Here is a 72089-nt window from a genome sequence, read left to right on the forward strand (position 1 = left end):
AGATGTTTCAATGTTTCATTGTTCTGTTACTGAACTGTTGTAATGAAGAAGGGTCGATTAGTTACGGACAATTTTGCATTAGTCACGCATCCATCAAACAATTCTTTGGCTAAATAAAGACTAATGTTTATAGAAATTGTCAACTTTATGCAAACAATGGTTCGGTTATGGTTTGGGTGGCATGTGAACAAAACAGCCTACCAGCTGAATATTCAGTGTCAGATTAACCTTCATGGTTCAGTTTTGAACTTTATGCTGCCTACAGCTTTCTGTTCACTGCCCACTCTGCACTGCATGGGAGACAGAAAAAGTCAATATACATATACACTCACTGGACACTTTATTAGGCACACCTTGCTTGCACTGGGCCTTCTATGTTCATGGCATGGATTCAACAAGGTTCTGTTAACATGTTGGTCAGGATAGCATCGCACAGTTTGTTGCTCACATCCCAAAGGTCAGATTGAGATTTGGTAACTACTTTTTGTATTAAAACTTACTTTCCATTCTGTTATTCAGTCAAAACAAATGCACGGACATTTAGAGAAACACATAAAACAAATTTCAAGACCACTGCTCCAAACTCAAAGAGCATCCTATACCAACTCAAGTTCTTCCTGTTGCTATTCTCAGCAATGCTTACAAGAGAGACAGCGAGAGATCATATATCACGAACAAGCAAAGACACAGCACAGACTGAGCTTATAAACAACATGAACTGTAGCTACAAACAGCAGCCTGGAGTCAAAGGCAACGTTCTTTTTATCAGCTTCATCAGATATTTTATTCATCTCTTGGAGACAGTTAAAACTTCACTCAGCAGGCTTTGAATAATAATCAGCTTTGGAAAAAAAATATACATGTAAAAAGTACATAAATCCATTTTAATTAGTATGTAAATAAGCTAATGTAAACACACAATTAGCATCAAGATAAGATATAAATTCCTCTTTCGCAGCAGCACCGCTGGAGACTTTGTGGATCAGGGACTTCACTTCTTGTCGTCTCGCTTTGTTTACACACACATCATGCAGTATTAAACATCAATGCGGTTTTATTCGCCCTGAAGCAAAACAACTCAACTCAAAGCAAGTCAAAGATGCTGGTGCCAGACTCTACACATCATTATTGTCTTTTATATTCTTAGGAAGACATCATATTGCACTATTGAGTAATCTCTCACTTGTAACAGCATAATACACATATGTTACTTCTTGCCGATGAGCCCGTGTATCTAAATGAACTAGCTGCAGTCCCACATACAGTACAAGATAAATACATATCATGGTAGAATTTACATACTGAAATGAACTGTACATCATTAGATGGCTGTTTTTCTGAGGTTATCTTGATAAGTAGCTTGACTGAGGCTCAAGTATCCAAAGTGAAGGCTACTCTCGCCTGTGATCATTTATTTGTATCTCAATGGACATCTTTTTACAATAATATATTTAATGCTTTATCATAATCTTTACTCCCCTGCCAGTCTTCATGAATCAGTCATTCCTGAAAGGACAAGCTACATTAAGTATAAAATAGCACACAGTGCTTCTTCTTGAAAATAAATGCAATACTTTTGATCAGTCTACACCAACACACATACCCACATGCTGACACACTTAAAACAAAACCAAAAGCCTACATCCATGCTAGCTGCTTTGTGGGGCTGTGCTTAGCAGCACTTAATTGGTTAAACTAATTGTTAGCATGGTAACATTCCCACAATGGCAGCGCTTAATTTTTAGTAGGTAAAATTCTTACCATAGTAACATCTAGTAATTTACACTAATCTCAAAGAAGAGATGATGTTGATGGGATTTCTGTTAGTGTTTTCTCATGAACAAATTGAAACCCGATGATGGTGCTAAATAAAAAGTTCATTTATCACAAAGTTATTACGATTCATCTTGCGGGGAACATGTTACTTGATGGAAATCTGACATTTCTTGAAGCTGTTCATTCAAAGTCATATTGTGACAGTGGACCAACTGCTGGAGGATCAGTAAAGCTATAAACCAGCATCTCCAAGCTATTTGTGCTGATTCCTATGTTTTACATATTATGATAAAATAAAATAAAAAACATCTGTTCCTTACCAGGTTTTAAAATTATATAAATACAACCTCACAACAACACATGACATATTACACTGTGACTTTTTTTTATTTAAACACATTGCTTTCACATTGCTTCATTTGACTGAGATGAGCTCTCTTAATAATGTCAATTGGGTTAAAGTCTAGACTTGGACTGAATCATTGCAACACCTGCATTCTTTTCTTTTTCAGCCATTCTGTTGCAACGAGCTGTAGTGGGAATCAGATTTGAACAAGCTTTAGATGTCCACCAGACAGCCTGTCCAACATTTGAATCTAAAATATTTTTGATATACAGAAGAGTTCATTGTCAAGCTCATGCAAGGAGCTACAAGCTCCTCCACTGTATTAGCATGAAGTGTTCCTCTTTGGTGTCATGTATCCAAAGGACATTGTTCCGGAAGTCTTTGTTCAGATCCAGCTTTGCAAGCCTAAGCCATGCAAATTAATTTTAGAGAGAAGAGTGTTTCTCCTGGAAACCTTTCTAAATAAGTCATATTTGTTCAGCCTTTGTCTAATTTTGCTCTCCTGAACTTTAACATATAACCTGCTAACTGATGGCTCTTAGTGTCCACGGTGTAACTCTTTGGTTTTCTGTAGTTTCTCTGAGTTTGGAGTAGATTTGCTGGGATCTCCAATCCTGAAAAGACTGGACGCAGTCTTTAATGCTTTCTGCTTGTGAAAAATCTAGTAGTGTGGTGGACTTGAAATAGTTTGATAATGGCCTTATAATGCTTCCCACATTGATAGGCAGCAGCAATTACTTCTTTAAGATCATTGCTGATGTCTTTCCTTCTTGGCATTGCATTAACACATACCTGAATGCTTCAGACCATCAAACTACCAAAGCATCTGCTGCTCACACTCACTGATGATCCATTAATCATGTACATTTGATTAGCAGCGCCTGGATCTGAATTCTCTAAATTCTATGCAAGCAGTGTGTTTTTTACACAGTCTGCATTAAGGATTCGTTTCTGTTAATAAACGATAACACTGCAAAGTATCTCATGTATTTCTGTTGATCTGAGGTTGTATTTTGTTTATTTTAAGACCTGCTAAAGATAAAACTTTCCATTATATCCTGACATGTGAAAGAGTGTGTACTTTCTTTTTCACATGAATGCACTGCCAAAGACTAAATGAGAGCATATGGCACTGAAGTTCTACTGGGAGTTGAGAAACAGCAAACAGAATGACAGAACTGGGAATCAGAGGGTGAATGGACACTTTGTCAGGCTACCTTTCTGTGAACTGACAAATTGTATTCCCCTAAAAAAGAGTCATTACGCCCATCACTAGTCTGTAATCCCACACATCAACAATATTTCTCCAAGAACCTTAGCCTATGTATTTTGCACATTTCCCCTGAGGATCTTTAACACCACCCTTTTCTATACCTCCTACACAAAGTGACAATATTGTTATAATTACCAACAATATCATAAGCTACATTGTTAAGACTTGTTACATATGATACTATACAGCAGCTCATGCTGTACAGACAATATGATCGTCCACTTCATACCCAGATGTAGACAGATTGTGAAAACATGTATTGATACTGGACATCAGTGATTTTGGGGGGGAAGAAAACGGCTTCATGGCAATCCCCATCCACTTGTTTGTGTGGGTAAACATTGACAAACATGTACACTACAATTCATCTCCTGTACAGTTCATTTACACTCTGTTGCACGCTCTTTTTTTTCTTTATACATTGTCTAATGAGCTCCTTTATCTGCTTATTGGCAGTGCTGAGTCATTTTAAAGTCGGTCAGTCCATCAGCCCCAGGCTGGATATCCATTCCACCGGGATGAAACATGAAGGCATCAAAAAGCACAGGAGGCTTAACACAAGCACAACTGAACTCAACTGCTGTGGTCAAAATCTCAATCAACTAGTTAATAAAATGTTATGTTGAAATTAAACTACTTACTGGAATGAAGCCAACATGTAATCGTTTCTGCAATGACTGTCCAGTGAGTAGTTTAACTCGACATGGCTCTGGTAAAAGTGCACAAGGCTATTTTCATGCAAGGGCTCTCTGCAGAGCAGTTTGCTTCTAGCCCACTGTGTTAAAGAATAATCAAAACCTACACTCTCATGGTTTATTAAGAGACATGTATGTGTTTATAAAGAAAAAGACTGAAGACGGTAAAAGATGAAGACCAACACTATGGTAACAAGAAATAAAAAATGAAAATGAACCATGGTCAAGACAAACTTTTCTGAAAGGCCTTGTCTTTTGTTGGAAGATGTGTGGGCATTGTTGCTGTCTGTTGGTAATCAGCACGCTCGCTGCATCATATAATCTTAACAGCCTCCACATATACACACACATACATATTAGTCATACAGTGTTTCATTTCCCAAAGGAGAAATAGTTTTTATGTACTGTATTGTATTGTACTGTAGTGTGATATTGTGAATAAGTAGTTAGATATATGTGATAGATGATAGATGGATATTTTGTGATCAAACATAATGTTTTTTTTTCATCTAAAAGGATCTACAACTTATTCTTTATCTTACAAAATGAAAGATTCTTTATTCTGCATCAACATATTGCGGTATATATCAGTTAAAGTCAATAGACAGTTCTTTAAATCCTTGCTTTTGTGTGGGTTTAGGTATTGAACTTTGTGTGGCTGGCCCTCTTGCACACATCTATACTCACATATAAATATGCATTTGCCAATAACATCCACGCTGTTTCATGCGTGGAATAGGTGTAGAGATAAAAGACCGATGTCTTTCGATTTCTTCTTCTTCTGAACCAAACATGTCAGACTGACTCTGTGGTTTCTTGAAGGTACTGCTCCTTGATGTTTGATATTTTCTTAATGATCTCTGCTAAGCTGGAATAGATGGCACAGCCTTCAAGGGCCTGAGGTTTGCTTGTTTTCTAAATGAGCTGAGGCGTAGGTCGACTCCAACTCCAAGTCTACCAGAATCTGCTTGCATGCAGGGATGCCTGGCCACAATCTACAGGTGTGTATTTGTGTATATGCACGTGTGCACTCCCCCTCGCTGATATGTGTTTTTTCGAGTGCAGTAAATGACATGGCTGTGTGCATTTCTATGTGCAAGTATGTGAATATGCAGGAAGCGAGAGAAAGAAAGTGAGAAACAGAGTGTGTTTGAGCGTGACCTACAGCTGTGATGTGGATCACTTGTATCCACTGTCGTGAATGAGAAGAATAAATAATTTAAGGTGCTCTCTGTTAGCCTTTTGATATTGAAGACAAGTGTATGTGAACGGAGCAGAGAACCAAGCAGTCCCACAGCTGGCCTAATTTGCCAGGATTCAAAGCAGCTTGACCTAAACCACCTGAGATGAATGCAGTCATTTAGCAAGAACAGACAGCTACGAGTCTCCCAGTAAGGTGGCCGTTTCCTTCCTTTCAGATTTCAGAGATGTTGCATAAAACCTAAGATTGCAATGTCAGTGCGTAAACAGACAGGCAAAGTGACCTCTCCTTGAAAAAGTCCCGCACTGAAATTTAGTCTAAGGAAGTGAAAGTCTGGAGAATCAGCTACAATGCAGAGATGGTGTGACTCATAGTAGCAGATGTGATGGAATGAGAGAAAATGTGAATGGAAAAAAATTAGAGCAAAAACAATCAATGAGTATTTTAGTTTGATAGCTCTTGGAGAGTGTAGGATATTTCTTCACAGAAACACTGGTTGCTGTGTCTAACGATTAGAGTATGTGTGGGTTCTGTTGCACTTGTGTTTATTCTGTTTTGTATCCAGGGTGTGTTTTTAAGCCAGCTCTTCTTCTGGAGGTGATACATTGTCGGCCCCAGCAGACAGAGCATGAATGTTGTGAATCACCTCCTCGCCTTTTTCTTTCCACTCGTCCTAGAACCTGGTGCTCTCATGTTTCAGCATGCGGATGTTGGTAAGTGTGCCGCTGCCCCTGTGGTGGTATCCGTAAGCCTGGTGCTGCCCCTCCAGTCACCGAGCGCTGCTGCCCGACGACATGGTGCTGCTGGGACTGGAGCCGCCCGAGCCCCGGTCTTCAAACACGCTGATCTCAAGCTGAAAATTTGATGAATGTCAAGGATCACTGTGCGTTGTCGACAAATTCCATGAGAATTTAAAGCAATACAGTTTTAGAAACCTCAGTAAGGTATTTCAACTATTTGGGCAAGCCTAATCTGACCTTACTGTTCTTCAGTGTAACCAGTGGTTTGTTCTAAATCCTCTGTATTTCCATTCATGAAGGGTTCTCTTGTTTGCAGACTCCTCCAGGGTCTCCTTGACTTGATTATATGCAAAGAAATTGTTTTTCTTAATTGTGGAAAGAACTCTGCAATCTTATAATTTAGTAGCCTTCTGTGGCCTTCTCCTGTTACTGTGCTGGCCAGTGGATTCCTACTTTTAAAGAAGAAATTTAGCTTTCTCTCTTTTTCATCTAAATAAGAGCTTCCTTCTCTTGCATAAACTTGCAGCTCTTTGCACATCAGCGAGTTCCAGCGAATGGCTACCAAACGCAAGTTCAACACCAGATTTTTTATCTGCTTAGATTGTCATAAAATAACAAGGGAACATCTGGCTGTCGAACTGCTTGTCAGGAAATAGTGAAATTCCTTTTGAGCCACGGAGAATGGGAGACAATGTTTAAAAATTGCTTTTAATTCCTCAATGATTAAAAAATAATTTTGGATTAATGCTTTTTAGTTAAAGCAGAAACTCTGTTCCCTGATCACATCTCGTTGGTTTACTTAAAATCCACTGTGGTGGCGTAGCGACAAAAAGCGTGTCACTGTCCAGAAATGTATGAATCAAAGTTATCTGAACTCTCTGCTTACATTCATAAACCTTGGCAATGGTCTTACTGGACAGCGCTACTCTACCATCATCATATGTTGATTTTACTGTTAATAAAATGTTCACGAGGCTAAACTTAATTACTTGTGAAGGCTTCTACTATTCTATTGAGAAGGTCTGAGAGAGTCGAGCCTATGGGCTCTGCTCTTTAACGTAGTCAGTGGATTTTAATGGTGGCCTGTCTCTGGCACATGTCTATATTATGTTTACTTGTGTTTGTAGCTACATGAAGGTGAGGAAGCTGAGCCCCCAATAGGAGGACAGCTTCTGAACCATATGAACTCACATCAGAGTCTCTTGAAAAATTCCTTCTGCATCAAGGAAACCTGAGCTTATTAAAAAAACAACATAACAATAGTCTGCCATGAATTTCTTCCTTCTGGGTTTCTCCTTCCAGAATTCCTCTTGTCTGCGTCTCCCCCTTTGTTTGTTTATGTATTACTTTCTTTGTAGGCCTCTTCTTTTTTTATTGATAATAACTTTCTCTGTATGTCTCTGGTTTCTTTGCTTCCATTGTTTTCTCTCCTTTGAGACTGTCTGCTTCATTTATTAATATCACCTTTTAATTTCAACCATTCGTTCTCTGCATAACCACTCAGTTTTTTAAGAGTTGGTAATGGGTTGACCTGCAGCCCGTTTTTTTTTCTTTGGGCCAGTGTGAGCCAGGACTGTGTGATGGTCTATTGGACACATTCACTCTCTCCATGTGTCTGTGCTGGTATCAGTCCAGCTGTCAATAGGAGATATAGTGCTGTCCACTCCTGAAAATGTAGCAATTCATCTATAAAAGAACAGCCACATGAAAACTTGGAAATCATTAAAAAGGCCTTGATATAAAACCTTACTTCCGATTGACCACATTAATATTATTTATTTTTTATTTTTTGCATATTTCCATATCAAAACACAGAACTTTCTGTTTTTTTCAGAGCTTTTTTAAGATTTACTCATGATAAAAAATAGTTGGCCAGTGAACAGCTACTCTGCAGCAGCTGGACTTTAAGTGTCTTGTTCATGGGCATCCTGATGGTAATTTATGAAGAAGTTTTTTTCATCCATTTGCTGTATCAAATCCAGATGTTTCCACCAGTTTCAATAATTCTAACCAATGTCTTTCCACGCCATCTTTAAACTGTCTTATAAATGTTGAGCTGTCCTGTCTGGGCCTTTATCCACTATCTATTTGTTGCACAGAGATTACAGTAACATATGGGAGGAGGATACAACCCTCATTCCTCTCTCTATGGGGTCTGTGAGCAGCAGACCTCGAGGAGCGTAGATCTTCTCATTCTGCTCCTGGATGAAACCTGATATCTTCCTCAGCACCTGGAATAAAACAAGGGGGGCAGAGAGGTATTAGAACAAGTACCTCTGGAGGTAATCCAGATTTGATTAGAAATGTTGGAGGTAAGATGAAAACCCAAGCAGGACAATCAGGCTCCCATAAAAAAATAATAAGAGAGAACTGAGATTCAGTACCTGCCGACTACTTTTTCAGGATGCGTTCTGTGTTACACACAGTATCTAAAAGAGGTTAAATTGGCCCAAGTTACTTTAACCTCTGGAAAATATGAAAAATGAAAGAAACTAATTTGCAGTCCTTCTGCGCATACTTAGCATGCGGCATATGATACCAGCTCTGTCAAATCATTGCCCGGCTTTATTTTTCCTGCGCATTAAAATCCAAACTTAAAGTAATTCCATTATGCTTCAAGTATAGCAGCTATTTTTTCTGCATACTTCCAAGCCACTCTTGTCAAGCAGGGCTGCATGAATTGAATTACTAAAAATGATGAGTATGAGCTTTTCTCCTTTTGAACTTTTCCATTTGGAAGCTTGAGTTCCTAATTCAAAAGATGGCTCTCTTTAAGGCTAAATGTCATGCCTTGGTTAACTGTCAAGGCTCTAAAATATGAAGTGGACAGTTTATTTAGATTGCACTGGCAGTGGACGTTTTTCTCGGTTTTGCAAGTGAGCATTGCAGCAATTGTGCGAAAACCACAGAGCAGCAGTGGAGTGAATCTGTGCGGTTCAGGCCATGCTTTGGCACACAGATTCAAACAAGCATGTCTGTATACATTCTCTCATTCATTGCAACTGCACACAAACCGTTTTATCTGGAGATTTAAATAGTGTCTACGAAACCTAAGAACTGAATGTTGTTCCAGCGATGCTGCTGATAGCAACCAAATGTCTGCAGACTGATGGCCAGTAATGCCAAACAGGCAGCTATTAGCTAAAGTGGGTTTATTAAAACGGCTTATTCAGCCTTAGCTATGCCTCCATGGGAACAAATCATGCTGATGTACCACGGCTCGCCTAAACTCTGCCAGTGTCATGTCGGCCAGCGCCGTGTTCCTCTGTGCCTCATTTGCACCCACAGAGCTGCTGCCGCTACACATGTTAACCAATATGTACAACTCTATTAAAGAGAGCTTATTTAAATTCTTTATGATTTTCTAGAGATGCTGTACATTTCCTCAGGTCTGAGGAGGAGACAGGAGAAGCATTTGCTTGCTGTGACTTCTTCCAACTACTACCTGCCCTGTTTTAACAAGGGCATTGCACAGATTTTATAATATTTGGCAGGGTGCAGACTCTCTCATGTCCAGCGCCGCTGATTCATACATTTGCATTCCTAAGTACAGCTCTGCTGCGTAATGACTTCAAAGTTTCCGAGCTGCAGTAAGTGTGAAAATGGTTCTATTGAACATGACAAATTCACATCCTTTTTTGTGAGTTAGCTAAAGGTCATTGCAGCACACAGCCTAGAGTGATTAAAACAACACTAAGCAGTTCACTGAGCACTGTGCTCCTCTAGTATGTCAAAGGCCTCGTACAGCTGCAGGCCCAGCTGCTTATACAGTGACCCTTGTTAGTGGAGACTAAACAACAGAAGAAATATTTTTTGTCTCCCATTGGAAAAAGATACTTTTGCAATAAAATGTCTGGAAAACATTAGGACATTGCGTTTCTCAGTGAAAAGACATTGAACTGAAGCCATCGAAATTCAGCGGTTTTGCCCCGCTGTTCTTTAAATCAGTGAGATCCATGTGAAATAGCGCTGAGCACAAAGCAATCAATATTTGACTTATAAGATATCCACACATTTCTTAACGCAACACAAACCATTTCCTTTGCTACAAACTCCAAGAGAATCAAGCATCGCGGTAAAGTGGCAGAGAGACACACAGAGGAGCCCTGACTAATCAGTTTACTGTGGTTCAGGGAAAAGGCCAATCCTTTCACTTGCTAGCGAGCTCTCGGGGCAGCTCAATCCTCTTCGGTGTAACAATATGACAGTCAAGTATCCAAGCTGTGCCTGTGTTGTACTGGCATGTGTGTGTGACAGCCCTTCTGGGAAAAGCTTTGTGTTTGTGACAGCATACGCACAATCCCCTGCTTATGCTACCAAATGCAATATAAAGGATTTTATGCGTGTGTACACGTGTCCTTTAGAAACCCATACTGTATGTTCAGCTACATTCTTGTCAATAATACGAGAAGAAAAGTAGAAGATGGAGGGCACAAAGTGTGCGTGAGGGAAGTCTTGTGAATGTTTTTAAGCACATGTATCTGTTCTGACATGCTGGGAGCAATCAGTGTCCTTTGATGGTGTGAGATGTAAGCATCAAGGGACTCCAGTGAATCTGCACCCTGATCTGCGAGCGCTGTGTTGTGGGACTCGGACGCACATGAACATGCAGCATCAACTTGGGTGGGTACACTTTATCATCATCAGTCATAATGTTGTTCAGCCAAGATGGCTGAGTTAAGCAAGCAAATAAACAACTCTCCTGAGAAACTGATAGAATCTCAGGATCTTAATGGGGCAGCACCCAGCTGACAGGGAGATGAAAAGAGCCTCAGACTAGGCAATTTCTGCATGGCTTCAACTCAGCAATAAGTCCTTTTGTACTTCTTGGTCAAGCTCCTAGTACCTCTGTAGTCCTTTGATGAAGAAATGTTTACAAAATGCAACAAGACAAGGGAGATGACAGAGATCAGAACAGAGAGGAATGCTGAAAACTTCATGCAGCTCCAGTTCTATCTAAAACGGCGGCAGGTACACACAAAATCACAAGAGGATTAATCACGCTCGCTGTGTCTGCCTATGCGGTTGTGTTATGTGTGCGTGTGTTCCTGTTCCATTTCAGTGACTAACAAGCAGCTACACAGCCATGCGGAGCTTTAACCACCTGCCCTTTGTCAAGATGGGCATCTTGGTTGCACTTTAGGTAAGCGTCAGCTGGCGTGCCATGCCTTATCCAGCGGCACACTTGTGTGGCCTTTAGAGTGAGTTTTAAACTCTGGTGGACAGACAGAGAGAGAGATTGCATCTCCTAGAACTGTGTGTTCTCTTCTTAAAGAGCCGGATGAGGCTTAATGTTTTTTTGAGTGGGAAAGAGTTGAATTCAATAGAAATTGACACATAGGGGAGAAAATAACACTTCTGTAAGTGGAGTTCATCACTGCGCATTAAAAGGTTCACCTTCATCTCACATTCTGAGATTCTGGGCTCTGTCCACTGAGGCATTTGTGTGCATCTTTTGCTGTTTTTTTTTCCAGGTTCCTCAGTCTCCTACCAAGGCATGTGGGATACGTGCAGCATGAATAATGTGCTATCACTTGTGAACTGTGTTTGGGTTTGCATGGCGTTTTCGCTATGCCTGTGCAATACCCAGAGAAGAGAGTGCAATACAGGTTGTCTTGTGCTGCAATTTAAAGACACATTCTAGTTCAAGATGTGGTTTCAGGTTTGAAAAGGGAGACAGTATAGAAGATGCTCACTGAACTCCATACAAAACATAAAAAAAGCTCATAAAGTGAGCCTGAGGAATAGATGGTGGCTGAATCGAAGTGGGCAGTAAACTGAAAGAATAGTTGTATTTACAGCAAAAGTCTGTTGTTTTACCTACAGCAGATCTTAAAGACGGTTAATGGAATAATAATTGTATTTTTATATTTAAAAGGCTAATTTTAACTCATTTTAAAGCTACAACCTCTATAAAAAGCAGCAAACTGAAACAAAAACATGACAAGTTAAAAAAAGTTGTAATTATACAGTATTTCCACCCAAAATGTAATATTTTGTGTACACAGACTTCTTACCTTTTCATATCGCGTTTCCATGCAGAGGAAGATGATATAAGCTGTTGCACAAGCCAGACATCCTTCCAGGTACGACTGACCTCCAATTTTTTCAGCCTCAGCATAATAAGAGTTAAGGGTCTTCACTGTCTCCTCAAGTAAAGTTCGTTCAATCTACTTATAAACAAAAACAAACAAGACCAACAGCGGTTGTAAGAATGGCACAAGTGAAATATGTTCTGTTAGCCTGCCAAATATGCTGCCTGTATTCTACTCAACCCAAAATACAATTTTTTCAAGGAATTAAAACAACAACAACTTTGATTACAGAATATGGAAAACCTGATGAACAATTACTTACAACTACGACAGCAATCTATTTTTTCCATCTGACAGAGAACATTTGCAGTAAATCGATGACAACTGATGTTTTCTTGCTCTGCTCTTTGTGTGGATTGTCTGCTTCATATGCAAATTGCTAGACAAATATGCAATAATACTCCTACATAACACCATTCACTAATTAAAGCAAGGTAAAGAAAGTAAAATTGCTCTTTAAATAAATAGCACATTCTCTCACACAGTCTTTAACTAAAGGCATCTACTTTTGCTTTAACTGTTCACACATGCATACATTCAGGAGATGTTAGATGGGGAGAAACATATATATTACTTATACAACAGACATTTGCATCCATTTGTGGATGATGCCCTTGTAATTATTATGCATAATGTGTGCATTTCAAATATTAGCTTTTTGCTTTTGAGGACCAGCATTACAGGAATTAGACGTTTCCTGGTTTAAGAAGCATCCCATATGCACAAGTGTTGTTTTAAGTGTATCTGCATCTATCTGTGAGTTTAGCTTAATAGACAAGTCTACAGTACGGGCCATCAATCTTTCTGTATCAGTCAAATTAGAGTTATATGAAGTGGGGGGTTATATTGCCTTTGTCTAGGTATTTGAGTTTGTTTGGACTCACCCTGTTGTCAAGCTCTGAGGGAAACTTGGCCTGGAATCGGCACACAGTTCCTTCACTGTAGTCTCTCTGTATAAACACCTTGGTGACCAGCGATGGACTGTGCCGGAGCTCCTGAAGGTTGTGGAACTAAGAAGATACAAAACAGAAGAAAAAAACAGAAAAATTGGAAAGGTTGCCAAGAAGAGGACTCCTCCCTCTAAAACGAACATGGCTGTGCAGCTTAGGTTTGCCAAATTGCATCTGAACGAACCACAAGACATCTGGAACAATGTCCTTTGGAGGTTAGATGACAGCAAAAGCACAAACAGCGTATCTGCACAAACATCTCATACCAACTGTAAAGCACGGTGGTGTAGGGTTGATGATTTGAGCTTGATTTGTAGCAACAGGATCTCCTCCTCTGTCCTCTGATCTCCTTGTTTACCAAAGCATTAGTTAAATGTGAGGCCATCTGTCTGATAGCTAAAGCTTGGCCCAAATTGGGTCGTGCAACAGAAAAGTAATCCCAAGCACAGCAGCAATGGCTGAAACAGAAACGAATCAAGATGTTGCAATGGTCCAGATGAAGTCCAGACCACAATCTGAATTAAATGCTGTAGTGGGACCTTATGAGAGCTGTGTATAAGTGAATACATGCAAACCTCAGTGAAATGAAGAAACACTGTGAGCCAGAATGCCTCTCCTATGATGTGAGAAACTGATAAAGTCACACAAAAGAAAAAGACAAAATACTTCAAGTTCTTGCTGCTAAAGGTGGCGTTACAAGCTGTTGAATCATGGAATGTTCTTAGTTTTTCACAGGACTGCAGAAATGAAAGTGTAAAAAGGCTTTTGCTGCACAATAAAATTTAAGTTTAAGTTTGAAACTCAAGAACTGATGCGATGTTAATGCACCAACATCTTTGACTTAAAGTAGCTGGCACTCTCATTGCTGTCTTCCAACATCAAAATTGATGTTGGAACATTAAAAGACTGGTCTTTACAGCACTTTGTTGGTGAACAGTGTGTTTTACACCCAGTCATTTACATTAAAAGCATACAGCAACAAGCAAGTGGGGCACTGTAAACTTATCCCCTGCTGATCTAAATTACTGTCCTCAAGAGGACGGTAATAAGGGATACGGTAAAAGTATGCAGGAAGAGGAGAAGGCAGGGAGAAGGAGAGAAAATAAGGTGGGAAATATGAGGTTGTGTTCACTTCAGACAGAACCTGAAATCATTTTATAAAAACACTAAACATTTGTGCAGCTGTTAAGTTTTTTCTTTTTTTAAAGGCTTGGCCAGTTACAGCAGGGTCACTGTGACCTATATATTATCCAAGTACATGCTTGTACATGCAAGAGGCAGAGAAAGACTTTCCAAAAATTTGGGATACAGTGCATACGTCAATAGAGAATTCAATTTGCAGATCATTTCAACCTTGCAGTTATTTGTAAATAGTAGAAAGAGAACATATTTAATGAAACAGGGTTTTAAAAAGTCTAAAAAATTAACAAAAGTTTAAATGGAGGCCACAAAAGACTGAAAAGATATGTCATGCTAAAAATCTTTGCCAGAAATGAAAGGCAGCAGATGGAAATAGTTAGATTAGTTACAATTTAACAATAGCACTTTTTAGCATGAAACTGCAAGAAAGAATTCATGGATTTCATTATCTGTGGTCAGTAATGTGGTGAATTATAAATCAAGCAAAATGTCACAGACAATACTGAGTAGCTGGAACTACACCTAATTAAAACAGTCATTTTTAATTACATGCTGGTGTTGTAATTACGTGGCTCATGAACACGTCTTAGAACCATGTCAGTGCATCCACAAAGTCAAGTAAAAACACATGTAACCAAGAACAGGAAATATATGAACAATATCCAGGAAACACTACTGTCTTGCCTAAGCCTCTGATAATTTAAAATAAATGAAGGTGAATCCTCAGAGTTAAGAAGGAAAGGGCCCTCCAGCCTGTTATCAGTGCAGACTTCAAAAAGCCTCCCTTAATGATGGCATAGTGCATTAGTTCACATGGCCAGGATAACTTGCACATCTGTACACACTATGAATGCTAAATAATATATTGAGATTTTGGAGCAACAGATGCTGCCTTGTGGACATGTTCAGTCAGCAGGGAAAAAGCACATTCTACTGATATTATATCAGGATGTTTCCACGTCTGCAGTTTGGATCATTGGATCATAAAAAAATGACGAAGACAAACTGTTGAGGAGCTGAAATACATCAAGCAAGAGAGCTTATCTTATAGACCTTAGTATTTAAGTATAGTATTTACTGATAAATAATCAAGTTTAAATTACTTTAAAAACACTGCATCTTTTTGGCAGTAGCCAGACTTAGTACAGTGCCAGCCTTTCATCTCTATATATGGTGTATCACTCACGAGCAGGAATAGCATCCAAGCTGCTATTTTTGTCTGCTAACAGCCACAGTCATCCATCTCACAGCCAGAGCTTTTAATACACCCCCCTCCCCAAAACACACACACAGTTTTGGGGTTTTTTTTTTGCTTTCCCTGTCTCTCGCCACCACGGAGCCCTCACTCTTTCTAGTGTTATCTTCAGGCTATCATGATGAACAACAAGTCCTTCTATTAATAGAAGCAATTTACAGTTTCAGCACAGAGCTGAGCATCATTTATCCAAGTCAGAATCAGCTGGCCACAAGAGAGACTCATTAACATCACGCAGGTCCGTCTTTTATGAACGTGTGCATGTGAATGTGATGCTATACATACATGCACTGCATGCATGTACATACGTTAGATGTCTTTTTAGAATTGAGGACAGTTGGCCCCGTCCTGACCAACAGACCTCTGCCTTACATGTCTGTACTACACATAACTTACACTAAAAGAAGAAAGGCGGGTGTCTCCCTCCCTGTGATTTGCCTAAACACGAGGCTTCACAGTATCCCAATCTTGCACTCCATGCAACTAAAGCCAATGAGATTAAAGCTGGAGAAACACTCTCAAATTCAGTCTCATAAGAGGCTACATATTTAACCTTTTAACCTGTCTTCTTGCCAAAGCTCCTTTAGACTGAGTGACATCAATAATCATAATTATGCCATCAAACTGGGAAATCAGACTAATAAAACATCTTTGTCAAACTCATTGCCATATTTCATGATATTTCATGACCTGCATTTACTAGACCAAGTCTGCTGGTGGAGATGAGTATCAGGGGTGATTTTTAATAAAAGGACAGAAGGGAGAGTGAGAGGGGAAATTTAAAAGATGGTAGTGAGATCTGCTTTTATGAATGGTTTCAATTGAGTATCAGTAACGAAATAACAAGAGGCAAAGCTGGAGGTGTCAGAGTTGAAAATGCTAAGATTTTCAGGGTGACCGTTAAGACAGGATTAGAAATGAGTATATCAGAAGAATGGTTCAGGCTGAGCAGTTTGGAGACAAGGTTAGAGAGGCAAGGACGAGATGGTAAATGGTAAATGGCCTGTATTTATATGGTAAATGGTAAATGGCCTGTATTTGTATAGCGCTTTTCTAGTCCATAGGACCCCAAAGCGCTTCACACTACATTCAGTCATTCACCCATTCACACACACATTCACACACTGGCGATGGCAAGCTACATTGTAGCCACAGCTGCCCTGGGGTGCACTGACAGAGGCGAGGCTGCCGGACACAGGCGCCACCAGGCCCTCTGACCACCACCAGTAGGCAACGGGTGAAGTGTCTTGCCCAAGGACACAACGACCGAGACTGTCCAAGCCGGGGCTCGAACCGGCAATCTTCCGATTACAAGGCGAACTCCCAACTCTTGAGCCACGATCGCCCACAAAAAAAATATATATATATATATACAGAGGAAAGACCACAGAGAAGATTCATGGATGCAGGGAAGGAGGGTTAGTGTGACAGAAGAGGATGCTAGGGGTAGGGTGAGATGAGGGCTGATGACTTACTCACATAAGTTACTGTGTTGACCCCTAAAGACAGCAGCCAAAAAAAAGTAAGAGTACCTGGACCAGTAGGACCCGGGTGGATGGGTCTGACTCGTTATCTATGACAGTTTTATACTCACTCGAGAGTTACTTCCAGTTGATGAAACAGCTATTTTTCATTTATGCTATCGAACACAAAAAAACTTTCTTAGTCTTCTGGTGGTGATATGAAATGCTGAAGTATCTCTGTATATTTATACCTTGAAGACAAACAGGTTTATCTTGGTAGACTGCTTGTGTTTCCTCTATGGGAGCCAAGGGTTCAAATCTGGTCTATTCCTGCATTTAAATATAGTGCAGAAGCAGACACCAATGTTAAAGTGTGATACTGATCACACAGGCCTCTGTTAAGAAGTTCTGCATGGTGCTACGCTGTCTGACTTCTAGTTCCACCCACCCATCTTTAACGTTATGTTTAATATTTTTTTGCCTGCACACTGATTAGATTTCAGAAAAACGTGCCTCACCAGGTAACAAGCGCATAGAAAGGTACTGCATCAAGTAAACAAGGATGAATAAAAACCACATAGATAATCTTTACTGCATGGCAATGACAGACATATCCTAAATTACTAAATAATAAACTGCTGTCCCCTTATACGCAGTTCATTACAATTTTATTGTGAATAATTTTCTTGAAGGACTTTCATACGATGAACAAAAAAAGAGCATTTTCATACCCTATGAGCATACTCTGCCAATTTGAGTAGACAAAAAAAAATGTAATCAAACGCAAAATGCATCAGTGAAATCTGTTGACTGAGAAAAATATAATTTTTTCTCTGTCATATTCTTTCAGTCCTACATGCTGAATCAAACCCACACTTTAATTCCTGCAGTTTGCATCTGTAGATCTGTGAGCCTCATTGCTCTGACGTGTTTCCTAGTTAAGTCACTCCGACTCAGGGAGCACATACAGACGGCACGGGTGAGTGCTGCCAGTGGGCAGGCATTGCAAACGGTACACAGACGATTACAGCACAGTAAATGCACCCAGATTTAGAAACTTCATTCTTGTTTTCTGCAGCCTTTCAGCATGTTTTGTTACACTCAGCTCCCTTTTGAGCCCTTCATAATATAAGTGATTCTCTGCCATTGAGAGCAGAGTTTTTAATGCTTGCTGCCAAGCTGGGTTATCCAGAGGTCTATAAATCAATAATGTTTTGACAGTGTTGACAAAACTGTGAGACTGTCATGACATCTAGGTCGAAGAACAGTAACTGTTGGACCAAAGCTTATAGAAGAAATTATTTTCATGAAAAAGGACGACTTTTTTCTTTTCCTTTTCTCAGTGGGGAGCTAAGTCTGTGCAGGTCTCTGTGGGGATTTCAGTGCTTTTGCACATTATTTCTTAACAGTGTCATACTCAAGCTGGAGCAAACCTACAGTCTGCGAGGAAACTCTGGCAGTAGTGGACTTAATGGATCCAGAGAGTGTCCATCCATGCAGCATAAACAGTCTGCAGAATGAGCTGAGTGTTACTCAACACTTAATGCAGTCGTTTGCTGACTTGGCAAACAATAAATGTCATAGAATGAGTTCTAATATAATATGTGACAGGGAAGTAGAGACAGGCTGAGAGGCAGATGGATAGGAAGCAAACTGTGGTGCTCATCTCAGACTCAAATCACCGATGGTTACAAACTGCAGCAGCCTGTTCGCATTAAATATGGCATGGATAATTGATGGGCTTTGGACATTAAATCTGTCCTAGGTGCATACACTGCATGTGTTTGGGTGCGTGTGCATGTTGTGTTCCTGTGTAGGCATGTGTGTGCCTGTGTGTGTCTGTGTGTAATTGATGGGGCTTGGACAGGGATACTGGCAGACCACCAAAGGAAGTCAGGGACACTCTGCCAGGGTCTTGCAGGCTCCGAAAAAAATATATGCATCGATCTTGCCAAGCTTCTTATCCCCTGCACCTTTACCTGCAGAATCACTATTTAAGAATTATACCTTCACTCAGAAATAAGTTAGATGGTCATGTATGTACAGACACACGCATGCAAACACACTGTTGTATGAATATAACCAAATGTGCTGTCTCCTGAGATCATGATTATGATAATGTCTTCACCAATATGGTGATGCAAACTGACGGAGAGGAAGACGTGCTGCTCAGCCTGATGGCTTTTAGGGTATTTTGGCAGGTACCTCTGTGACTGATTTTCTGAGTGTTATAGCATCACAACTGTGCTACATATAGTCACAAAACTGCAAGTATGTAGTTGGGTTGTGGATATGTTTAGTCTGATCCATGAGTACTGAGAAAATGACACTTTAATTTGTCCTACCGCACAGTGTGTCTGTTTAATGTATTTTTGACTTCCATGTATCTTTACATGATGTACAAACATATAATCATTGACACACAAGGCTGGGGTTTGATAATTCATCGCAGCTGGCTGGTTATCCAGCAGTTGTGCTCTGTGATACTAACCAATAACACTAACAGTTATGGGATCTCTGCATTTTCTTGAATAAATAATTTCCATGTTTTTTTGTGGGCGTGAAGTGTGTGGCAGGGATAAAGATTTATCGAGCTGATTTAAAAGTATGACCAAGGCAAAGACATGGTTAGGCTGTCCCTGTCCATGGTGCTGACTGCTCCATCATCATTACCACTGTCATCAGCCTCCTCCGCTTTGAGCCTACTGGAGCTGTCTGAGTGATACTGGTTTCTGTTTTTTATCAGGCAATGCCTGAGAAAGCAGTATCTGTGTTGGAAGGGGAAAGGAAAACAAACACTTGTTTATCAGACGATATTAGTCACAGCTTCTAAACACTGATTAAAGTAGAAGAAATTGAAGCCGGGGAAGGAAAAAAAATGTCCTGACGTAAGGATACTGTTACACGACTTCAAATTCACACAGCTCTCAAGATCCAGTCGGCTGATTTGATTGAAATAAAACAGCGTTCACCCGAACCACGATAAGACACAGAAATCGGTGGCACAATAGGTAAGACATTCAGTTACAAGACGGCAATTCTCAAGCTGGATTTCTTAGAAAAACAGCAAAGGGAGGTGCACAATACATCTTGGAGCTTTTTTCATAAAGCACTCACAGAAAATGTAAAGAATTTCCTTACCTCTGTCGCCATATTGCAGTGAGTGGGTTGCGGGATCTGTCCCGTGCTGAAAACGGCAACCGTTTGCGCGTGCTGTTTGGGACAACGCAACTACAGCCCGCCGGTAAGCGGTCGCCCGCGTGCACGTGTGTGTGCGTGACTGCGCGCGCTCCTGCTGGAGACTCCTGCGGGATGCGGTCACTGGTGGTTATGCTAATCTGAATTTCTGTTTATCCAGAATAATCTGCTTTCAGATTCAGTCACAGTTCAGAAAGCAAACGGAGGTTACTTTGAAGCATCAGCAGTTTATTTGGGTTAGTTTTTCCTTTTTTGCCCCCCTTTTATTTTAGGGCTATATTAATAATTACATTGGTTATCAATAATTCAAACAAAGTGCCCTGGCTGCTGCTTCTGTTTGTGACCAGTCAGGATGCCCAACAATCGCTTTATCTTAGTCCTGTTTCTACAGCGTGGAGTATTAATAATAATGATGATAAAAATGGTCATTGGGTATTAGATCATCACATTGAATGATAAAGTGATTCCACTGGGAATATTACAGGAAAGTTTGTTTTTTTTTAAATAGATGACTCACTCTTAACTGCTAGCATGCAGAAATACTTCTGTTCAGTCATACTGTACCCTGTTTCCATATCTAGGCACTTGCTGCATTTTTCCCTTCAAGAAACAGAAAATTCTTCCACGTCATGGACACACCAAGGTCTTACCTGAGGTGAATTATTTAGAAGGTTGGCTTAAAATTCAAAAACGCGACTAAAATGTGGTAGCATGATAAAGACTTATATGTTTGTGCTACTGAAAATGTTTTTCTTTAGATAAAAATGAGAGAATGAAGAACTACAGGGAGTAAAAAGACTTTGTTTGACACCATGAATGCAGTGTGCTGAAATGAACGACTTCCCTGGCAAACTCCCTCAAATCAAACACAGGCAATGCAAACACACATTATATTTAGAAAGACACAACAGCAAGCAACTCTTGTGAATGGAAACAGAATCCAAAAATAAGACAGGAGTGCTCTAGCAAAAAGAAAATTATGCAAAACTAATATTATCTGCCAAGATCACTGCTTGCTCCAGATTGCTTGAAAAGATGTGTATCTAATCACACACTGGCACAGATTCCTTTGGGCTGTGTTTATTTATATCCACATTCACATGTTTTGTTTGCATGTGAATCTGTGTGTGTGTTCTCCATATGACAGTCTCTGATATATCTTAAGCTCAGTCACATGTACACGTTATTAGGCACGCTGACCGCACCATTTGCCTGAGCTGAAACACCCTATTATTCAGCTGATGCGGTTTTTAGTGTAAATATTTAATTTATGTGCATATTGAAGTGGAATACATTGCAGTGAAACTCCTACACTGCAACACGAAGAAATGCCCATCACACACCCGAATACAGGTGACTTTAAAAAATCTTGAAGAAACATAAAAAAAGAATATCTAATGCATATTTAATGCATTATCTGATTTGTCAACATCACAAAGCTAAATTTTGACACAGTTTTAAACCTAAATAATCCCAAATAGGAGCAGATTTATTTATTTATTGTATCCTTTGTGATTGCAATCCTAGAAGATGAGGGGACTCCCCAAACACTTGTCTGTGGTAGACATTGGATCATTGCATATAACACAAGTATTCAACAACAACAAGAAAACCCTCAAAAAGGGAAAGGTTTTGCAGGTGGTCCTCACAGACTGTTTCTCTCTCCTATCTCTTCTGACTTATTTTTATGGGTTTTGGTTTGTGTTCGTGTTCACTGTCACTACTGCTAGCATGATGGTACATGCACCTCCATGTAGTCCAGCCCCTCCAGGATGGCAGATCCAAATGTGCCGTTGCAAGAAGGTCTCCCAGCACAGTCTAAAGAACGTGGAAGAGATGGACCACACCAGCAGGACCGGTATCTACGCCTCAGTACAAGGAAGTAAAGGAGGAGCGCTGGCAGAGTCCTCTACGATGACCTCTGATGGGCTACTTTAGCATTTTTCTGACAAACAGACTCCATGGGGCACGTGAGAGCTCAACATCCCATGTTTTGTGAGACCTGTGCTCACAGACCAGTACTGTGCAGGTCAAGTTGAATTCACTCGCAGACACATATGTACTCTGAGCACATTTGACAGACATCAAAGAATCTGTGGCAAACATTATGCTGCTTGCAACATCATCTCTAATGATCTGTAATGACCTGTATTGAATTAATGGTCTAACATAACCAAACTATGCTGTGCCATGGCTAAGAAGGAAGGTGTGGCTGGGATGATGTGATGTTGTTGCGGACAGCTGTGGTGGCTATTTTGTGCTTGTGTGAGCATTTATATTTGATCATAGGATTGACACATATGTACTGATATGCTAAGATGACTGAGATAGGAAAGCTATTGGGATTTGAGCTGTCTTTTGGGTTTTCAGCGGATATAAGCGAGCTGTAGAAAATTACAGGGTTGTTGCGTTAAACCTTCCATCATGGCTGAACATATGCATTCCTATTCATATTGAGAAAGTAATGAAAGAAGACGTCTTCATATAATATCTCACTCTGCTATTTCAGTGTGAGTCTAAATCAACACTTCAGCAGAAAATAATAAGGTTGCCACAGCCCTAAATTATCATAATGACCCATAGTGCTGTACATAGACACACACTGACCGCACACAAATATTGTCTTTTTCACTTTTCGTATTTCATGAAATATTTATTTCAGCAAGACATTCTTGGTTTCTGCCTCGCTCCAGAACTGCCAGTTTCTATTTGGACCCTGTGCTGTGAAATGTTGAAGATGGTGATACTGACCCTGCAATGAAAAGGAAAATAAGAGCTTAAGAAAACATCAGCTATTTTTTTTCTCTTCCCATGTCCTTAAACTTGCAGTGTTAAGGTAGAATTAAACACTTTGTCAGGGTTTCTTGGTTAAAGTGGTTTTGACTTGTCAGGTTAATCAAATCATCACCTGCAATGTGGAAGAGTGACCAGTACATTGCATATGACATGACATGTGAATGGACAAAAAAAATAAGCACTAAGGATTTTTAGTCCCCATGCACTTATTAAAATCCCAGTTTGAATAACACTGTGCTTGAGCATTATGTTTGGCTCACTGCTACACAAATCAGTTTGTTGGTGTGCTTGGTTGCTGTCATGAAAGTCTTGTCTTTATTTGTGCCTTTTAATGCATGTGTGTGTCACTGGATTTGTGACTGTGTTGTCCTGAAATGCCAGTACATAAAAGTGTTAGTACAGACTTTCACTTTACTCTTGTGCGTCTCTCATGCTACCTCTACAAGGGTGTAATGCATGCAACTTGCGCTCATGCATGCCGTATTTTGTATCTCCAGCACATCTGGGCTCAGTGCCATTGCAAACACCCTTCTCTATTGACTTAACCACAAGTTGAGAATCTCTCTCACACACACTTATGCACAGAATTGGGCTGTAAGACAGTCAAAGAGATCCTGTTCTCTTCCAACATGACAGGAAATGAGAACACTAAACCCAAAAAAATATATTAACTTGGAATCTATAAAAGCAAATAAACATCTTCTCAAATGCCTCCCAACATTTTGGATAGTCAAATGAAATAAAGCTCGACAAGTTGTCTTTTTCAGTCTGCCACACATCCTCAATCTTTTGTAAGAACCCATTGGCTTATGTAGTGTCTTTTTGGCCTCTCAGCAATTGGTCTGGTTCTGCTAGCAATCGGATCTGAGTCAAAGGCTTTTCCATTTTAAAGCCAGAGGATGTTCTCATATCTGATGTCAATGCTGGCTAGGTAACTCCCGCATATTAAGCTAGTATATGGGAGATTCACATGTCATTGTCGTAACACAACTCTAAGCAGACATTCAGGAGGAAAATGCTTATTCTGAGTGAAGTTAAAAGAAAGGAGCTGATGAATAGAATTATAAGAAAGGAAGAGGCTTATTATTGCAGACAGAGGGGAGGAAGCTGTGATTCAGAGTATCCAGGCCTTTGTTTCTTCTTGCTGAGAAATAACAAGAACTGGGTGGCAGACAGATAAACGAAAGAGGCTGACAACTTTGCATGTTCCCAATTATGTCGTGCTTGAGCCAAAGTACAAACAGAAGAAATAAGAAACATCCTTGTTATAAAATGCAGAATCTTCAATAACATAAAATGTCGTACTCAAGGGCTTGAATGGGGCAATACAAAGAAATAATCCATCTGTATAGAGATATGCATTCATTCCCAGACAGGCTAAAAATATTTCAATAAGGAAAGATTATAAGAAGGAGCTGAACATGATTTATTGATGTATAGAATTCAATATGAGGTATTTGGCGCTTAGACTCTGATGGCCCATCACAGCAGAACAGAATCCCAGCGGTGATAGAGATTAGGACAGGAGTGTAGATGCTTTTGATGGAGATGAAGATGGCGGATTGAATGATGAGGAAGAGGCGGTGATGGGGAGGAAGTGGGTTGCATCTGCAAGGAAGAAAAACAGATGCGCAGATGCAGATTTAACATAGTTGAAGTGTTGAAGGCAAATTGGCCTAAAGAAGGCCGGCAGTGTGTGAAAGTGGAAGTGATGTAAAGTTTAAATTAGCCGCCAACACCTGAGAAACAGACAGGTGTATGACTACAGATCTTCCTTATTGAACTTACGCGTAAGCTTTATTAGAATAGAACTGAATAGGACATTTGGGATGAGAGAATGACATGCCAGAAGCATACAAAAGATTTTCATGTAATATATTTCAGATCAAGGGAAACACATCAGCATTACTGAGGTGCTCTGAGCTATCCGACACGGAGGTTGCAAAGGAAAAAAGAAGGGTGAGTGATGGGAAGGGAGCGAAGTCAAACAGAATACAGAAAGGTAGAGAGGATGCATTTTTGTGCATGTAATCCCGCATGAGCAACAATACAGTTAATTTAGCGGTAAGGAAGATAATAACATGCAACAAATGAAATTCCCTTGCCACTTTGAGGTAGTCAGAGGCTTCACAAAGGAGTGCTATGTAAATTCTTGTAAGAATAAATAGAATGGAATAAGACAAGAGACGATGGAGATTTAAATGAGTTTGTCATGAACTGGGCTCCATTGTAAAGCGCAGAAACATTGCTGTAACGCTTGTTACTCAAGGCACTTTGAAGGCATAAGGATGGCATGCTCACATTAATGACAAATGACAAGCAATGGTTGTGATAGACTCTCTATATCTATATTTCGATAGAGACTGACACAAACACTTCATCTTTTTCCCACTTAGATGCCACAAATTGTATTTTGCATTCCCTTGCTTTCCGCCGTCCTGCCAGATATTACTATTCTCACTGTATGCTGTGGTGACAACTGTGGCTCCTCAGTTTACCCACTGCCAGAGGGAAGGAGGAAAGATGAGTCAACAGATTCCTGCCTAGGTCTTCATATGCACACTGCTGCACTGCCATATAAAGACATATTCAGCTTTGTTTAAATAGAACACACATACACAGAGAATAGCTGTCCCTTCCTGTTGAAGCACAGAGTCAGAGTGTTAACATGTGAGCCTTACCGCATGGTTATTGAGTGCTTATGTTGTCTAGCTTTAATCCAAAGCTTTGTTTGACATGAAGCTGGATTTGTAAACAGATTACTGGTTGCAAAATCCTAAATTTACAAAACTTATTTTCTCATAGTGGATTGGTGTTCAGAGTGCACAACGTGGCACTTTTGTTTTTTGCAAATGTGCCAAAAGATTATAGAGATGTCCCCTGACTCACTCTATTTGGAGACTGATATCCATGGGAAGGTCTAAGGCCAAGGCTGCTACAAAGGAGGTGAAGCAAGCTATAGTTAGCCAGTTGCTACAGCTGCTAATTTTTAGCTTGGCAGGCAAGCTAATTTTAGCAAGAATGAAATACAATGAAAGGACTGACACCCATCTGGACAAATGCAGTTATTAGCATGGCTTTAGATTTATGCATCCTGCCCTATGATAGCAGGGATAGGCTCCAGGCCCTCCTCGACCCTGAAAGAGAATGGATGATGCTAGGGATCAAATCATTCTTACGCAGGCTTCAAGCTGGTGTTAGCTAATGATAGCTCGTCTGCATAAATGTCATAAGCATCACCAGAGCAATCTACCACAGATAAAATATAGCTAGCTGGCTAAAGTTACGTTCGTGCTAGAGAAAACAGTAATTGGAGACTGGTGCGCAACCAAAATGATCAGTGTAAACTGTGTGTAATTAACTTGTAGTCTCGTTGCCTTTGAAATGCTTGATTTGAAGATGGGAACGAGGTCTGCAACCACTCAAAGTCAGCTGCTGTCCTCAAAGCAAGTTTGATAGCGATAAAATGACAAAAAGCCAGACCCTGCTGCTATAGGTTTGCAACTTAATGAGGAAAAGTTGGCAATTATATGATAATGTGTTGATGATCCAAGATAAATCAGAAAATTCTACCAACACCATAAACAGAAATTCTCATTCACTGTTTAGATTCAGAGTCTAACTAGAACCTCACAGATTTTAAATAGAAATTCATAATTCAGGAAAGTGATTTAACTGCAAAATGACACAATGATTTATAAAGCCTCACTTTTATGGGTATATACCGTAATCGGAATACAGTTAGCTGGCCACCAGTTGAGTCAAATCCCCTTTTGCAAAAAAAATATGTCGCTGACAAGTTATGATCATTGATACAGGGTGGCTCAGATTACTTGCAACTTTTGGCAATCTGTGTTCATATATTAAATGGCAGTTATTTGCAAACATTTACTCTCTGCCTGAGATTGCAATCAGTGATTGCAGTCATTCTAAATGGGATTGTTTGGAGGCAGGTTGCTTCTTGCCAGGCAACCACTCCACGTATTTTAAACCTCACAGTTCATCTGTCATTTTCCCTTGCAATGCCTTCGTGCAACCCACCTCCTCTTCATTTCTTCCTCTTCCATATTACTCAGGCTCCATCAAAGTCTCCATCTTAGTCCCCACCACCAGCGTTTAGAGTCCAGGGAGTCTGCTATGTCTCTTCCTATGACTGCTGTGATGGGCTTTACGAGTCTAATTGCCAAATAGCTTAATTGAATTTTGTATATTAATAAATCACGTTCAATTCCTAGCAAAGGAATGGTTGGTTAACCACCTAATAGTAAGTCAGACATGCAGCATGTATATCTAGATCAGCATATTGAACTACAATATGCATGATATGCAGCACAATAGTTCAACATAAAAGTGTAGGACAGTTTAACCTAAGCCATTTTGGCTAATGCTAGCAACAGGATGCAAACTACAGTTCCAGCCATAATTGTTGTTTTCTAGATGCTAATTAGAGACATCCTAAAGGATTGTCACTTCCCTGAGCAAACACCAAAACATCCACATATTACCAGCTGACAAACGGGGGTGCAATGTTGTTTTAAACACATCTGATTATCACACAAAAATTACCACACTCCTCAGTGACAACAACACCTGTGAAGCCTTAAGACAAGACTCCACAAGCAACTACAAAAAGAAAGTCATCAGTTGCCTACAAGAACTGGGAAAGGAAAACTGACTGCCCTACATTCCACCAACTGTACCCAGGTGATGCTTTACCCCCTGTATATATGAACCTCTGAAGTTACACAAAGGAGTCCCACTCAGACCTAACAGGATCAACTCAGCCACCTACAACATTTCCAAGCACCTTGCCACCATCCTAGATCTCCTTGTGGGGTCCAGAAACTTACACTGGATCCAGATGAAACCAGAGTGTCCTTTGATGTGGTCTCACTCTTCACTTGCATACCTACAACTGAGGCAGCAGAAAAGGTCAGAAAACAGCTCCTTAGAGAACAGAACCAGCTTTACCCCCGATCAGATTTGCGCACTTTTAGACCTCTGCCTTAGCACCACATGTTTTAAATACAATGAGGGTTTCTACACACAAAAACATGGAAATGCCATGGGCTCCCCTGTATCATCTACTGTAGCCAACCTTTACATGGAAGAAGTGAAAAGTAAAGCTCTTGGCTTCAGCATTTATAGAATTTATAGATATGTGGATGACACCTGAGTCAATATCAAAATCCAAGAAGTAGAAACCTTCACTGTCTACTCAGTGGATAGAAACCTAAAGTTTACCAGGGAAGACACAAAGGATAACAGCTTGCCATTTCTGGACTGTGCCGTGCACATTGAGGAGAATGGAAACATCAACATCGAAGTTTACTGGAAGCCCACACACACAGACCAGTACCTACTCTTTGACTCCCACCACCCTCTGGAACACAAACTTGGAGTAATCAGGACCCTGCAACACCAGGCAGAAAACATTCCCTGTAAGCCAGAAGGGAAAACGAAGGAAAACACACATTTAAAGATAGCTCTTAAATTTGCTTATCCTAATTGGGCTCTCATCAAATTAGCAGAGATGCACGGTAAAGAAGGTCAGACACCAACTAGGGAGAAACAGATCATCCCTTATGTAGCAGGTTTATCAGAGAAACTCAGGAGAGTCTTCTCCAAGCACGACATTCCAGTGTACTTCATACGCAGCCACACACTGGTTCAGACCAGGGACAAAACTCCCAAACACAAACTAAACAACACAATGTATGCTGTTTAGTGCAGTGAGGAGTGCTGAGCCCTCTTCACGGGAGAAACCAAATAGTCACTCCATAATTGCATGGCACAACATAGAAGAACAACCTTGACAGGACAAGACTCAGCTGCACATCTGCACCTTTAAGGTCTATCTGCCAACTACAATACAGTTTTGAGATCCCTTCCCAGACACGTTAATGCCCACTCACATCTTTCATCAGCTAATCTCAATAAGTCACATGATAGGGTAAGGCGAGGTTTCACAGCAGCTTTACCCAAAACCTCTGCTGATAATGACCCCCACTCTTTTTCACATCTCGGCTCATGTGATGAGGCATATGATCAATAGTGGGTCAACAACTCTTTTAAGGGACAACTCCCAATAGGGCATAAATACCTGGGACTCTCCACCATTTGGTCTTAGAAATGAGGAAGAAGAAGTTATCAAGAAAGTCGCTTTTCTTTCCAAGTTCCCTAGAATACGATGATCTGCATGACTGAGAACCTACACAGACATCCTAAAATATGATTAACAGCCGTGGTGATGTTGATGCTATATTCAACCCTGAAACCTTGTTTAAAAGAAATGATCAACATGTCTTTCAGCTCTAGCTGCTTTGAGATGGACACATATTTGAAACAGTCTGCTGGGACACAGAGACACACACTCAGAGCTTCCCACTGAGCTAGTGGAACTCAAATATGCCTGGTTTGTTGCTATGGTTTCTCCCACCTTAGAGCCTGCTACTGTGTCTTGTAAAAGTCCCCCGAAATAAAACTTATTGCTAAGGCATGAGGGGATTTATTTCATATTCCTGTGGAAATGTAAAGTGTATTTATGAATAATCAATGAGGTAGCTTTCACTAAACAGTCACTCTGCTGTTGCTCTCCAACGTGATAGTGTTTCTGTCTCTTTGTCTGTGATGTTTATCTATTTTCAGCACTGTTTGATTTAAACCATTTGGACCAAAATAACTGTCTTTTGTTTCGTTTTTTCTCCTGCCTTTGTTTGTGTAGTACTGTTTGATCAAATTCAGTATCATCTTCCCTTAGGGCAAAGCACCAGAGCTGCCATGCATGATTATTAAACAACAGCCATGGACTCACAAAAGGGCACATTCATGGCTAAAATTCAATGATGTCATTTCATTTTGTGCTTGAAGAAATCCAAAACTTAGAATTGTTAATGGAGGCAACAGCTAAACTTTTTCCCCCTTCATTTCTACAGAGATGATGTCAGCTGAACACAGTTCTTGTATACAGAGCTGTGTAATCTAGATCAGAAGCTGATCTATTTAAAACAGCCAGGTTAGATTGCTTTGAAGTTCTTGATGTTTGTTCTGGATTAGAGAGCTAAGATTATACATTGCTGATTTGAATAAACAAAAGATATAGGAGTGTGTGTCTGGAATGACTTGTGTAACTCAGCCCAACAAAATGCATCTTGTTCAATTTTTACTGTATTAAATGAATTGTTTTCCTTCTAACTATTGTTTGCAACAACTTAAAAGATTCAAACCAGATATAAATCATTTCAATAAAGCAAAACAGAGTTTCCATGAAAGCTGCATCTGTGATTGTTCTCCTGCTGGTATTAACCCAGATTATGCTCTGCAGTATTGATTATGATGAGAGGAAGTAAGTGCATCATGCACACACTCATACACACACACGCACACACACACACAAACACACACACACACACACATCTGTATTCAGCTCCACAGTTCACAGTGAAGTGAAAACATGACAGGAAAAAGGGCCTTATTCCAATAATGAAGAGAGAGGGTCGTGCCAGGAGGTAGATGACGCGGCATTAGTCTTCTCTGCCTGGAAAGAGAGATGGGGGAGAGGGAGAGAAAGAGAGAAGACTCTGTTCTTCTTACATAATAGGTGATTTTAAGAGCACTGGGATTCCAGTGTCCACCCTGAATGAATGCTTGGTTGAGCAGAGGACTCTGAAACTGAAATTGTTTGAAAGCAGTCATGGGTCTTTGGCGTTTCTGTACACATAGAGCTCCTGTCCTGGTGTGGTGTTCTGACAATATTTGCACACCATAGGACACCAGACACAAAAGGCTGACTTGTTAAACACAAAGAATTTATGAGCTTTCAGGACTTTGCACTGCAAAGCCCCGTCAGTGATATTGACAGTAACAAGCATGAAAGCTGTTGGACAGAGCCCCATGATAGAGTGCTCTGTAATGGAGTAGAGTGTAATGATAGCGCTACCTGCAGCCATCCTACTGAGAGAAGAAAAATGAGCCTGTCAGGAGAAAGAAAAGAAAAAGACAGAATTTTTAAAAAAAAAAGCCCTCTCAAAGTTTGAAGTTTGGCTCTGTATCTGCTTTTCGCAGCCAAGTTTCTGTACAGATTAAAACGCACTTATTCCATCAACATCCCGCAAAGCAACCTGCCACTTATCCAGCTGCTGTTTGTTTACAGGGTGGAAGAATCTGACTTTCAGAATGAGGACTGAGAGCAGGTCTATGCTGATCTGGGGACTTGTGGCATGCGTGCAACAAGGACGCATGCTTCAGGTGTACACCAGAAGGAATTTTAACTGTCACAATAATGTGCCCTTCATAAGCCTGATAGCTGCAAGTAATCATTTTTCAGATAAACAAACTAATGCATGTTTCCTAAATTAAATCAGACAGCAACACCCCTCTCACTCTTAGCATATGAAAGTGGCTGTCATCATAAATGAAAGTGAGGGTTCAGGCTGAACGCCAAGTGTGCCTTGTTATAGCTCACAGTGAATTCCAGGCTGTTGGGAAGCTTAGTTCTTGCTCTGGCTGAAGTACAGAACAGACTACTGGGGTCTGTAGTGGAAGGTAAGCTAGAGCCAGCTCGGTTTCCTGCCTTCAGATGGTTAAGCAGATGGCCTGAGAGTCCTGAGAGCCAGTACAGTAATCTAACTCTCCATCGGCAGCGCTTGTTTCCCCATCACTGAGTGTAATTTAACGTTTCTTATAAACAGTGCAAGGTTGGTTTTTTTTTTGTTTTAAATGCAAAACTGAACCCAGAGTACCTGTCTGCTTTTTAAAGCAAATCTCATTATTTGCTGCAGCTGTATTATAAAAGTGACTTTCCTCCACAGTTATAGAGGTATGTGGTGATTTTGGATTGAAAACAAAAACATCAGACCTTCTAGCACAACAGGTTAACCAAAGGCCAAAGGTCACATGTGTTCACTTCCCCCTCTAGTGGACAAGCATTAAGGAAAAAAGAGGCCAAAATGACAAAAATTTCCAATGTTAACTCAATTCACCAGGAGAAATGCTAATATTTAGGGCTGTGGTTTGGGTGTTTATTAAAAAGAGAAACTCCAAAGAGAAACTTAATCAGTGACTGATTATCTGATACATAATGCATGCAATTCTTTTCCAAATAACAAATTTGGCAAATAAACAGCATAAAATGGAAAGAATGAAAGGTTCATGTTGTTGCTGAAGGAACTTAATCCATCCCAAGGGATTGTTTTTGCCTGTATTTAATAAACCTCCATCGCCTGCTTTAGTGCCACAGATAATGTTTTAATTACTTAATCAAAATATACATTTAGAATGATTAAATACAAACAGTTCTGTGGTACTGAGGGAAAGGGAGTAGTAAGTCAGCCAAGGACACTGAATACTTTGTTTGACAAGTCAGCACATTTTTTTTCAATCAAACTTATTCTGAAAGAAACCCAGGATGGGTGTAGGAATCTGCTATCCTATTTTTCATTCTGCTGCACAGTCAGCCACTTCTCTGACCATACAGGAAGCTCATATTAACTCGGCTTTAAACAGGGATGGAGAATACAACAACAGATGCTCATCAACATCTTGTCCTTAAAGACATTATAGCGCAACAACAACAACAACTGCTGAACACATAATGAACACTAGCTGAGCTGCACTGTCTTTTGAAAGATAGACATCAGCAAATGAATGAAGAAGTGCAGACACGTAATAACGCACACACAAAGGCACACAGGGTTCGTATTATCACAGATACTGGGAAGCAGCCACAAAGAGCAGAAGCCTGCCCACGTCTTCCCAGAACTGTTGGCTACTTTATTTGAGCTTAATCAGAGGAGCTGAAGAGTGTGAGCGCGTGAGAACAACAAAGACAGAGGCATGCAGATACTTAGACATGCACAATAGCATTTATGATCATTTCAATTGCTTTTAATGATAAAAAAAATGTATGCTTCCCCTAATTAGAAGCATTATTTTTCACACAAATATAAAAATGGGATACAAAGAAAAGTAGGGAGAAGTGGATTAGCGTATTAGCTTCGACGTGCTGTGTGTTCAGTTTCCCCTCCTTCTTCCATTTCCTCTCGTGTCTGTCGTTCTGTCTCTCACCGAGAACAATTTAGAGACACGTTCTTCTTCCCGTGTTTCTCTTCGGGTGCTGCCTCTCCCTCTCTATCTCCTCAGACATCTTGCTGTCTTTGCCAGTCGTCTGTTGCTTTGAAGTGCTTTGCGCTTTCCACACTCAGACAGCCTTCCTCTCCTGTTCTGAGCTCTGGCCCGGTCCTGACGGGGAAGGGCCAGATATGCCGCTAATTAAGGCGGAGTGTGTTAGTGTGTCTGTGTGTGAGGCTGCACATAAACCCCCAAGCATTTCTCCATCTAATTACACCAAGTGATGTCTTCGTTCGTCACTCTCCACTCATTATGATTCTTGAATTATCCAAGAAGTGCACTTAATATTCAAAATATTCTATATTTTTGTTTTCTTTGGAGTACTTCTGTTATTATGATCCATAAACCTGGCTCTCTTAGCGCCACGCTGCACACAGGGTGGCCCTGATCTGGGAACTTCTTGGCTCAGATATCTTTAATCAAGCAGCCATTTTTCCAAAGTGTAAGAGTGAGTCTGGATTATTTTTTAGCGCTTTTTAGACTCAGGAAATTACACCTTCTCCTGTTTTCTGACTCAAAGGAACATGAGCTCCTAACTGTCCTCCAAATCGCACATCATCTCCAAAATTTGACAGAGACAAACTAGCAGACATGTCATCCATCAGCAGAAATGTATTTGACATTTACAGGGAATAAAGGAAGAGAATGAGGTGTGAGACCACAGCAGGGGTGAGAGCAGAGAGGAAGAGAAGTACAATACAGTGAGAAGGAGACAGATTTGTGTTGAAATACTTTGGCTGCACAACATCAGTGTCCACATGCTTGCATTTTATGGACAAGAGTAGCAGGATAATGCTCTGAAAATGTTGGATGGTTTGATTATTGGAGCCAGGACTGAAACCATTTGATCTGGGAGTGCAGACGAGAACTTGGGACCTTAATAAATATGTCTGGGATCTTGGAGAATATGAAAAGAGTTTTTTTTTTTCTTTTTGTGCGCGGTTATGTAGCTGTGCGGCAGTTTGATTTCTGCCAGGATTCCACTTTAAACATCTGAAGTCAAAGAATGAGCTTTTATTGAGGTCAGTGCTGGGCTCACAGCACCAATGATCAAGCGAATCAATGAAAATTTCCACAGTTAAACAAGCAAGAAAGGGGCCCTGATTTCATATTTATTTTTCATGTTTATTTCCACTAAATTATTTATTGGCTATTTCTGGTTTTCGGCATATGAACTATATAGTTAGTCCATGCTCATAATTCAGGGTAATGTTTAAATTACTGCATCAAATGGAAACAATTACAGCAATAAAAAAGGGGCATATGTACAAGATGACAGCAGACTTTTAGAGGAAGTAAGGAGAAATTCCAGCTGTCATGTGGCACAAAGTGTATCCAGACTGCAACGATAATCAGAGCACTCTCACAGGAAACAAACACAGAGACAATCACAGAAGGATATGATCAGGGATGAGGGTGAAGACAACGACCAAAGAAGCTTTTAATCACCCAATAAAAGAAAATTATGCATACAGCGACGGAAAAAGTACCTGTCAACAACTAGAAAGGAATTGAATAATTACAGGGTGGAGGACAGTTGTCTTGCGACTCTGGAACGACACTTGTCCCGTCACTTGTCCCGTCACCACAAAGGGCAAATGAAGGAACAGATCCAAGGAACATATCAGCTAATCATTGCAGCGGATGAAACTTAAACCGTACGCCATCTGGATGGATTTAGATGAATTGCAACAAGGACCATGTTCAGCTTGCTAATCTAAAATGATGTTACACAGAGAGAGAATAAGAGAATCACAGAGGTTTGTCTGCAAAACGGCAGTAGTGCCAGAATCAGGCTGTATTGTAATTCAATTTAAAACAGCTTATGATATGATTTTGACAGGGAACAGCTATGTTTATAATCAGGACCTCTGCATCTTGAAGCTCTTTCTCTACATCTAATCATCCAGTAGGAACACAGTATGGCCTTTTCATGACCGTAGGCTCAAGTATAGAACATTGTACATGTACAGCGGTCTCATTTGGCTCAAGTTAAGTATAACCACATACAGGGCATGCACACAAGAACACTTTCATGAATTCAAATATGCAAGCTGATTTTTTTTCAGCGTTTTCAGGTGGTAATTCTTTTTAGTCACAACTTATTCAGGTCACCCACGTTGGGGGAAAAGGAAAATGTTAATGTGCCTGTCGGTATAAATATCAACTGCATGTGTGACCACAAAACAATCAGTCATACCTTGACATAGGGGCAATATGAGTCACGGGAGACAGGTATAAAAGCAGTCCAATCACAATAATAATGGCAACAATTCATAAGCTGAAAACAGAAAGACCATTGATCAAGAAATCTTCTTAAAATATAGTTTTTTAAAGTCTTGATTTCTTACAAATTCTTAAGCTCCTAGAGGACACACCGAATCCCTGCATGTATGCATGTGTCCACCAAGCGGCCACTTCTTTTTTAGAAGTAAAAGTTCTTTTTATGCTTTCGTGCTTTAATCGGCTATCAGCAGTCCCACATGGGCACCATAGTGTGGGTATTAGAATTGTGGCCTTCAGAGTTGTTACACCCCTGTTAGGCTGATAAGATGAACCTCCGAGGACCAGTAGCTTATGCATCCAGCACATATGGGCCAATATCTTTCATTCAACTTGGCAAAATCTATGCTAGATACTAATATTTGCTTTGCTTTTTATCTTTTGGAGTTGGGCAGTAAATGTACACAACATAGAGTAACTGGTTACTGTGGTGTGGTGGTGTATTGTGACTGTGACAAAGAACAACTACAGCTATGAATTAAACTTGTTGGATTTTGTTTTACAAAATTATACATGATCATTTATACTAAATAAGCATATTTTTCACAAAATACTGAGGACTAGAATGATATAGATGCAGTGTACTTGCATGAAATAAGAATAAAATGTAATATATGAAATGGTTTTTAAATTATTTATATATGCACTGCTTAAAATGATGTTTCATGCCAGCACACTCATTACAAAAGTATCTGAATGATGCTGCCTGCAAAGTCATTGAATGGGAAAGTTTTGGAGCCTCTTAATTATTATTAATCTTTTTTTTCATAGGCCAAATTTTAGCTTGTAAAACAAACTGTCCGGGTGGTTGAATCCACCCAAGGATCATCTGAACAGTCCAATAATGTTTCAAGTTCTTCTTGTTACACATTTTTGCACCTGCAAAATTGGTTAGGTTGGTGTAGATTACCCTGAATGAGACTACAGTGAGTCGAACAGCAGGCTGTGCCCTGGACCCGGCCCAACACATGCCTGTCTAATGGCTGTGATATGTGAGTGGGACAGAACATGCGCCTCATTGATGAAGACGGGGAAGATTTTCCTCTGAGCAGGCATGGAATAGCCAGGTGGTCTGCCCTTGACATTTTTCATCTGTGAAAATTGGTTTGTGTGGGGTAAAAACCATGAGACAGAAAGAGAGACACACACACACACACACACACACACACACACACACACACACACACACTTAGTGATCAAGTGGGAGAGAGAGACGAGAGAATTATGCTTTTCTTACTCCAAAGTTTGTGTTGTCCAAAACTAGCATAGGTGTATGGTAACCAGACTGGAAGAGGACAGATGAAGTGGTTTGGAATAAGGGCCTTGCTGCCAATGTTAGACTGCTGTTCTTCCATTAACACAGTACAGTAGCATGTCTGCCCACTGGATTAGTGAAAAGCACCATTGTATTTAACAATTAACTGGTTTATTCTTACCTTCATTTATCTGGGCAGGGTTTGTTCAGAACACATGGTCTTATGTAATATGTCACATTCTTGCAGCTATGCACAATCTGTCTTGTACTTCCCAGTCGTCTACTGCTGGCTTCTGACAGCTTCAATTATGTGCTTCACCCAAGGACTGCTAAAATATACAGGAGTTGCTATGGAAGAATATTAGTAATGGATTCATCTTGGTGTGTAGCCTATTGTGTTTAAATAATGCCCATTTATTAAAAAAAGCGATTGCACTTTTGATAATTCAAATGTACAAATGATTAGCATTTTTTAAATTCAGTGTTTAATTGTTTAATTTTTGGTTTACCTTTATACTTCGACATATTTAGCAAGATAGGTCTAAAAAAAAATGAAGCTTTACTATCAACTCCACTTAGTTTTATATAAAGAAAAAGTCTACTTGCTTTTTATCTGCATGAGAGAAAACTAGATGACTTAAATTAGCTGGAATTGTGGTTTATTTTTTGCCATCTGATTGAAGTTCATTTCATTTTGATCTTGGACTGAAATAACCCTGAGAGCTGTCACTGTGTCCATAACACTGATTACTGGAGAACAACCAGAATTTTTTATTGCAGTGACATCATTAAAGAGTCGTTATTCCCTTGCTTTTGACTTTGTGTCAGCGTTGTTCATTTTGATAAATGTGGATGGCCGTGAAAATAACCTTGTGAGGGCTGCTTAACATTTCAATAACAAAGCCCCCATAAAACACTACAGAAGGAAAACAGAAACATGCAGTCGCACACAGCACTGGGCAAGAAGCTATTGTATTGTTATTCCATTACACCAAAGCATCAGTCTAGGTTTGCTCACTTTATTAAATCACATTTCAAGCTTTGAGGTATCCGATGCATTCCAGTGGTGTTTATCACTTGTTCCAGCTCATTTATAAAAAGGACCCTCATGAACTATTTTTCTGTTGTACAGTAGGCTTGAGGCTCAAAGACAAGACTATAAATTAAAGGATTTTATACAACTTTGATGATTTTATGGAAATAATGACTGCTAAATGCTTACATAAATGCCAAGACCTGTTCCCGTGTAAGACTAAAATGTTATCATGCAATCATTGGAAAATCCTTTCCATTTGTTGAAACTCATATCTATCTATTTCCCAACAGAGGTGAGGCCTGATCCCTAACTGATGACCCTGGCCATTACTGAGATAATCAGAGAGGGCATGTGGATACACATGCACATAAACAAAAAGATGAAGAGAAAGAGTTGAAGAGGAAAAATGGTTTCTGACTGTCTTTGCTTCACATACTTGGGAATGAATGTTGAAAGACAAGCAGATGTGTCGATAGATACAGAACACACACACACACACACACACATAGCAAATAGATCAAGTGACAGGAAAGTGTCTGACGTGACAACTACGGCTCATAAATCACAGCCGATGTTGCAGCAACAGCCTAAACACACAGCTCACATTTGGGTTCACATTACGAACAGCGACTCCTGGAACGACACCAATGAGTAAAAGCCTCGTTACAACGCACCAGCTCACCTGCAGGTTGTGAGTAAAACCGATGCATTTAAAGACAATACGAGTCAATTCCAAAACATTCAACACACATGACTAAGGCTCCACATACATTTATTCTGAATGCCCGAATAAAGCCGGAATTGTGGTTGCTTTAAGCATATCATTTTTCTTTATCTCTCCCACCAAAAGAAGTCTGCTAATAGTTGAGTCAGGTTTCATTGAATGGAACGTGCTGAGCCTCTGTTGACTCTTCAAAACTAATGAAATCTCTGCTTTGAAGTGTTCCCATCTGATTGCCTCAAAAATGCACAGATCGAGTGGTAAAATGTCATGGGGGTAACGATTAGTCTCAACTTGGTCCAGCTCATAATCAAGTTAGTCAAACCAGTCAAAAGGAGTTTCCGCTTTTTTGAGTTAAGACTAAATGTTCCATGAATGTGCTTTGTCTGTGAAATTGAATTTTCTCTGTGGGATATATACTCTTAAAGCCAGTGCTCTTTTCACCTTTTCACTGTCTCTGCTGTTCTCCTCTCCGATTCTGTTATTCTAGTAGCTGACTACAAAGTTCTGAAAATACTAAATAAACTAAATGGGACACTGAAGGTGTCACTTGCGAATCCCAGTTGGAGGAATCGCATTTTTCCAGGTAGAAATGCAAACTGGATATGCGAGCATGCTCACGCTTACACACATGTACCAAATGTGTGAAATGTATCACGGTGGTAGCAAGTTTACGCAAAATGCTGACAAGAGCCATCATTTATGACTCTTTTACAATAACACACTGTTGGAGATGTGCTGCTACTTGTGTTTATAGTACATGTGTATGTGTGTCAAAAGGTTCAGAGGAAATCTCCCGTCACTCATAAAAAGAAAGGGCCTCAGCTGACGTTTGGGTCTCCCTTTCTCCTCTCTGTCTCTTTACATTTGGTTCCATGACGGTGAGCTGGTCAACGCTCCTTTACAAAGAGTCCAACTTGGTAAGCTGGAGCGAGTTGTTAAGAGTTTGAGGTCTGTGCGTGTCAGTGTCTAAGTGTGTAGCAGGTGGGCAAAGGATGAGAAACTGAGTAATTGTCTGTCTGACTGAATGAGTGAATGTACCTTCTGACTCCCCCTACGTCAGCCCTGACATCTAAAGAAGCCTCCAGTGCCATAACGGTACAACAGTTGGAGGAGTTTTGATGGAAACAGACAAAGTAAAAAACAAAAATGAAAAGAAATATTTGAAATAATAATTAAGTTGTGTAAGAAAGTTCATAAGACGATGGCAATCACCTATATACAGCATGTCTTTTTACCACTGCCCGGTGCGATGGCTGTTTGCGGTTATAGCACTTTGCTCTGTGGTGCTAAAATCTTCTAACATAATTTCATCACATTTCAGCAGCTATGTGCAACAGTACCCTCTGACAAAGTTGTTCCTCAACTCAGGCTCAGTGGAGTGACTGTGTATACTGACTGAGGTCTGAACTGAAGCAGAACTCGATCAGATCTCATAAGCCTGATATTTCCTGGTGGCACTGACACTTATTGTGCAAACCCATACTAACACTCTCCGATTATTTCTCTTGTTTGGGTTTGTGTCTGCTTGTCTGGGGTTCGCTTTTCTTTTTCCATTGTGGTCTGTAGATGACTAACCTCTAAATATAGTGTGTTACCTACAGATTTTCCATATCAATAAGTAGAATTGTAGCCAAGGAACAAGTGAAAATTTTGTTTTTTTGTTGTGCAGGTAAATAGTCTGTTTTATGAAGATAAATTACAAGTTATTTTATTTTGTAAGCACTGGCAGCACAAAGAAGAGCGAGTCCCAAATCTGTCAGTTGTACCTGAAGCCAGTGTGCCCCCAGGGTGTCTTTTGCCCTGCTTTTGTCACCTCCAATGGTTGTGGCAGAAGGCTGGAGGTTTCTTCCTGTTAAAAGCAAGTTTTTCCTTCCCACTGTTGCCAAGTGCTTACCCAAAGGGGTTTGTTTGATTGATGATTTTTCTTTACTATTGTAGAGTATTTCCTTACAATATAAAGCACCTTAAGGTGACTGCTGTTGTGATTTGGCATGATATGAAAAAACTGTATTGAAAAAATTGGTCATTGTCAACAGAAGCTGAGTCAACAGGCCAAAGTTAAGTCTATTATTACTTAAAATGATGCATGCAACCAAGCTGATAATTTTTTAATACGTGACATTAAAACTTGAAGCTACAGTCAGTCATCCTTTGAGGTTATTTAATAGGGAAAAAAAGGTATTTATAAATGTACATTATCACTGTGTAATTGTGCCTTCTCTAGGTTTCAGAATCCAACAAAGTTAGAGCCAATTCAAAGAAAGATTTATCAATGCTGGCTAGCAGCAACGAAAACAGGCTAACAGCAGTTAACAGTGGCAAAAACAGCAGCCCTTGCTGATAAAAAGTTCAGGATATCCTCAACAATTTAACTCAGTATCGCTGTTATCAGACAGACGCGAGCTCCACTGTCTCATCTGCCTGCAGGGGACACTTTTCAAAAACGCTTCTCACCCGACATGTCGACAGCTGAGGGGACTGACAGCCTCCACCAATTTGGTGAGTTTTTGAGGTGACTCAGATGTAAAAACATAAAATACCTCAAAAATACTTCATTGACACATATTCATGTTTTATTCTTGATTTAATCTTGAATGTTGACATTGTTTAAATATGTTCAAATATAGTGTGTACAAAAATGGCTCTATACGAAAACAGTAGAAGAACTGGGAGTGGTAAAAACATAATAATTCAGAATTCAGTTGACTGCAGTGTTCATTGTACTGACATCTAATGGCAAGATTTCACACACTGCATCTTTAAGTGTGAACTCAGAAAGCAAATAAAAAGTCTCACAAGTTGCCATTTCTTTTGCAGTTTAAAGAAATAATCAGGCTAAATGAAGGCATTTGTGTGTGTGCATCTGTGTGAATGTGTATGTGTGAAAGAGAGAGAGAGAAAATTTATGTTGGACACTAATTTGTGTGTTTCACGCGTGTTTTGACAGTTCTGCAAACTAATCTTTGTTGTCGCTTTACAAGAGTAGGTTGAGTGTGTATGTGTGTGAGCAGGGTGAGGAGAAGCGGGTTCATTCAAAACCTGTTACTGCACAGATAAAGTCTCCTCCGCTGATATTAGATTTACTTCTTGTTCACTGAAGTAACATATTTTGCAGAGGAGCATCTGCTGAGAGGTTTGAATTTGTCTACTTTCTGCTCATTTCAGTGCATGAATACATTTTTGAAAGGTTACGGAAAATCTGATGAATTACCCATGCTCTACAGCACTGAAAAACATTCTGGTAGACTTTTGAGCTTTTCTTTACTCAGCTGACTTGAGTATAAGTGACGTAACGCAGTACTGAACTTGGTTTGTTAAAGACACTCCCTGCACTTTCTGTTGCTTGTGTGCAGAGAAAGACATGCAAAATGCTGGCATGTCTGTTGTCTTTTACATCATCTCCTCCATCTTCTTGTGTGGTTTGGTATTCAAACTCTGCTTGGAGGGAATATCTGGGCGGCTAGCCACCTCACTCACTCTCAAGCCTTTCCTCTTTAGAATCACTGTGACACACACACACACACACACACACACACACACACACACACACACACACACACACAACTATCTATACCCACTACCACCATCTCCAAACAGACAGGCATACTCACACAATTGCCGAGACACTCTTTTCAAACCATGCTAAATCTTTCGGCCTAACAATGAAAGCTGGACCTAATCTTATAACCTCCATCCAATCAGAAGGCTGGAAACTGAAGAGTGGAATTGATTGGCCGGTGGCCACAGGGGCCAGTTAGGGGAAAGAGAACAAGAGGAGACAAGCATTGTTGATTGATTACCATGAAAGACACTTTTGTTACTGACTTGAAGGTAGGACACTGTGCTTGCATCGAGAGGAAACACTAGCAGGCCTAAAATAGGTCACCAGTGCGCTAACGTGCATACAAAATCCTTTACCAAGATAGTGAGGTATGCACAAGACAGTCCCACCACCCCTTGTTAAAAAAGTAAGGTCCAGAGATCATTAGCTGTGAGCTACGTTGATTAGTTGTAGTGCAAAGGTTAGCAGTCAGTACAGCATGTTGACGGATGAAAGTGTTACTGCTGGGAAAGACACAGTGAGTCAAATAAGTCTTGGCTGTGAGGTTCTGAAAACAAAATAAGTGCTTTATGCTCACTCAACAATGCTTTTATTTATAATTTTCCTTCAAAAATGGCTACATCAGCTAACAACCATCTTATCTTTCTTCATTTGAAGGTTATGCAAACTGCAGATTTTGTTCGCTCTGTTGGCAGCTTTTCCAATCCACCGAAAAAAGTATCCGCACACACTAAGGGCGTACTAACAGGGATTTGAATCGCAGCCCAGCATGATAAAGTTGAAACACATTCAACTCCATTGTCGAGTAAAAAACGATTTGATGGTGCAGTAATCTTCTTCAGTGCCCCGGGTTTGGAAATAAGTGAATGTTTGGTCATGATACTATAAAACTCTACGGGCTCTTGGACTTATTTTATTGATGTGCTTGGTTAACTGTTATTAAAACATGATTTCATATCATCTTATTGAATTAGATTCTACGGACTCACTGCTGTTTCTGGAATTTTATCTTCCACCCTACAGGCGCAGAACAATACTGTTCCTGATTCCCATCCAAGTACACCACCAGCTGTTTGCAAAACACACATGCACGCACTTTCCCGGTCCCCTTGTTTGTACTGCCACATACAGTTTGTTTACTTCGTCTTAGTCTCTCCACAATCCAGCTGCAGGATGATCTATATGGTGTCTTCACAATCCACATATATCTTGATATAGTACAGAAAACAGTCACTTTAAAATCATTTGTATTGGCCTGCATTTACAGTCTATTCACGTGAGGAAAAGCATTAATGCGTGACGCAGATCAAATAGCAAATGCAGGAACACCCTCCAAGTGAGCCACTGATCCCACATCCTGTTCACAATGCTACAGGCTTTTGAATCTGAATGTGACCCTTCTAGGGAGTTTGCTCCAAAGATGAAGGCCCTCACTGTGTCAGTGGCACTGATAGAAAGAGACAGATATGCAGCGTGCCTCTTTTCACAGCCAACATACACATTAGCATAACTCCCTTGGCGCGGATAAACCACCTAGCCACCTGTAGTTGCACAACTCAGTAACCTCACTTCTCCCATGCTGATGCCCTTTCCCCCCTCAACTTCATTCATATTCTCCTCCTGCATCTCTCACGTTTACAGTTATGCATGTGAATGTGCGCACTTGTAAGTTTTCTCACTGCTGATGCCAGCCAAAGCTGCTGCCAGACTGTTTTGAGCTAATGAAGTGAGCGTGCTTGAATTGCAAGCACGCATCCTTTGTTACACGTGGAGCAATCTGCAGGGAGCCCGTAGAGTCTGTCTCTCACAAGTAAATGGAAGTGGGCTAAAGAGTTTAGAAATCCATCACAAAAGCAACATGAGTAAGAGGATGGCAGTGTCTTCTGGGTGTGTATCCAACTAAAGAATCGTGTGCATATTCGAGAGATCAATATAAAAATGCAGCTGTAGAAACTTGCCACAGGCTGCTCTCTCTTTCTTTCCCGTTAAGCTCTTCTGGAGGAGGGCTTTTGGTGAAAATAAGGGGCAGAAGGAGTGTCCTGAGGGCCAGTGGGAGCCTCCCCCTGGGGTTGTGATTGGCTGGAGCTGTTCTGAGTGAGTCCAGGGGAGGCCAGTAGGAAGGTGAATGGTCTGGACGCCTGCTAGGGGGCAGGCAGCAGACGAGAGCAGCTACCACTGCCTCTTAAAACCTAGGTACTCCTCATTACAGACTGATAGACAGAGAGCAGGAGAGAGCTGGAGGCAGTTCTAGGAGAGCACCAGGGAAAGAAAGTGAGAAACTGTGAACAGGGAAAGTTAGGAAAAGTAAGAAGTCCTACTTGTAAGCTCACTCTTCCCTGACTGCTGCCTCCCCACTCCACTACCTGAGGCACATACACACACACACACACAGGGAGGTGTTTCAGGGAGGCTTAGAGGGTCGACTCTCCAGGGAAGAAGGGAATTAAACACTTTTGTTTTCAATCCGCTGCGTTCATACTCAGGAGAAAAAAAGGGATTACAGCTTTCACGCCTGCCCCCCCTTGTTTCTCTCTTCTCCTTGCATTTTGTCTTCACTGAGTTACTTTGGAGACTTTGGATATAACCTTCTTGAATTGTTGGTCTGAACTCGTAGAGGCATGGCAAACGGACAAAAGAGCCCCAGGTGGGCATTGACCCAGGGCTCCTTCAGCTTGGCACTGGGCCTGTCGCCCTTCTCCCTCCTCCTCCTCCTTACCGTCTCGGCCGCAGATGAGTATGACTACTACAGCTGGCAGTCGGACAACTTCCACAATGGCCGCTTCTACACCAAGCAGCCCCAGTGTCTGGACATACCAGCTGACCTGCGCCTGTGCCACAATGTGGGCTACAAGAAGATGAGGCTGCCCAACCTCCTGGACCATGAGACCATGCCCGAAGTTAAGCAGCAGGCAGGCAGTTGGGTGCCCCTCCTGGCCAAACGGTGCCATGCTGATACGCAGGTCTTCCTGTGCTCACTGTTTGCACCAGTGTGCCTAGACAGGCCCATCTACCCTTGCCGCTCACTGTGCGAGGCTGTCAGGGACAGCTGTGCTCCGGTGATGGAGACCTACGGCTTTCCCTGGCCGGAGATGCTGACCTGCGACAAGTTCCCCATTGATAACGACCTGTGCATCCCCATGCAGTTCACCGGGAACCATGCGACCCAGCCACCAGGTAGGCCACCTTCATTCATGCATGCTTATGCAAAATACAGTGAAGAGAAATGTCAATGAAATCATAACCAATTTTAATTTGCATAACTACTGAAGAGGCTACTGGTTAAAATTACAGCTTTTCCAGCAGCAAAAAGATAATCTGGTGATTTCCACAAAATGTAAATATCTCTTTAGAAAGATTTAATAATTCAATAAATACTCATTTAATAAATCTTTGAGATTTTTTAAAATAAAAAGCAGTGTTTAAATATTCTGTCCTGGTATATTTGATAAGATCTAGTTGAAAACAAGAGATATATGAATGCGCATATGTTTTAAATTCGACAGAAGGAAAAGTTGCCCCGAAAAATATGTTGTGTTTTGCAGACGCAGGCGCTGAGATGAAAAACTCAGCAGAAAGTAAACGAAGAGATAAAGTTCTGAATTTTTCATTATTTTCATAATATCACTTTAGCAAATGATCGTTCAAGTCCTTGCAATCGGATACACTGAGAGTTTGTAAACTGTGAGGATGAGAGAATCAGATGGCTTCCATACATTTCCACAATGACAGACAAGAGATTAAGTGGAAAACTAGCCAAAGGAGGTCAGCGAAAGAGACGGGAGCAGGAAGATGCTGCAGGGGAAAGTCCTAAGTGGACAGTTGAGGATGGCTCTGGCCATCTACATATGCCTCAGGGAGGCATGGAGACAGACCAAGAGAGCCAGGAGACTTGGAGACTCCAGCAGCCAGATCGCGCATTGAGTTAAGATAGATGGACTGTGGGGGTATTAACTGAAAGTTACACAGAGGCACATGCATGGACACACACCCTTATCAGTAGTCATCCATCTACAGCGAAACAGTCAAAGAGTGAATGAATTATGTTTTATTTCATGGTTTGCACAGAGTCAAATTACTAAATTAACCTTAGCTGGATGAAACAAAGGACAAATCTTTATCAAGGGTTTCTGAGAGTAATTTGATTCACAAAAATAGGAGAATATATTATTCTTCACAAGCAATGAGTAAGAGTATCAATTGTGAATAGTGGGACTGAGTGGGAACTAAATCCAAAGAGGTGTGCAAATGCCTGTGTGTATGTGTGTGTGTGCATGTGTGTGAGAAGCACAACTACTTAAGCAGCCTCTTCACAAAAGCAGTCAGCGCTGAGACGGAGAGAGAGGGAGTTGATGAGAGTCTTTAGACAGTGGAGGGGGACAGTCCCCACTGTGTCCCAGTCTGCTCAGCCATTGTTGGGTCTGGCAGCCAGCAGGCCAATTAGCTAGAAGGCCAATTACTGAGTTCCCACTAATTAGTCGACATGACAGGACAAGAGACGCAGGCAGAGAATGGGAATCGCTAAAGTCTGATTGTCCCTGAGAGAGCAGAATGAAGAGGAGTGAAAGGAGAGGGAAGCAGGAGAGTAAAGACAGGCACACAGCGAATAAAAGAGGAGAAAAGCTGCTTCCTGCAGCATAAGAAGTGTTTGCCTCTGCTTTCAATGAGAACCTGAAGAAAACGGTTTAGATCCGGTTTAGAAAACGGTGCAGATCTCTTAACTATTCCTAGAATTAGATCTAAGTGTGCTGAAGGTGCTTTCAGTTACTGTGGTTGTGTGTGGGTTGGTGGTGGGGGCAGGTGCCTGTTGAGCCAAAGTCAATTAAAACTGTGTCCAAAATCAAAAACCCTCTTTAAATTTTTATTTTTATTTTATTTTTACAAACTAAGCCTTAATTTATCTTTTATGTTAAGGACACTGAGTTTGTACGTGCTGAAAAATGCTATATAAATAAAATGGTCATTGCCATATTGCTCACATTACTTTACGATTTGCTTTCAACCGTTTAATCTCATTTTTCATCTTCTTTCGTTTATGGTGTAAAGGTCTTTTTTTCACTTGAAATGTCCTTTCTGTTACTTGAGACGTTCTTTGACAGATAAACACATTTCCTAAAGCGCTGAAAACCAATCATTACAAAAACAATGTCAGTCAGTTGTGTGACATATCTTTCCTTTTTATCAATAATGGTCACAGCATACTGACATCTAAGTATCTAATCTGATTTGCAAAATGCAGTGGGAAAAAGACCAGTGGAAGATTCTTGGGTGAATTAATGCAGTTCTGACTTTTTCCATTAGGGAAAATGGCCGTTCTGTTTTTGTAGGACTCGTATCAAGTATGTGACATTTTGGTTTGCGGAGTTATAATTCATTCTTCTACATGCACTTTGAGAAGGAGGCGGCTTGACGTTCATCTGCCACCTCCCCAAACAGCCAACTGTTTGTTGATCCCATCTATTCAAATAATGATCAGAGGAGGATAGATTACAGAGGGTCCTTAAGAATCAGTGGAAATAAGGATTTTTAGTGTTAGGAAATTTTACATACAAAGAACATAAGAAAAAATATGCTGATTTTAATTTTTAAAGAATAAAATGACACTCAAAAACAAAAATGAAATAACGGTAAAGTTAAATTTGGGTGTGTGCTTTTTTAGGCGTGTGCATGTGCGTGTATTCTTGTGAGTGTTTCACACTGAGAGTGAACCCATATCACTTCTAGCCCGGAGGCTCAGCCACTGACATTTCGCTAAGAACCAGAGATTCTCAGATGTGCCGATGAGGCCATCCCGAGGACAAGCTTTTGGCTTCTAATTCCGCACCGATGCACACCCGCACACACACACACACACACACACACACACACACACACACACACACACACACACACACACACACACACACACACACACACACACACACACACACACACACACACACATGAAAACACAGCCAGCAATAATAAAAAGGAATTTCAGCTAAGAGCTCTTAGAAGTGAGTTTCCCGGGAAGCTTCTATGTCACTGGAGGACACTGACGATTTTCTTTACACGGGATCGCATGAAGAATCTTGTGGTAATCAAGGTGAATCTTTGGGAGTTGGATCAATCACAAGAATTAGTATAGCTTTACTCGCTGATCTCCCAGTCCGGGAGGCCCCGATGCTATCTGAGCTATTCTGCAATTACATGATATAGCACGGTTCGAGGACTCTTGTGGAAACTAACAGTACAGAGCAAGATTCACTTTCCACCTCTGTGTCACAGCCAAAACTGGCAGAAACTCACCACCACCTGAGCTCAGGTTTTGTGCTGGCACTTGTGCCTTTACGTGCATGTGTGTGTGTGTGTGTGTGTGTGTGTGTGTGTGTGTGTGTGTGTGTGTGTGAGAAGAGCCCAAGGGGTGTGATTATGTGAAATACAAGTCTGTATATTATACCACAGAAGACAAGCTGACTGCTGACAAAAGAGGGCCCAGGCATCCCGGGAGCGGAAAAGGCCAGCCGAGCTCAGTCTGTCAGACAGGGAACAATTAATGCCACACCATCAACTACACCTCATTGTTTTAATGATGCCACTTTTAGCTGCTGTCAGCATCTGTAAATCAGTAGGCATGATTATCACAGACTGGATTCTGGTTTTGTTTCTTAGTTTTGTTTCTTAACTTAGTTTGCATGTTTGCACCAGAAATGAACACTCAAGATATGTACATATGTACAGTGAAATTGCATGGGAGGAAAGGTCTGTCCTTGCTGAAATCTGTGATGAAATGTGACTAGTGTGATTTACAACCACATTAAAGGAGACAGGCAGCACTGTCAGGACCCCAGCAGCACAACAGTCACTGCTCATATGAACTTGGTTACTATATGAAAAGGAAAATATGATCCAATGCTCTGGGTATGGAGCGCTGCCGAGGCGTTATGAGGATGTATTTTCTCTTCTGTGTAGGCTTCCTACAGATGCAAGGAGCATGCTGTGTTTTAGGGGCCCCGTGGGTTCCCCGAGTCATGCTTTAGTCCTCCTTCGCCCCGCATTTCAACAGATGTTTGGCTCTCCGATGTAAATCACGCTGAATTTCATCTCCGGGATTGTACCATTTTATGTCATAAGTGCTGCTGCTCATGACTTAAAAGACCCAAATGAGGCATGAGATAGTGACCGGCGCACATTCTTCTTATAAAAGTCGCTGTGAAGCTCGGGCAACGAGCAATAAGGTACAAGAAATGTCAGAGAACCAGATGACGGTGCTGTTAGATGTGGTCGTCAGATGTGTGAAGACACGTGTTTGTGTTTATTCAAAAGTGCGCATAAGAGAAAGAGGCAGCGGCGGCATGTAACCTCTTGCATTTTTACCCAACTATAAAAATGATTCCAAGCGAATCAGTCAAATGAAACAAACATAAAATATGATTTGTAGTGTTTGTGATTTCAGCTGCATGTTTAAAGTAAGTTAATTAGATTGTTAAATATCATGTGATGACAAGCGGTGTCTATTAGGAATTCACTGTGAACAGACACGATGATTTGTGTTGTTGCCCAATAAATTTCATGCCAGAAAGCAATTTCCTAAGCTAAGTAAAACAAAATAAGAATGACTATGTCATTAAAGAGAACAGATATTCCTTTGCAGTGGTACACGGTGCCACTGCTTTGTATTCCAAATTTATTTTGCAAATGAGTTTTCACGTTCATAAGTTTAATAGGTTTTTCTTGGAGATTTCTTTATAGACAAAAGACACTGCAGAAAGACTGAAATGTTATTAACCTCGGAGCTATGAGTAAGTGAAGTTTTGGAGAAGTTTCCCCCTCTTGCTGTGCACCATTTCCACCCTGGCTTGCTGTTTAAAGATTAACAGCAGGGCCTTCCACAAGACCTCCTCCCTACTCACCCCATTCCCATTATCCCTTTCCTCTTATCCTCAATCATCAACTCCCAACCTCCTCATCCTCCACAGGTTCTGTAAGCTCTGTAAGACAGTAACATTTGTCATAATAAATTGGAACATTAAAATTTCTGTAATTAAGTTCGTAACCCAGTAGGTAAATGCCAAAAGTAGCACACAAGAGGTGGTCAAGTCCAAAGTCAACCAGAGTGAGAGCAAGATTTTCACAATTTAATCGCATGGTAAAAAATTCTTCAGCTGCTTTGAGATGATGGCAAAAAATATATTAATGAGCTCAAAGTCAAAATATTTACTGAGCAGAAATGTGTCCAGGAAAAAAAGTACCAAGCCACGCAGCAGTGATTCCCATCAGAACATGACGGTGATTCCCTCGACAGAGACCGACGATGAGGGCAGTCGTCCCTTAAGTGATTTCTAAGCGCCATCCAAACGCTGGTTTTCGGTCCAAGCTCAACTAAGTTTCATGGAGGGACTGCTTTCTCCTGACACATGCTCTGGCATCAGCGCAACCGGGCCTTCTGCCAAAATACCACCCCTGTGAAACCAGAATGAATTACCACCGAGTCTGAATAAGACCGAACGGCTTCAAGGGAACCATTCAAGACGGACAAATCCAGAGAAGTTTTGTTGTCTCTTGTTCTGTGTGTGTGTGTTTCTGTGTGTGTGTTTTTCCATGCTTCTGTCCCAGTCTGCATGTCAGCACCAAACAATTAGAAGCCTGACCTTGCAGGCCTCACAGGTCTCCTGCCTATGAAAGCATGGGAACCCTCAGAGGAGAAAAAACTGGCAGTTGCTCTACAAGAACATGGCTCAGCTACCTCCAACACACACATAGGCAGACACACACATGCATACACTCACTGGTGGTTAGGGGGTTCACCTCCCCATGACCCAAGCAGCGAAGCATGTTAAACTTTGACCCATCTCATTATCTGGCCAGACGCTGAGGTTTGGGCTGAGGTGATAACCTCTGAACCCTGACTTTTAACCCAGGGCCTGCACAGTGCAAGGAGAGGCGTGTCGTTTTGCATAGGTGTGTTTCTGGAAAGTGGGAGACACAGAAGGAAAGAGAAAGCACAGGGAACTCAGGGAGTGGGGGAATAACATATTTTGGATCTTGCAATGAGGGAATGTCAGAAAAACTAAACTCTCCTATAAGCAGTTATCTCGAGAAAAAAAAGGCTGCCAACTCAGCAAAAGTTCTGCACTGTTTTCCCTTCATGTTGTCAAATTTATCCCCTAGGTGTATAGGTATGTTGTCAGGGCAATGCTTCTATACCACATCCTTCTCTCTGTGGCCCTTTCTAATATTATACTTTTTTTTTTTTTTTGCTCTCTTGGCTTGCGGCTCTGTTTGGTGGATGAGTGGCCTGATATTAGATGTGTAGAGCTGGAAATACTCTGAAAATACATGGAATCGAAGCAGTAATTGTTTTGATGATGTTTCATATCGAGGGGAAAATTACAAGGTGGTGCGTTTTCGTGTATGCGTGTGTCAGAGAAGTCTCTGACATTTTATAAATCCTATTAATTGAATGGCAAGGCCTTATTTGTCCATTTCAGCTATATAAATATAAAAGTATGGGAACATGCAAAAAATACATAAAAAGGATTTTATGCAGGGCTTGTATTTCTTCCCTCATGTGCTCTGTCTCAACTGTGTGGGCAGACAACAACAACAACAATCACAAAGTCCCATATCAAAGTTAGACAGGCCAAACACGCTCTTGAGTAAAGCATGCATGACCGTAAATTTTGAGTTAAAAATAAACTGAACTTGTTGCTTTGGTTTCCCCCTCGCTCTTTCACAATGTGCGGTTGCTGTGTGGCCTAAGTGATGGCTGTGTCTGTGTACTGAATCACTTTTCACCATGTTCAGCAGCTCCCGCCGCACCGTTTACCTTTCTGAACAGCCGAGACCACGCCTGCGCCACCAAAATATACAACGGGCCAGAATAAAAACATTTTCTCCAGTGTAATTGCAGGGCAAACATCAGTCAGCCTACTGGACTCTGCGTTCACTCAGCAGCAAATAGTCTCTGACAAGGGGGGGGGGGCAAATAAGTGCCTCAGAAGTGCTCAGGGCTTAACGATTTCATACTGACACAACTTTGGTTTTGCTCACTGCACTTGACCTCAACGCTGCCGTTAGATATGAGCTAATCTGGTTTTAAAAGCACCAAATGAAACGAGATTGAATACAGGTGACGACAAATTCTTCTTCCTTCTTTTTTTCCCCTCAGTGTCAAAGGTGTGCCCACCGTGTGACAATGAGCTGAAGAAAGACAACATCATGGAGCATTACTGTGCAAGTGACTTTGGTAAGTAGTAAAAAACTGAAAAACATAGTACCTGACTATGGATACAAACGGTCACTAGCATACAGCACTGTTATGGAAACTTTCTTACCTATCTGCAGTCTGGTAAACTGGAGTTTGCGAGAGACTGACAACACAGCAGAAAAGTGCAATTGCTTTGTGTACAACAGTCAGCCAAGTACAAGAGTGCAAGCAAAACATTTCACCACGGTGTTGATTTGGATTTACAAGTTTCATGACGTAATAATAAAATCTGTGTTTTAATATTGTGTTGAAAAGTTGTAATAACAAACTAAAAAGTCAAAGCACTGTGTCCTTAAAAACTCCCATCAACATAAATGCCATGGGCATAAAGTTATAGCAAAATAGCAAAATCACCTAAAACGAAAGCTTAACTTTGAGCTGTCAGTGGTTACATAATATGAAGATTAACTGGTATTTACGCTATTTTCCTTTGATTATGAATTAAAAAGCATGTGCAACCACACAGAGAATCTCACCTGCACATCCCTGTTTCTCACTTCTGATCCTCCCTTCGATTAAATCTTTATTGCAGCCGTTTCGCGTTAATTTCGCTGCTAGAATCGGCTTTTTCTTCACATGAGCTGATAAATGACTTCATTTCTTAGCCCCAATTTCAAACTTTCCACTTTCCAACCTTCGTGTTTCACAATAGTAATGACCTTAAGATGATGCCAGAGTATAATTATATAAATATTCTGTTATTTGAGTTCATCACAGCAGCTGAATTGTTTACAGTGTTTACAGTTAATGATAAACTGCTGTCTATTTGCTCTGTTCCAAACACGTTAAGCACCAAATGAGGAAGGGTGACAAAAAGTTGTGAAATTACAAAAGCATGTGTGGCCAGGATCATTTTTTTCTCTGCATATTTCATGTTTCCCGCAGAGGAGATGCCTGCAGTATAAAACAGTTTTACAAAATAACCACATGTACAAAAGAGCCAGAATATACAGAGCATGACCCATAATAAATGATAAAACCACATCCAACAACAACAAAACGCGTCCGTGCGCACCTTCCTGACTCTCTGAGCCGCAACCAAAACGCAGACACGTCTCCTGTAATTCATCGTGACGTTACCAAATCAGGGATATTTATTTGTCTGATTAATTGCAGGATTATATATCTCAATCTTTTAACATGAGGTTGCTTCAGGGATCATAAAGGAAAACACAGATTCTTTCTGTTCATTAATATGAAACATGATTGCAGATAGCCGCAGAAAGACTTTTTATTGGCTCAGCCTTTATGTGGCTGGAGGACACAAGGGAATGCGTCGAAAAGATAAGTGTGACATATGGATTTGGAGATCAAGGAAGGAACAACTCTACAATGTTATTCTGTAGTGCGAGAGCTTGAGCTCATACCCCATGAATGCTGCTACCTATTCATCTTTGGACACTGTTTTTGCTACGGTCTGCTTTTCATGGACGATCTCATGACGTTTCTTACTGCACTATCCAGCTGCTGTACAAATTACAAGAGTCTTGTTTAGCCGACACCTTGTTGTTAAAGTAGATTGCTTGCTTCAGTTTGAAGAAAACCTGTTTCTCCTCAAAACGATGGCACACTCCTCACTCCCTCTCTTTCCAGCTGCTTCTACCTCTACACCCTCCTCTGCTCACTTTAAAGAGAGCGACTTTGTATAAAGACGTGGGCACAGCTTGTCACAAAGATGCTGGCCAGGCCGCACAGAGGGCCCCACTGCATCACTTATGACTAAATATGACTGATTACAGGTGGGCATTTAAAGTGAAGCAGAGGGAGATGAATTATCCTCCGTACCTTTACTGAACACACGCCGTACATACACATGAATGCAGTCTTTCACAAAAACACACGCGGCTCAGGCATGTAGGCAGGCAAATACAGCGCATAAACATACTCGCGGCGAAGGAGCTGGATGTGAAACAGGATGTGAACAAGGGGCAACTCAATGCACGCATTCCTTTTTGAACACGCTATCACTTCACATGTACTGTATACCTATCTGAGCGTACCGAGGGATGTTTATGCAACCATAGACAAGCAGGCGAGAAGTGAAATGGCGATCTTCCAGCAGGCCGGGGTACATAGCGATGCTTCATACCGACCCCACACCTTTGCCCGACCCGTGATTAATTTCACCTGTCAAAATTCTCACCCAGAGAATTCCTCTTTTGAATGTTTGGCAGTTCAATTTTAATCTCTCGCATATAAAAATATGAACTTATAAACAGAAGGTGCAATGGGAGATTCAAATCAGTACTTCATTAGGCTGATAAACTTTGAGTTTGCTGTAACCAGATCCTACATGTAATAAAACTGTGCACAGAGGTTCTCTGTTCTACATATGTTTTGCCTAAAAATACACAGCTGGTCGCAAAACACTGCACTGCAAGTGTGTAAACAATGACACAGGCAGGGCAGAATGACAACAGATGATAATGATTCCATGTAGCAATATTAATCTTATGCTGCAAGCAGTTTTTTAGACTTATGGATGTTGCCCTGAACCTCACTATAAATCTGACTTTGTCTGAGACTTGAAAGCAAAATCATTTAAGATGATTTTTGCTCAGGAATAGCCCGACAACAACAAAGAGAAGACTTGTGATTTATATTGCCAAAATATGTACACCAAATTCCAAAAAGATGTTGGACTGTGGAGTTTTTCCCGAGTCAGACATTCACAAGGATGCAGTTTTTGCACACTGCTCAGGAAAGTCTAAATGATGATACTCGGGGGAGGTGTAAAATAGCTACTGCTTTAGAACAGTACAGAGCTCAGTACTAGACTTCCAGAAGTTAAAAAAAAATACCACAGCTGCTTAAATAAGAGTGAAACACTGGGATCAGAGTGACACATTACAGTTTTTTCTGATTGCTTAAGCACATTTTTTGTAACTATTGGCTAATTTTGCAAAACTCTTCACACAAATAAGAAAACCTGTCACCCAATCATCAAAACATTGTAGTTCTCTTGCAAAAGCGAACACAGCTAGATTAACTCTTCACACCTTCGTAAAAATGGTGTTTCCGTATCAAACAGTACACACAAGCCATCATCTACTAAGCACACAATGCGCCAACTGCACACTGATGGTATGAATACAAAACACATCTGGCCTTTGCTTTCTCTGTGCACAAGGTAGGCTATGTCAGTTTGAGCTCATACTTCTGTCATAGATCCATAAGCATAGAGGGATCCAACCTTCAAGTACTGGTTTTTATTCACACACATCAAAACAAACACAAGTGTTTATTTCCAAGTATAGGATTATTTGCAATCGCCATAATGACTCTGTGTTTCTCATTGGCATATGGCAGTGCTACAAATCTTTGTGCGAAGTGACTGTACTAACCGATTCTCATTTCAAGATGTCCTTATGGTACTTGCTACAGTGTAGCGGCTCGAGTTAGGCTGGACCCGTTGGCCAGCTACCCTCAGGGTCATTCCACGGTTGATTACATGGTCCACTATTGTAGCTCTGATGTCATCAGCAATTCTATTTCTTACTCTTCCTACCCTTCCTCTCCCCCCTCCTCATCTTCCTCTCCCCCCTCCTCGTCTTCCTCTTGCTCCTCCTTGTCCTTGTCGTCCTCTTCATCCTACTTCTTCACCTCCACGTCCTCTTCCTCGGCCTCCTCTACTTCTCACTCTTCCTGTTCCCTCCATTGTACTCCGCACACACAGCTTACCTGTATTATAGTGCTTAGGCTGATTGCAAAGTGAACTAATTATCTAAAAAAGTTTTCACATGTGAAAGTGTGCCAGACAGTTGGCAAATTAGTGTTAATGATAGCCATACATGTGTATACTTTTGCTAGGAGTGTGTTGGAAATTTGGTAATTGAGTGTTGTGCAGTGAATTGTGCCTACAGTTTTGCAAAGTGTGTGTTACAAAATTGCAAACTGAGTGCAAAGCAGTTTTTGTGCTTTTAGTTTTGCAAACTCAGTGAGTGGTTTTGCTATAAGTCTGAATAGTTTTAGAGATTGTGCTACAAGAATCACAGTTAGGGTTTAAGCATTCAGAAAAAACTGTAAGACCTTTAGGGTTTTACTGAATAAAAATAAATTTAAATATCTTCTTCTCTTCTCCTTTAGTCCTAAAGATGAAAATCAAGGAGGTGAAAAAGGAAAAGGGTGACCGGAAGCTGATTGCAGCACAAAAGAAGAAGAAAGTTCTGAAGCAGGGCGTGCTGAGGAAGAAGGACCTGAAGAAGCTGACCTTGTACATTAAGAATGGTGCCAATTGTCCGTGCTCCCAGCTGGACAGCCTGGGCTCCAACTTCCTCATCATGGGCCGCAAAGTGGACCAACAACTGCTTCTCACATCCATTCACAAGTGGGACAAGAAGAGCAAGGAGCTCAAGGTCGCCATCAAATACATGAAGTCCCATCAGTGCCCCACCTACCACACCGTCTTCCAGTGACCTGCTTCACTGCAGTGTTCGCTGAACTTTCCACAACTTTGCTTTTCAGATTCAACCTTTGTTTCACTTAGATTATAGCAGTTATTTCACTAATGCATCCCTGGGTCATGGATCCTATAAAATCTTTTACCAGCCCCGAAGCTAAACACGAATCAGGTAGTTGTCCTTTTCTCCTTTGATGTTAGAGATCATTATTATTATTATTGGAGAGAGGAAAACTGCTTTTTAAATAAGTCAAGTCCCTCCCTTCCATAAAAAAAAGACAATAAGAATGATTTCATATTGATTCACATCCTGGAATCTAATGTACTCTTCATTAATATGCTTGCCTATTCTGATATTATAGAATCACTTAAATCATATCCTAAAGCAATCTTCTTAGACATCAGCATTAAGAAATGGAAATTTAACTACTGGAAAGAAAAGACGCTCGACGCTGTAGTGAAATGAAAATTATGAGAAGGTTTGTTTCTGTGCAAAAAGTGCTGAGAGCAATGAGAGAGTGAACGTATGTGGGTTGTGTGATGTACCAGTGCACACGCTGGCACAGTGCTCCAAGGAACAACATCAAAGCACAGAAATATTGATGATCCACTTAACTGCATGTTGTAAAAAGTAGGTAATTCAGACCAATACTAAATGCTTAGAAAACTGGGATTTGTTTTTTTTCTTATCCATGCTGGGAACGAAGACTGATGGAATGAGACAGACTGACTGATGCTTCCACTGACTTTGTACAGAACCATTTCTGTGGCCTGAAAGAGGGAAACTTGAATATTTTTTACTTTTTAATTTTGAAAGAGAATAAAGTTAGGGCAGTGAAGGCATCGTCTGGAAAACAAGTGGAGAATAAAAGAGAAAGAAAGAGAGAGAGACTCTGGACACAACCAACAATGTTGGATTCATAAGTCTCTTGTACTCGCTATTTTTCACTATCAGTCTTCAAATGTTTCTTTTCTTGTACTTTTTTTTTTAAACGCTTCAGTTAAACATCTATGGTATGAAAACAAAAAATCATACACACAGAGCACCTGAATACACTGTTGCTGTAACAATGAGAGATTTTTTTTCTAACCTATTAACCTGTAAGTAGTTCTGTTACTGAAATAGATCTTTGTTTTACAGAAAAAGTTAATGAATAAAATATATTTTAAATTTTTATAAAGAACACCTGCTTGAAATGTCATGTTTCACATTTATTACCAATAAACCACAAAGTGTATATTCATGCCTAAAAAAATTATTTTCAGACTATCATCTGCATAAAATGTTCGACTGGTTTAAAAAAAAAAAGCGCGTAAGTAACTAACACACTTGAATGAGGATGCTCAGTATTTTACGACTTCATTTATTTTTTAACATTTTTCATATTAAACAGATACTTTTCTCACTGGCCAATTAGATGCAATAAAATGGGGCGAATAGAAAAGGAAACTACTCTGATTTACACTTTTTAAATTTTTGAATCTACCACAACAACTGTCAAAGCATAAAATAAAGTTGACAAGTTGAAAATGTCTTGGTCTGATGTTTCTCAATGTTCATTGTAGGCTGTAAATCAAAAACAGGGATTTTTGTTTGTTGGTTTGGCCATCCTATTCTCTTATGATGTGTTTGACATAAAGCACACTGTCTATTTATCATTTAAATTCACATTCCAGCCAGAACCTCCTAGATTTAAAACAGAAGAAGATTTCTCCACAAACAGGGACGTAGCTACTGCAGGATTGTGATTTAACTGCAACATAGCTGTAAAAACACTGCAAATATTCAACAATGTGCCTGAGATTGATTGCAGTCAGTCCCAGATCCAACCACAATTATTTGGAGACAGGTTTCCTTCCACCAGGGACTCGTAATTACTGTGTGACTGAAAGTGGTCATCCAGAGTTTGTGTTAGGTTTTGAAATTGGTCTCTGAAAGTGAAAACAAAAAACAAAACAGGGCAACCACCAATAGGTTCTCATCCTATTTTTACTATAGTGTGACTGAGCTATTAGTATAGCTCTTAGTACAAGTGATTCACAATCTCAGTTTTACATCATTTAAAGCAAGTGAGTCAAAAATAAGCAAATCTGTTTCGTTTTTGTGAATGGGGGTATTAGCCACTGAGACCCAAACAGTTTCGGTAACAAACTGACAGTTTGTTTGATTGTTTGTTTCCGCTGGTAAGGTGGACATTTAAACATGGAAGCTGATGTGTACTGGCTTGCTTGTGGGGCGAGTGGTCATTTGAGGAACAGGTTGGAGATTATTTTAGGTTACCAAAGGCAGTGTTACACACACCCAATATAAGCTGCAGCTTTTCCAAAAACATCAGGGGATAAGGATCGTGAAAGTGCGCATGGGCTGCCACACACCTTCATTTCTATTTGCAAAAGGAAACAAAGAAGTAAAATCTCATTTTTGCGCTGCTCTATTCCAAAACCTTTCAGATCCACACTGGGCCCTCAGCTCTAAGCAAAGCCTGGGCAACAAAGCCACCAGTATTTATTGACAGAGTGAAGGGGTGATGCAGATAGACAGCAGGCTGCGATGAAACTGACCAACTTTATCAAAACCATACATAGCTTGAACACTCCAGACACATACACTACTAATTTACTACAAAAAAAAAGATTTGGAATCTTTGTTCTCCAAAATGCAAAACGGATCAACTGTGACACTTTACAGTGTTTATTGTCTTCCACCCATATTTCCCGGAATGTGGAGAGTTTTGGAGGCTGTTTCAAGAGTAAATGCCAGTGGAGTGGTGACCTATTTCCAAGTGATTGTTGAGATAGAGCACAGTCTCTAGGCTGTGGAATGACAGAAACAGGAGGGGACAGGCATATTGGGTAGAAATATGCTGGACAAGAGTTCCTTTACTGGAAACTTAATCAAAACCGATTAAAGACTGAGATAAAAGTTTAAATGCCATGAAGCTGAAGTGAGGAAGCCTTTGTTGGAAAGTGTTGACCTCTCCTTTAGAAGTGAATCAGCACACGTGCAGTAGATAAAATGTACCTTCAAAGAAAATGATGAGCAGCTTTCATTAATCAAGACGTAAGTTAAAGCAGGGGAAGGCGCAGAGGGAAGGTGGAAAAAGAGACAAGGGATAGCTTGGCTGAGTCCCAAAGACATCCATCAGCAGCTCCTCAAAGGTCACTTGTGTAGTTAATGAGGGCCTGATGAGGGAGTGACCAGTGACACACGTGGAAAATGCGCACATCCATTCAAAAGACACATATGTTGGGAATATGCAATAAGATGACAAACTTACATTGACATCCCTTATTCTAATGAGGCCTCCATTCAAATACACTTGATTGGGTCCAGAAAAAAAATTGTGGAAAAAAATGGATTACCACACACGTGCGTGCCCACACATATACACACCATAGAAGAATTTTTATTGCAGAGTCCTGATAAGCACGACCATTTTTTTCAGTTAAATAGTGGTAGTCTGTTAGGCTGTCAATTGTAGGCACACACGTGCAAGCATATCTTAGATCACGGCCCCTCACACCCTGTCATACAGTGTGCATTGCAAACTGATTTTCCTTTAAAAAAAAAAAAAAACATGTATATTTTTTAACATTTTCCAGCATCCACCCACTTGTTTTCTTTAGGCTGTTGATTTCCCAAGTTTTCACTAATTTCTTTTGACAAAACCCAGAGACCTGGATGTGATCGACTTACAACCACTTTTTCTTTCAACATTTGAAAAAATATTTTGCATATGTGATAACGTTCATTTGGGAAATGAGCTTACGAAGCATGAATGTATGTGAAGTCGGTGGCTGTTCAGTACTGACTCTTTTTTTTTTTTTAAGTAATCCTAAAACTGTTTATTACTTAAACTTCATCTGATTTCCTTTTGAGTTATGGGCAATGAAAGAAAAAACCTCCATTGATCCAATACTCAGGGTGGGAGAGAGCTACAGGAAAGTTCGGATGGAAATCATCACTCTTCAATTTAACTGACAACAAAAAGACTCACATTAAATGCTCCTGGAGAACTGGGAACTGGCAACAGGAAACATTTTTTCTTAATAAAACAAAAATACCATCCATTTTCTTAACCATTTATTCAATTTAGGGTTACAGGGGGGCTGGAGCCTGTCCCAGTTGTCATTGGGCAAAAGGTGGGTTACACCCACCCTCACATTCATACCTATGGCCAATTTAGAATCACAAATTACCCTAATATAATGTCTTTGGACTGTGAGAAAGCCAGACAGAGAGAACATGCAAGTTCAAACCAGGACCCTTCTTGCTGTAAAGCGAAAGTACTGAAAAATATCATTCACACCTGAAATTGTGTATTTACAAGAATAAGTCTCATACGCTCATATTTATCAGGACAATTATGAATAATCTCAATATTTGTTCAGGTTTTTAAAATTCTTTAAACACAAACATGACGCAGACTCAAATATCCACTCTCAGACCAGTCAGCATATGAATGAACACGCACACGCTCACAGGTTAATCAAATTTGACTAGTCTGCCTGCAAAGAATGAGACCATTATATAACATCCTGGAGAGTCAGAATAATTTCTATTAGGTGCTGCATGCCTCCCTCTAACCACCACACAAGGTACCATTAAAACAGCATTAGACAGTAAGCCAACATCCTTCTGGTCTGAAGCACTAGACCACCTTTCTGCAGGAAGGGTGGACACACAGACTTGTTCTTTCATTTAGAAGAAGAGAGTGAGAGAGGGAGAGAATGGAAACAGCAGCGCTCTGACAGAAGCACTGCACTGTCTCAGAGCTCCGGCCTGCCTTGTTCAGTAAAATGCAATAAAGACGTAGTATGTTTTTGTTGTGTGCTTGTGCATGTGCATAAATTTACTAAGAACACTTGTTTAAAAAGGCCTAGAGCAAGCCAATGAATCATTTTCTCCCTTTAATAAAGTCAAAGAAACTTTTTACATGTGGTCCTCCCAGTGAGAAGTCTGTTTTCCACAGCATTGTTCTTATTTACATGCATACTCGCTCATGCTAACACACCAGTTCCGTTTGCTGCACGCTTCATCATTTATGCGTCATTATTTAAAGGTGTTCACGTGTGTTTACATGTACCGGGTCCCATTTTTCATAAAAAGATAAAACGTGTATTATAACTTTAGATAACTCATCTGACTGCATCTGTTTTGTTTTCCCTGTACGTGTTGCAACTCTTGAAGGTGTGACTGCTAAAAACAATCTGTCAGAAACTTTCTGATCATTTAGTAGTTTCTTTCTTCTTTCGTCCTCCTTAATAGAAATGCCATCTGATGACAATGTATAGGGCTAATGCACATAGAAAATCCATAAAATAAAAGCACATTCACATATTTTAAACTGGTTAGAATACAAGAAGCCGACTACTTCTGAGCCATTCAACAGCAGTTCCTCTAAAGTGCTGACTGAATTTGCACTTTAAAAAAAAACCTAACCAAAAATGTAGAATGTGAACAAGTGTGAGCTGCTTCTCCCACACTGACTCACCAACACAAAAATACTAATAAAATCACATTCACAACCTATCAGCTAGCCTGCAGCACAGGGATTACATCCACAGATCACACACATACACAACACTGACGTAGGAAAAAGAAAACAGGGGACAGGGACTTGGGAAAAGAATGAGGGGGAAGACATGACTGGATAAGAAAACAACCAAGGTGCTCTCAAGGGACTTTGGCAATCGGAAACAATCACATTGGCCTCAATGCCTCCTCTGCAGTGGAAAATGAATAAATTAATAGGTGGAGTAGAAGGCCTCCCATGGGCAGGGCCTTGACGCCATCTGTGAAGGCCATCAGTGTGTCCCAAACCTGCTGTTTCACTACTGAACCAACATGTCAGTCTGGAGATTTACTGCCACATGGAAAGCGCGCACATAAACACACGCCCACACACCGACACCCTCACACATACAAACATCAAAGAGGATCCACCCACAGGTGCAGCCAAACACGCATCCATGCGTATTTATACAAACTCTTGCCAGGATGCAATGGCTCAGACAAAACAAATATTGGCATAAACACATCAGCAGAAACTAATGCTCATGCTCTTCGCACGCCCACGTGCGTGCACAAACACTTGGCTGGAGTGGAGATTTACACCCGTTTGGAAAGACAAGCATCGGCTAATAAATAAATCTGTTTCCCTGGCGACCTGTTGACCCTCTGTGGCACTCTTTTTTTTTCACACGCACAACAGCAGAGGTCAAGGTCAGTCAGAAGGTCGGAGGGAGGTGAAAGTGTGTTGTTGAGTGTGTTTGTGTGTGGGGGGGTTGGAGGCTGACAAAACTGTGTGCAGAGTCAAAGCCCTCATTTGCAGCTGGGGGTTAGGAGCCCCCATGTTTTGGCAGCGAGGTCATGAACTCTGACCCCATCAGACCCTGAGAGACAAGGCAGTTTGGTCAGGTGGGACTGTGGCCACTAAATGACATAATCTCCCATCTCCCACTCGCCAGTCTCTTTTCAAACAGACCAGTGTGTCTCGGGGAGAGTGTCTTTGGGTGGCATACCACTATTGTGCAGTGAAAATAGTCCCTGGGTTATTGTTCACTCTGCTGTCAGGAGCTTTCCTTCTCTTCCTTAATGGACCTGAATCTGAGCAGACTTTTTACTGAATCGCTTGGTTAGAAAAAATCTATATAATCAGAACCAATCGTGAAAATAAATTGCCTAGTAAGATTTGGTTTCCTTAATAACTCTGGAAATGTTGCCGACATGTGTTGTCAGGCCAACTATGGGGAGGCTTGTGCGGTGTGTTGTGGTCCAAGATTTAAAAACTAATTAAAGGGTTTCAAATTGGAAGGCAGAAAATGAGCCATAACAGATGTCACTTTTAAAATGCAAAGAAATGAAAAGAGAAAGAACATGTACAGTGTAGTTTCCTTATGATTTATAGGCAGACAAAGAACTTGGCAAATGGATTCCTTCACGTTTGTCTTTCTGTAATCTTATGGAAACAATTGTGCAGTATGCACCATTCTAACAGAAAAGCTGGATTTACTTGCACAAGTGTTCTCATGGTAATCAGCTTTGTTGAGCATTGTTTCAGCTGTTTTAAACCCTACCTAACCCTGTTTTTGCATCTTGTTAGGCTTTCAGTCCTTTTCTTTATTTTCACTTCTTCTTATTTTTCTTTTGCTTCTCTTTGCCCCGATGACAAGCCATATAATTAATGTTTTACTCACAGTCTTTTTTGTATCACTTTTCTTTCAGTACTCTGAACTTCATAATATATCACAAAGACCTGGAAATCTTTGCCAGAAAATTTACAATAAAGTGTAAAGCGGTAAATATTCACACAAATCTGTTTTAACTGAGGTTCTTAAATGTTTCCCACTGCTATTTGTCCTTGGTGTGAATACAGACTGCAAAGCTGTAATCATCAAAATCTTTAAACTTCTGAATCCTTTCCATGAGCAGATCACTTGCCCAAAGAAAAAAATAGAAATCTGTACTTTCCCTTGCTGCCTAAAACAATAACCCCAGCAAATGTAGCTCGGTTTCAGAGAAATTGCTCTTCAGTGTTTGAAGTGTTTATGGACATTAACGGTCCAACATTTCAAAAGACCAGCACATGTTTGGCATAGTGGAGCACTTGGGTAAGCAGACAGAGCGTGCATCAATGGGAAAATGTTTCATCAGAAGAGCTGTGTTGTTTTATGGTGTGGGATATGAGGGTTGTGTGGTCTAGGTTGTGTGAGTACCCCAGGGATGTCAAAACATCAAGTGTCCAACCACAGCGACATCTAAGACGACCAATGAAAAACAGGTGTTTAAGTAGACGTCAGAGCTTCTTGGACACAAGTACAGGTTTCAGATTTACAGATATCATGCTCCCCTCTTGTCAGATCTGCTCCTTCATTTGATATATGCTGCTGGGATACAACTATTCTCTCCTCTGTCATTATCAATCAGTCTGTTAAGCATTTTCTTGACTGATCAGTGGCCTCATAAGTATTTCCCAAAAGCCAAACATGACATCTTCAAACTGCTTTTTTTTTGGTCCATTTTATGTTTTGTCGATTGAAATTATGACATAAAAAACCAACTAATTTTAAATTTATAGCAAAACATTGAGCACAACTGCAAGACAGAATTATCTTGTTTTAATTAGTTAGTTACATGCGTGTCGATTTGACACTTTGGAGAGGCAAAGCGTGAATTTTGCTATTACAAGTTTTTAATGGGATACTGTGTTGGTAAAGTAGCATTTAGCTACTGACTCAAAACAATCATGATTTTTATTCTGTTGATAGAAAGACTATCAAAAGGAACTTTTTATATTATATTTTATTTTTGCTTCCTTTTCTGTGTCGTCGTGAATTTATCAGGGAAAGAAGCCATTATAAGGTCTCACATTAAGTTAGTAGGTTTAGTATCAGCAGCACCTAGCTACTATTTACCCTACTAACTTGTTTGAAGAGGTAAGACTTTATTTTCTAGTGGACTGTATGCATAGATAATGAAATAGTTAACCCGAAACCTTTTTATATGTTAAAAAACACACATACAGAAAGTATGCAGCCATGAGATTCAAACAGTACAGGCACGCCATTCGGCTCTACCATGGAGGTTTTGTGGTCGTCTAGAGCAGTGGTTCCCAGATGGGGTGTGGCAAGTCCATTTGTACCATGGGAGTTCATTACAATTATTGTATTACTATTGCAATATACAACTGCACAAAAACCCATAACTTGTTAATTTATTTCATAACTTAAAGTATTTATCAGTACTTTGTACAGACACCTTTCCCCTGTAAGACCCATTTTTGGAAATGGAAACAAAATATCCTTTATGAGATGCTTGGGATACTTCAAACAGCACTGGATCTGTAACCAAAGCTGACAAGTCAGTAGAGGTAATGTAGTTGTGGCATGCTCGCAAAAAAAAAATAAAAAGTAGGTGTCAAGGTGCTAGGACCTTATACCTAGCACGACAAATGGGCTGTCAAAAATGCATTAGTCTGAAAAGAAAAAGGGATACGATGTCAGATAACACAGGCTATTTTGCATAGATATGAATAGAGGTGTGCCATGAAATCTTGGCCCATCACCTTGTGCAACTTGGTAACACAAAGTTTAAAATCCCTGGTCTAAAAGGACAGATCAAGTGCCACATTCTTTACAAAAACGTTTTACATATAATCATTCATAAATCGCGTAAAACCTGCTTTCTCTGCATGACCTACTGGCGACCCCGCTCACATGTGGTAAAAATATGAAACAGCGGAACAGACTCTAAAAACGTCCACACGTTTTATGTGTAGGTACAGTAAAGGCAAGTGCAGCTGAAAGCATTTATGTCAATCATATATAGCCATGAATTCATTCCTCATGGGATTTTTTCAGTAACTTAAATGAGTTGCAAAAACACTGAACTCAACACATGGCATGTTACAATGTTCTTTATAGCAAGTTTAAAAAAAAGAGCCATCAATCTCCTACAAGAAGCAGTGGAACACTTGAATCACCTTGAAGCACTTTAAATAAAGCCATCATATATAGACTGTATATGAAAGATGACTCTGAAAAGTTAGGCTAATGTTGAGCCCGCATTGTTCCTAATGGCTAGCAGGGGGCAACTCCTCTGATTGTCTTTTTACTATAAACACAGGGTAATAATTGCACTGCTGCTGGCATGATCTATGACCTCAGTAACACTTTCCCATATTTATGGTCTCAATCACTAGTTTCAAGTCTTATTTATTAAATGATGAAGTAAATTGCAGGCCTGTAAAATAAGTAGTGTAAAATAGATCATAAAGCACTTTGTGGTTTTCCTGTGATTGTTACTCATTACCAGTGTTACTCAGACCCATGTTTGTCATACATGGGTCCAAGAAACCAAGATGATTGTGTTTGAGGCTTCAGAATGAGACTACACAAACCAATGGGGTATCCTCATTGGTGTTATGTCCATCTTTTAAATACAGTCTAAAGATTTCTCCTGTAGCATTCGCTGAGAGGGAACTACATTAAGGCACGCTGCACCACAAAATGTACAAGATGCTCCTGTTACCTTGGTTACATGTGCTGTAACTGCAGGCGTTGGGCAGAACAAGAATATGTTTATTATTCCTGTTAGTTCCTAGATCCTACATGTACAGTGGCTCATCTGCATGATCTACATGCTTATGGCTGCCTCACAGTGAAAACAGTTCAACCGCTACGAGTTTAAAGAAGCAGATACAAGGTTATAATCTTGAGCTTGGTTGAAATCCTAGTTTATGACTTTCTAAATATTTTAACTTGTCTTGTTCTTGTCTTGTCTAAGTCTTGTTCTTTTTTTCTCCATGTTAAAAGCAACATGTCCTTTTAGAAAGCATTAATAAAAAGCATAGAGATGATTTTGTAGTTGTATTTTCTTATAAGTACTGTAAGGAAAAGCACATTGGTGTGTGTAGTTGATGTGAAACCCTAGAAGGTGGTTTTGACCTTCAGCTATCTGAAAGAGCTTCCCTGGTTCTTTAATCATACTCTAAACAACCTCTGTCTCTGTCTGTCAACACCAGCTTATAAAGATGAAAAGTCATCACAGGACGACAGCACACACAAACATACACTCATTTTTGATTGTCTGCCCCCCCATCATTGGTTTCACTAGCATCTTGTTTTGCAATTAGTATATTTATAGTCTTGTCTCGTCCTGCTTTAGTTGTCAGCTTGTTTGTGTTCCCTGGCTGCCTTTGGTGGTTGCCTGTGTTTTTTGAGTGACTCAAGTTGGTGCCTTTTTTTAGATGTTGTACATTTCGTTATGTTTAGTACCCTGCCTCTGTTCATTCTCTGTGCTTCTCGTTGGCTTTTATTTATTTTTTATTATTGGATTCTGCACCGGCTTGTTTTTATTTCAGTAAAATTCATCTTCTGAAGCCTGTTTGTGTCCTGCATTGGTATGCTGCCTTTTCTCTCTCAGATATAACAGACTGGCACAATCAAAAGGGAGATTCCTAGCCTATGAATGTGTGCTGCCAGTAAAAGAGGGTTATCTGCTTTGGGTGCAGAACAAACACTGCCACCCCACTGCCTTACCCCTTCTTGTTCTGTATTATCCCTTAGACCCCTTTCCTGGAAACACAGCCCTCCACTAATATACATTCACCAAATATTTCCATCCATCCTTACATTCTGACTCTGACCAGCTCTGACAAGCAACTTTCCTTTTGTTCACCACTCAAAGGCTCGGATGAGCTGTACTTGCTGGATGTGTCACTGGTGCTACCCAGGGGACCGACCCTTTGCCTGGAAGGCACGGCGTCAGGTTTTATTCCAAGCCAAGACTCACCACTCAAAAATTCATGTGTAGTGACCCTATTCGTGTAAGTTTCACTCACATGAGCAGCTTCTGTCATATGCTTTGTTCTCTGCGTGCTAAGAGTTTGAATAGAATTATAAGGATCAGTTAAATCAACATATGCCCCATATACCCAAATGCAATTAACATGTGTTTAATCTCTGTCAAAGTTGTTTAAAATAGATGCAGCGTATGACACATGGATAATGTTATTGCAGTGTACTGTTAGCGGTGAAAGCTCTTGTGATAAAAGTGGTGAAAGCATTGTTATACACATACAAGTGTGATCTAAACCACATGAGCTGTTACAATGCCAAAACGTTTGGTTAAGTGACGGAAAATGAATTAATTAGAGTCGGATGACTGATGAACTACACGGTGGGTGACATTTGCTGGCACCAGACTGCAATGCGAGGATGTTCATATTGAAACGGGTTTGCACTCTTAGAAACTGCAGCCCTAAATGAATGATTAATGCATACGTTGACTGCTGTCTGGTGTGTGCGTGTATCCTCAGGACACAGTTTACAGGAGACTATGATCCGTGTGATGCCAGTCCCGCACTGTGGTCCAGCCCAGTCTCTGCGTCCCTCAACTTCTCTTCCTCTCTTTCTGCCATTTCACTAGCTGTAGATCAACTGCTGGCAGCTCTGTTGGTGTAGAGGGACAAGTCAACAAACGAGCAGCTTCCTGTGCTGAACTCATCATACAACACTCAAACTGTGCTCCACTGGCTCATCCACATATGGACAGGAGTTTGCACACATACGTATACATACTAGCAGCACAAATAAATACAAATGCCTGTAATTAGTCTCACGGTTACACTTGAAACACACAGAATTGTCATTGATATGTTTTTATCTATATTTACCCTGCACAAACATGACACAGTACCTCACTTCACAGCCAGCAGCTTGGCAGCTGCCTGATTTAATTTTTCAATGGCTTAGAATAGACCTTTACAAGTTTGCCCTATGCCAAAGCAAACACCAACACATTTTCACAACAACAACAAGAGCTCTGAGAGTCATTCACATCAGCCAGAGATTCCAGTAAAAGCCAGAGCTACTGTAACTAAGTCAGCTCCTAGCATGGGGATTCTCAAACACAAAAAACACAGCCATAGCTATGCTTATCATCTGTTCCTCTACTTTCTTTGGTTTCTAAAATGTAGTACAGCCAAAGGAACAGCATATAATATGGCATGTAAATATCTGGTGGATTTAACCAGCAGGCGGTGCGTATACTACCACTGTTCATATTTTATTAGCTAAGCCAAATGTTTGAGAGTTTCAAAGACTTTTTTTCAAGGATTAAAAACACTCACATAAGAAAAGGAACAGCATGCTTGAAGGGATGTGGATGTACCAATAAAAAGCAAGTAATGATAAAGGCTGGTTGCAGGCTTCAAGAATGCAAAGTGGGTCACGTCTTTGTCAAAGGAACTACAGGGGAAGAAGAATGTGTGTATTTAGAAAGAGACGGGGACAGAATGGTTACAATAATTCATCCTGTCGCCCCAGAAAATGATGGCTTTACTGGCCACCTGTCAACAAGAAATGCCTTTGGAGAAGATACCGTATCAGAGCAGGGCAGTTATGCGTCTGTGTGTTGGTGTGTTATGACCGGTCATGGTCAATGGCAAATAGCAATCAATTAGGGTGTGTGCTGAGGTTTCTAGGTAAAGGTTCTTCCTCCTAGACAAGGTCAAAAACATCAGATGAAAATTGTCACAAAGTTTCATTTAATAATGTCATTTCCAACAAATAAATGGCTAAATGATGAACATGTCTTTTATTCACTGAGACATGTGACTCAACTATTATTAAAGACTCCCATGTGGTGAGGCATTAAGACCTAACCTTGAAGAACAGCTCGCAGTGTGTCACCTGTGCATGTGTGTGTGAATGTGTGTGTGTGAGTAACAGCATGGGCCTCTCAGAGCACTAATGGCAGCTGATGATAGGCTGAGAAGAACAGCTCTTTGACTGATGAAAGCTGCTGCGACGCAGAAGCAGAGGAAGGGGTCAGATTGTGGTAGGGTGCACCGCAGCATACGCAAGATAACACTAATGACAGAGCTATTTCACTATTTACTGCTTGGCCAACACACTGACAAAGAAAAATAAAAGCCGCACCAATGACCAAATTAGATTATGGACTTGGAAACCTATTTTCCAAATGTGATAGATAGTGTCCTAAAATTAGAAAAGTTTTGACTAAACAAAAAGTGGCTATGCTAGTATGTTTGTGTTTTTGTCTAAATTATTTTGTGTGCGTTAAATAATTATGTAACATATATATAAACGGAAATGCATTAAGAGTCAGTAATAGACAGGTCTTAACCATAACATTTCAAATTTAAGACGCAAATACCCCCTGGAATCCTTTGGTCACCAAAGAAATGTACTTGGTTGCTGGAGCTTGCTAGTTATCAAATATTCTTGTATGAATGTGTATGTGAATGGGTGAAGTTGTATGAAGCACTTTGAGTGCAAGCACAAAAGCACTATGCAGAGACAAGTCCAATAACCAAAAAGCAAAACATTTGCTTTAAAGTCAAATGGTCTCTGTTTATGGTTTCTGTCACATATTTCACAGTTCGACCACACTTGATAAATTGTTTACAAGTGTTTGCAGACAAGTCAACATCTTTAATGCAACCAGTCGATCTGCAAGAAGATTTTCAGTGCAAGTCCACATACCTCTTTGCAACCTGCATCACTTACTGACCGGTTTTTGCCAAGAGTTGGGTCACTCACTGGTCTCTAGGCCTGAGTGACTGACTCTTAACACACTGTTTATGTCTGTGTTTTATCACAATGTGTGACCAGCAGTTTTGTGGTTGTTTTGTTAGTTTTTTAATAGACGAGTTTATTTAGAATCTGGTCTTTTCGGGTGTCAGTAGTCTTGAGGAAGATGCATGCCACTCTCTCATCATGTGTTTTAGATCCATGCCACCAGGGAGTGATGGCAAGCAGGATGGAACTGGTCAGACCATCAGGTCTTGCTGATCTCAAAAATATGTTAGGAGAATGGAAATAACATGAGGTATGCCATGGTGCACAGGCAAATTTAACCAACTCTTAACAGCAATGAATAAAAAACATTCTTAACTCTTATGGAAAAAATATTGTCATATCCAGATCTAGCATGACAAGAAGATTTGAATCATTTACCTTTGTAACCAGTATTACATGATAACCATTGTATCGTGATGGTGTGATTCTTCGATAATTGATAAATTGCAAGAAAAGATTATCTATGATACAACAGGATATAATTGAGAAGAAAAAAGAGCCACATTTTTTATTTGCTTGTTGCATTGTCTTTTTGCTGTATTGTATTGTATTGAATTATTTCAATACAGTATTTTTCATTCTTTCAATTAAGTTAATTAGCTCTTTGATGTGGTTTCTCGAATCTTCTATCATTTTTCCCAATGATTTTTTTTAAATTTCTTATTTTAAATGCCAGTTATTCCTGTTCACTTTATCTACATTTGTGATATTTAATGAATGAGAATATGGGGGGAGCTCATTCATGTTTACTAAAAATATCAATATAAGATAGTAGTGTATTGCTAAATATATCACGAGTGTAAATGATAAGATCCATCCATCCATCCATCCATCCATCCATTCGCTTCCGCTTATCCTTTTCAGGGTCGCGGGGGGTGCTGGAGTCTATCCCAGCTGTCATAGGGCGAGAGGCGGGGTACACTCTGGACAGGTCGCCAGTGATGATAAGATATCCGTGAAATTATTATGTCTCACCCAAATTGTTTTCATTTTAGTGTAGCTTTTAAAAATTCTTTTTTGAGAACCTGATTCCAGAAAATACTTAACTTCTTGAAGCATGATGAGGGCGGCTGGAACAACGCTGTGACAAATGATGACTGACCTCATCAGCATCAAAGGCCAGCCAAGTCTCTACTGTATAGCCTAAGGCAGACTACTCAACAGTCTGGAGACAGCACTGAGGTGGTGCTATACATTCAGTCGATAGCATCATACATCAAACAAACCCTGGAAATACAACCCTGTTCTTTGGCTGCAGTAGAAAGTGATCTGGTTTAAGCCCACACAAGGCTTTCCATGGAAAGCATGCATGTGGAATGTTTCAATATACTTCAACAGTTTCTATAACTGTGAACATCCAGCTTCAGCATGCGCTTCACAATCTCGCGGCACAATCAGCACCCTGAGCCTACGTATTGA

At 40.4% G+C, this 72089-nt stretch overlaps 2 protein-coding genes across 2 annotated transcripts; one reads left to right on the plus strand and one right to left on the minus strand.

The window, feature by feature from the left end:
- Positions 1–2128: 2128 nt before the first annotated feature.
- golga7bb (golgin A7 family, member Bb) lies at positions 2129–20199 on the minus strand. Its single transcript, XM_026190706.1, has 5 exons — positions 20076–20199; positions 13011–13136; positions 12049–12201; positions 8161–8262; positions 2129–6144 (listed from the first exon to the last, which is right to left on the minus strand). Exons 1-5 carry the CDS (start codon positions 20085–20087, stop codon positions 6061–6063), a joined length of 477 nt encoding a protein of 158 aa, XP_026046491.1. The 5' UTR covers positions 20088–20199; the 3' UTR covers positions 2129–6060.
- Positions 20200–44056: 23857 nt separating this feature from the next.
- sfrp5 (secreted frizzled-related protein 5) lies at positions 44057–57432 on the plus strand. The gene is made up of 3 exons (XM_026190951.1): positions 44057–45090; positions 52064–52141; positions 56249–57432. The coding sequence occupies exons 1-3, from the start codon at positions 44535–44537 to the stop codon at positions 56575–56577; spliced, it is 963 nt and encodes a 320-aa protein (XP_026046736.1). The 5' UTR covers positions 44057–44534; the 3' UTR covers positions 56578–57432.
- The last annotated feature ends 14657 nt before the right edge of the window (positions 57433–72089 follow it).

The sequence above is a fragment of the Astatotilapia calliptera genome, chromosome 13 (genome assembly GCF_900246225.1).
Source record: "Astatotilapia calliptera chromosome 13, fAstCal1.2, whole genome shotgun sequence".
Lineage (NCBI taxonomy): Eukaryota > Metazoa > Chordata > Actinopteri > Cichliformes > Cichlidae > Astatotilapia > Astatotilapia calliptera.

Excerpts from the sequence above, each read along its gene's own strand:
- golga7bb (XM_026190706.1), bottom strand. Across the intron at positions 12,202-13,010 it reads CCTCAGAGCTTGACAACAGG|ATTGAACGAACTTTACTTGA; the intron begins GTGAGTCCAAAC and ends GTTTATAAGTAG. Across the intron at positions 8,263-12,048 it reads TGGAAACGCGATATGAAAAG|GTGCTGAGGAAGATATCAGG; the intron begins GTAAGAAGTCTG and ends GTTTTATTCCAG.
- sfrp5 (XM_026190951.1), top strand. The coding sequence starts at position 44,535 with ATGGCAAACGGACAAAAGAGCCCCAGGTGGGCATTGACCCAGGGCTCC. Across the intron at positions 45,091-52,063 it reads CCATGCGACCCAGCCACCAG|TGTCAAAGGTGTGCCCACCG; the intron begins GTAGGCCACCTT and ends TTTTCCCCTCAG. Across the intron at positions 52,142-56,248 it reads TTACTGTGCAAGTGACTTTG|TCCTAAAGATGAAAATCAAG; the intron begins GTAAGTAGTAAA and ends CTTCTCCTTTAG.